This window comes from Camellia sinensis, chromosome 2 (genome assembly GCF_055761805.1).
Source record: "Camellia sinensis isolate YWXY chromosome 2, ASM5576180v1, whole genome shotgun sequence".
In the NCBI taxonomy this organism is placed as follows: Eukaryota; Viridiplantae; Streptophyta; class Magnoliopsida; order Ericales; family Theaceae; genus Camellia; species Camellia sinensis.
This window is the reverse complement of record NC_138962.1, coordinates 220,120,220-220,192,308: the sequence shown is the minus strand read 5'-3', so window position 1 is coordinate 220,192,308 and position 72,089 is coordinate 220,120,220. Positions and strand designations below refer to the sequence as shown.

Below are 72,089 nucleotides of genomic sequence, written 5' to 3'. Positions count from 1 at the left end.
CGCCAACTGATGCCACTTTTCTATGTTCCCCTCCGGCAGCCTCTCAAACTATTTCAAGCCCAGCTCGCCCAAACTTGATGGGAAGATAAGGCTCATAAGGGCGTCATTTCGCCTATGTCCGGCCATGACCTGCCGGAAGTGGCTTACATGCATATAAGGATCGGTTTTTCCATCGTAGAATGTGAACTTTGGCTGGTGAAAGCCTATCGGAAGCGGTGTTGTTTCTATCTCTAGGGAGAAAGGGGTGGCGCTCAGCCTTGCCAAGTCTGTGTCTAGAAGGAGTGGCGCAGCTAGGTGGGGTGGAGGCATTCCGAGCTCTTCACTGGCCTGAACCCCGTAAGATAGCCGCTGGAACACCGGCACCCTATGCGCCTCCCGCCAGCGAGCCCGTTCCTCCAAGACTACCTGCAAATCCTCTGAACGAGCGGAATAAGAATACCTCGACGTCGTCGCCGGACGTGAGGGTTGATAGGTGCTGTCTTGCGCGCTGGACTTCTTTACATGCGCGTCGGAATCTCCAACCTTGTAACTTCTGGTGAATAAGATGGACGGAGCACGCCGCTGGCTCTGACTGCCTGAACGGCGGGGTTGGGTGCGCTCACTATAATCTCCCACTCCAGCTACACCCTTCCCTTTAACATGCCGCTTAAGATCCTCCATCTCCGCCGCCATTCGCCGGATGACGGTGTCTTGGTCCCTTAGCTTATGTTCCAGTCGTCTGGCGTGCGATTCTCTCCACCGCCGGTGACCGTCTGGACTCCGTGAATGACCAAAGCTTCTTCCGCGCTTATCCCGCGCGTCTCTTGAATGTCCTCCTGGAGAAGTCTCCAGGTCCGCCATAGGAAGGATGGCGGGATGTCCTTCTCTTCGTCTGCCTGACTCCGGGGTAACTCCGTCGATGGCAGACAACAGAATCTCATCGTTGTTCGCCATGGGCGGCGATCAGATAAGCTTGGAAGACAAGGTTTTGTCTGTCAAGTTCCCCGCACATATATTTTATATGTGAAAAGATTTCTTACTGTCCATTGTGTTAGAGATACTGTTGGAACTAATGAGACCTACTACGGAATTCACTTTGACAATTTAATCAGTTTATTTTGAAAAAAATTTATGTGTAAATCACTCATTAAAAAAAATAAAAATAAATTTAAATTGATATGATATTCATAGATATAATTTTATCACATGTCTTAAAAAATCGATGGTTTATTTTTTTTCTCTAAAAAGATATAATTATAAATATCAAATCAATATAATTTCTCTTATAAATTATTTAACTTACAAAATTTTATAAAATAAATAATTTAAATTATCGAAATAAAAACGGAGCTCCATACTCTCTAATAGCATCCTCCAATGTCCCTAAAAAACTGTTTCAATACTCATCTCATTTGGCAACTTAGGTTGGGACTAAAATAGTCAATAAATTAAAATATTCAATTATATCACTTTTTATTTATTTTTATTTTTTTAGGGATGGTCGCAGTTCGGTTTTGGACAGTTTGATTTGTAATTTGGACCAGCCTACATATGTGCGGTTTGGAAAAAATTGAACCTGCAACCGCCCATAGTGTGGGTTGTAGTTTGTGTGGATAGGATTTGCGGATGTATGAGCGGTTGCGGGCGATTTGTGGATTGGACTTTTTTCTTTAAAAATTTATTTTTTGACTTTTTTTTTCCTGTTTTGTAAATATTTATTTTGGACCATTTTCCTCACATTTTCTAAAATTCTCAATATTAATAATTAATGAATTAAAACTTATAAAATTAAAAACACAACAAAACCAATTCCTAACACAAGCAAATCATTCAAAATCCTAAACTTTTAAATAAAATTATAAACTAACACAAGCACATCTTTTAAAATCCTAAATCATCAAAATTATTCACTATCTAACAATACAATTAAAGTAAAATCATTCAAAATCTTAAACTTACCTAAAAGTAATTCTTCATTAACTTTTACATTCATTCAAAATGCAATAATAAAGTAACAATAAATTGTTGTCAAACTTCATCCAATTCAAACCCATTAAATAAAATAAAAACATTTGCAAACTCACAAACTCCATCATAAATCACATTCATGATTAGGGTTTGGTTTGTTGGGCAAAAATATCTAAGATAGGATGAATGAAATTAACGGTCCAATTTTTTTTTTTTTTTTTTTTTTTTGAAAAAAGTTTAAGTGCTGGCGGATTCTTGCGGGTGCAGTTAAAACCCGCAACCCGCAATAATGTCATATTTCAAATCGTATCCGCCCATATTGTCACGACCCAAACCCGCCCCTATGAGTTTAGCACCGTAACCGGCCAGTAATATGTGATTACCGAAGGTCTGCTTAATAGTAAAGACAGTAATATAGAGTACAAGGGCTGGCGGAAGCCAAAACAGTAATAAAAGATGTCCAATGAGCTGTGACAGTCTGTATGCAAAAAAAAGACTTTTCATACATAATCACATTCGGAACCAAAACAGTATATACATACATATACAATCATCTAGGATAGGGACCTAATCCCTATTAGAACAGTACAGTACAGGTACAATCAGTCTATACAAAAACAGAGACAGAAAAGATAAATCTAAAACACCCCAAAAAGCCCTAGCTTGAAGGACTTGGGACCTCTCAAGGAGGCACAGTGGTTGGCTTAACAAAAAGGGAGTTAAACCCAACGCTCCTAGCTCCGATCCGGTGCCTGGACACCTACATATATATATAAACAGTGAGCTAAAGCCCAGTGAATAACATATGCGTAAAAGGGTTAGGAATGAATGTCCTTTTAGTATTTAAAACAGTCATTTGGCACAGTATATCAGTTATTCGATCATAGCAGTCATAAGTGGTACATCCAATAGCAAAACAGTACAGTAGGTCTTAACAGACCGAACAGTCAGTTGATGCCCATCATATCAGTAAACAGTAGTGGTTCCAAACATGGGAGCCGACAGAAATCTCTGTGACAGTAGCAGTGTAGTACAGTAACAGTACATTGTTATGGATGTCACGAATACAGTTCGCAAATAGGACAAGAATTCATTCAGTAAAAAATATCGTTTCAGAAATCAGTACAGTTGATCATTCAGAAATTATTCATGATTGAATATACCTTTACAACATTGTTACTCATAGAGTTCTGGGCTACAGATAGGCTAGTGAGTGTCCTCGGATGCCAACCCTACACAGTTACAGGATGAACACACACTAAGTTGCACGTTTGGGAAATAATAACTTAGTCCCTATCTTGACTCGGGGTGGTTCTATAGCATTATCCTCATTAAGATGCCTTAAACTAGGCCTAGGAGTGCCTAGGATGGAATGAGGATGTAAAGATGCAATTTAAAACACTATTCAGAATTTTCAAAAAACAGGGGTCTCACTTAAGCGTGGCCTTCTACGCTCAAGCGGACATGCAGACAAAGGAGCTCTGTTCGAGCGTGACTTTCCTCGCTCGAGTTGACTGCAAAAGTACTAGATGCAAGAAATTCACGCTCGACGGGCGCTCGACCCCCGCTCGAGTGTGAGGCACAAGTCCTCACTCGAGCGTGTATTCCCTCGCTCGAGCGGACTGGAAACACATGCAAAGTACTGGATACACGCATTCCACGCTCGAGCGTTACTTTACTCGCTCGAGCGGACTGCATGAACTCAGAGTGTATGCTCGAGCGTGGATCCAAAATCTGGAATTTCCAGATTTGTCTCCAAGCATGAAACTCAACATTTAAAGCATCAAATTCGATCCTTTTGTGCTAATTTTCTGGAAAACACTTTAAAACTCATAATATGATATGTTTCAAAGATCAATTTGCAAAATCAAAGCCCAAAGGTAGTTCAATTGAACCCATTTTCAAGTAAACATCAAGAACATGATAAACATGCAACATGCATGAATTTAATCAACTTCAAAGCTTCCAATACATAATCAAATGAGTCAAAACTTCCAAAAACATGATGAATTCATGGACTATAGTCAAGATACAGACATGTATATGGAAATTCATGAAGAACAATCTCAAAATGCAAGAATATGTACATGCATGCATGATCTAGCTCTCAACTCAACATTTTAAACTAATTCTTGACATTAATCTCCAAATTTCCATGAAACATGCAAGATACAACTTAAATACAAGTTCAAGAAGATGATTCTCCTACCTTAGGTCTCAATTCAAGATGTAGAAGCTCAAAAATGCAATCCTCTCTTCAATTCTTTTAATTTTCCAAGCAAAACGTAAAGAACTCTATTTTCTCCTATCTCTCCTTCTCTCTAGTCGGTTTTGACTCTAAAGATTGAACAAGAATGATGTACCAAAGGCTTCAAGACAATGTTGTAGATAGTGGCCCACTAATGGCAAAAGGGTAATTAAGGCAACTAATGTGATTTAGCTTATTTAATCATACCAAAACAAATTCCAGCTAAATTTACCATAAAATCACATTAACTCTAATTAACACAAAACACTAATCAGTTCCGAATTCGGCCGCCGATAAGGCCTTCAATTTACAGTTCGAAACTTAAAACATTAACAGATAAATCAATGACAAACAGATAGAAATGCATTTAACATAACACGTTCATGCAATCAGTTTAGGATTTCATCCTAATCAGTTACTTAATCATGTTCAGTCACAGTTTAGCAGTAATCAGTAGTACTATCAGTAAACAGTGGTGAGGGTTGTCACAGTCTCCCCTCCTTACAAAGAGTTTGGTCATCCAAACTCGAATTACCTTCATTTTGGAAGAATACCGGGTCTAGAGGGAACAGTTCAGGATATTTCTTGATTATATCGTCTTCTCTTTTCTAAGTGGCATATACGCCACCATAATGGAATTTCTTTGTTCCTTAACTTCTTGATTCGTCGGTTTATAATCTGAATAGGCCGTTCTTCATAAGTGTAGTCGTCACTTAGCACTACACGGGTAGGCTCAATCACATGAAAGGGATCCCGAAGATAATCCCTCAACATTGAAATATGGAAGACATTATGCATATGCTCCATTTCAGGAGGAAGCGCTACTTGATACATCACCGGATTAATCTTTTCAATAATCTCGTACGGTCCGACATATCTCGGCGCTAACTTGCCTTTAACCCCAAAACGGGTCCGCCCTTTCATCGGTGTCACTTTAATAAAAACATGATCACCAACTACGTACTCTCTGTCTCGCCTTCGGACATCTGTATAACTTTTCTATCAGCTTCGTGCAATTTTCAATCTTTGCTGAATCAGTTTCACATTTTCTGTGTTTCTTGTACAATCTCGGGCCCAAGCAAAGACCCATCTCCAACTTCTGCCCAGCAAATCGGAGATCGACATTTCCTGCCATATAAAGCCTCGAAAGGCGCCATACCAATGCTCAAGTGAAAACTGTTCTTGTAGGCGAACTCAGCTAAAAGTAAATGGCTTTCCCAATTTCTTTGGAAATCAAGAACACACATCCGCAGTAAATCTTCCAGAGTCTGGATTGTTCTTTTTGACTGGCCATCTGTCTAAGGATTGTATGCACTACTCAGTCTCAGTTCAGTACCCAATGCAGTCTGTAAGCTTTGCAAAAATCTCAATGTAAACTTCGAGTCCCTGTCAGAAACAATGGACACAGGCACTCCATGCAATCTAATAATCTCATCAATATAGATTATAGCCAATTTGTCCGCATTATGAATTGTTTTGACAGGTAAAAAGTGAGCAGATTTAGTCAGTCTATCAATAATAACCCAAATTGAATCCATACATTTACTGGAGCGAGGTAAACCAATAATGAAATCCATAGTGATATGGTCCCATTTCCACTCCGGTATCGGTAAGGGTTGCAATAAGCCTGCGGGTCGTTGATGTTCGGCTTTGACTTGTTGGCAATGAAGACATTTCGATACAAAGTCAGCATTTTCTTTCTTCATTCCTGGCCACCATAAATTCAGTTTCAAGTCTTGGTACATTTTCATATTTCCTGGATGGATAGACAGTTTTGAATTGTGGCCCTCTTGCAGAATTCTTCTTTTCAGTTCAGAATCACTCGGTACACATAATCTTCCCTGAAATTTCAGTACATTGTTCTCAAATTTGAAACCCAGCCTCGGTCTAGATTCCCGTTCATCGATGATCTTCTTCAAGAAGTCATCCTATTGCTGTTTCTCTTTAATCTCTTCAATAAGTGCCGGTTGAGCAGAAATAGCAGCTAAGGTTCCACCTTGTTTGCGTAAAACGATCTCAACTTTAAGTCTTTCAAGTTCACATAGCAATTCTTTCTACCCGATGAGTAAACAGGCTAAATTTTCGATCGATTTCCGACTCAATGCATCGGCAACGGTGTTAGCTTTCTCCGGATGGTATAAAATTTGCAAATCATAATCTTTTATCAGTTCTAACCATCTCCACTGCCTCATGTTCAGTTCTTTCTATGTGAAGAAGTACTTCAAACTCTTGTGGTTATTATACACCTAACACGTTGCCCCATAAAGATAGTCACGCCAAATTTTCAATGCAAACACTACTGCAGGAAGTTCCAAATCATGGGTCGGGTAGTTTTTTTCATGTGGTCTCAGTTGTCGGGAAGCATACGCAATCACTTTACCATTCTGCATTAAAATACATCACAAACCCTTATAAGAAGCATCACTAAATATAGTATAACCATCTGTACCTGAGATAGGGTAAAAATCGGAGCAGTCACAAGTCGAGTCTTTAACTCTTGAAAAGCTAATTCTCTCTGATCAGTCCAGTCAAATGATATCCCCTTTTGAGTTAATTGAGTCAGTGGTAGGGCAATTTTGGAGAAGTCTTTGACAAACCTTCTGTAATACCCGGCTAAGCCTAGAAAACTTTGAACTTCGGTAACATTTGTCGATCTAGGCCATTTCACTACTGCTTCAATTTTTTGCGGGTCAACTGTAATACCATCTTTACTGATCACATGCCCCAAAAATATTACATTATCAAGCCAAAATTCACATTTTGTCAGTTTAGCATACAGTTTCTGTTCTCTGACTATAGGAATACTGTTCACATCAGTTTTAGCATCAGTAGGCACAGTCAATACACAACACAGATACCCTTTACACCCCTTCTTAATCAGTTTAAAAGCTTTCATGAATGAAATCAGATACGGGGGAGGTACTACTCCAACTCCGTTAAACACAAATTCAGGCAGTCCAGGTGGACGGAAAGCAACTTGTTTTGTTACACAGTCTATGGTAGCATGATACTTCGTTAACCAGTCCATTCCCAATATCACATCAAAGTGATCAATATTCAAAGGCAGTAAATCAATATACAAATGAACATCCCCAACAATAATTTCACATGCAGGGTACATATAAGCGTAACTCATAGATCCCTCAACAGGTGAAGATACAGCTAACAGATAGTTCATAGGTTCCAGTGGTCTATTTAATTTTCGCGAAAAGGCATGCGATACATATGAATGTGTAGACTCCGAATCAATTAGAATATATGCATTTTGAGCACAAATTGAGAGTATACCTGACACAACGGTCTGGGAATTCTGTACATCTCCCGGTACGAGTGCAAACACTCGACCTTGCCTCATAGGCTTTTTTTCAGTAGCTTTGGGGTTGGGTTTCAGTGGAGCAGTTGATGTTGCTGCGCTTGGTGCAGCTTTACTATTGCCCTGAAGAGCAGAAAGGCAATCTTTGACCATGTGGCCCACCTTGCCACACCTGTAACAAGCACCTGAAATTTTATAACAAACCCCTTTATGTTTCTTACCACATTCAGAACAGGGCGGTATGGAACCACTTCCCTAACTGGAACTGGTTTTTGACCTGTATTTTACTTTTTGTTCGATGAAGTATTTCGGCCTTTCTTGAACTTAAAGCCTCGTCTCTTACCACGCCACTCGGTCGCTGGTGTTTCAGTCTGTTTCAGTGCCTCGATGTTTGACTCAGCTATTATTGCTCGGTCAAGAACATCTACATATTTCAGTAGCTTCAGAACATTGATTATGTCAAGGATTTCAACATTAAGGCCGCCTTCAAACTTCCTGGCCATTTTGTAATCGGTATCCACCATGTGTGGTGCATATCTGGCGAGTTCAGTGAATTTCGATTCGTACTCAGCTACGGACATAGTGCCTTGTTTCAGTTGTTCAAATTCAGTCACATTTCGGTCCCTGACACACTATGGAAAGTATTTCTAAAAGAAGGCTCCCTTAAACTGAGCCCAATTCATGGCAGTATTGGTGTCGCGGACCAGCATCCACCACTTTCTGGCCTCTTCTTGTAAGGTGAAGGTAGCCAACAACACTTTGTGTGCTTTAGAACACGGAAAGACTTCAAATAATTTCTCTGTTTCAAGAACCCAGGCTTCAACCTTTAGCGGTTCGAGGCCTCCTTGGAATGACGGTGGTTTCATTTTACTGAACTTCTGCATTAGAGCAATTATATCATCATTCACATTCTGCTCAGGTTGAACTGGAGGAGGTGGGGGCTGTTGGTTCTGTTGTAGCCTTAAGGCCTCAGTTAGCAGCTCAACTGTTCTTTCGAGCCTTGCCATTCTGGCCTCAGATGATCCAGGTTCATCAGTATTTCTTGCGTTTTCCATTTCACTATAGACAATTATGACAATTTTAAACATAGATAGTTGCATACTTAACATGTTAACACATTAGCACATATATTCGTGTCATGGCCACACACACTTTTCAATGCTCATGTAATGCCCTATTCACTTTTCTAGGATATCCTATAGCTCATTTGGACACGTGTGTGCGGTATAACTCGTGATTTAGTATTGCTCTAATACCACTCTGTCACGACCCAAACCCGCTCCTATGGGTTTAGCACCGTAACCGGCCAGTAATACGTGATTACAGAAGGCCTGCTTAACAGTAAAGACAGTAATACAGAGTACAGGAGCTGGTGGAAGCCAAACAGTAATAAAAGATGTCCAATGAGCTGTGACAGTCTGTATGCAAAAAAAAGACTTTTCATACATATTCAGATTCGGAACCAAAACAGTATATACATACATATACAATCATCTAGGACAGGGACCTAATCCCTATTAGAACAGTACAGTACAGGTACAGTTAGTCTATACAAAAACAGAGACAGAAAGGATTAATCTAAAACACCCCAAAAAGCCCTAGCTTGAAGGACTTGGAACCTCTTAGGGAGGCACAGTGGTTGGCTTGACAAAAAGGAGTTAAACCCAACGCTCCTAGCTCCGATCTGATGCCTGGACACCTACATCTATTTATAAACAGTGAGCTAAAGCCCAGTGAATAACATATGCGTAAAGGGGTTAGGAATGAATGTCCTTTTAATATTTAAAATAGTCATTTAGCACAGTATATCAGTTATTCGATCATAGCAGTCATAAATGGTACATCCAATAGCAAAATAGTACGGTAGGTCTTAACAGACCGAACAGTCAGTTGATGGCCATCATATCAGTAAACAGTAGTGGTTCCAAACATAGGAGCCGACAGAAATCTCTGTGACAGTAGCAGTGCAATACAGTAACAGTAAATTGCTATGGATGCCACGAATACAGTTCGCAAATAGGACAAGAATTCATTCAGTAAGAAATATCATTTCAGAAAGAAATACAGTTAATCATTCAGAAATTATTCATGATTGAATATATCTTTACAACATTGTTACTCATAGAGTTCTGGGCCATAGATAGGCTAGTGAGTGTCCTCGGATGCCAACCCTACACAGTTACAGGATGAACACACACTAAGTTACATGTTTAGGAAATAATAACTTAGTCCCTATCTTGACTCGGTGTGGTTCTGTAGCATTATCCTCATTGAAATGCCTTAAACTAGGCCTAGGAGTGCCTAGGATGGAATGAGGATGTAAAGATGCACTTTAAAACACTTTTCAGAATTTTCAGAAAACAGGGGTCTCGCTCGAACGTGGCTTTCTACGCTCGAGCGGACATGCAGACAAAGGAGCTCCGCTCGAGCGTGACTTTCCTCGCTCGAGCAGACTACAAAAGTACTAGATGCAAGAAATTCATGCTCGACGGGCGCTCGACCCTCGCTCGAGCGTGAGACACAAGTCCTCGCTCGAGCGTGAGACACAAGTCCTCGCTCGAGCGTGCATTCCCTCGCTTGAGCGGACTGTAAACACATGCAAAGTACTGGATACACACATTCCACGCTCGAGCATTACTTTACTCGCTCGAGCGGACTGCATGAACTCAGAGTGTACGCTCGAGCGTGGAGTTCCTCGCTCGAGCGTGGATCCAAAATCTTGAATTTCTAGATTTGTCTCCAAGCATGAAACTCAACATTTAAAGCATCAAATTCGATCATTTTGGATTAATTTTCTGAAAAACACTTTAAAACTCATAATATGACATGTTTCAAAGATCAATTTGCAAAATCAAAGCCCAAAGGTAGTTCAATTAAACCCATTTTCAAATAAACATCAAGAACATGATGAACATGCAACATGCATGAATTTAATCAACTTCAAAGCTTCCAATACATAATCAAATGAGTCAAAACTTCCAAAAACATGATGAATTCATGGACTATAGTCAAGATATGGACATGCATGTGGAAATTCATGAAGAACAATCTCAAAATGCAAGAATATGTATATGCATGCATGATCTAGCTCTCAACTCAACATTTTAAACTAATTCTTGACATTAATCTCCAAATTTCCATGAAACATGCAAGATACAACTTAAATACAAGTTCAAGAAGATGATTCTCCTACCTTAGGTCTCAATTCAAGATGTAGAAGCTCAAAAATGCAATCCTCTCTTTAATTCTTTTAATTTTCCTAGCAAAACTTGAAGAACTCTATTTTATCCTATCTCTCCTTCTCTCTAGTCGGTTTTGACTCTAAAGATTGAGCAAGAATGATGTACCAAAAGCTTCAAGACAATGTTGTAGATAGTGGCCCACTAATGGCAAAAGGGTAATTAAGGCAACTAATGTGATTTAGCTTATTTAATCATACCAAAACAAATTCCAACTAAATTTACCATAAAATCACATTAATGCTAATTAACACAAAACACTAATCAGTTCCGGATTCGGCCGTCGATAAGGCCTTCAATTTACAGTTCAAAACTTAAAACATGAACAGATAAATCAATGACAAATAGATAGAAATGCATTTAACATAACACGTTCATGCAATCAGTTTAGGATTTCATCCTAATCAGTTACTGTAGACGTCCCCGAACGTCCCAGGAGAAAAATCCCGTTTTGTTCGTTGGGTTTATTACAATTTGGACTCAAATGTCACGGTTCTGATTCTAATCCCGCAAAGTGCAATGCAAGACCGATAAATCACCAAAGAGTTCAACTCCGGCAAGTCGTTTTGAAAAACAGATTTTTAGAAAGAAGTGTCAAACATGGACTGCTTTGCCAGATATAGAGTCGCCATATAAATATTTTGTTTTGGGGGAATTTAGGAAACCCTAACTCGTGCCTAAGGCCACGTGTTCGTCATCACCAAAGTTGTCTCGGCTTGGGAACTTGGGTACGATTGGGGAAGGTCACTTCGTGAGCACCCCTACTCGCCCGATCAAAGATCGGCCTCTACTAACCATGATATCGAGTTTTGAAAACATTATGTGCTCTTATTCCGGTTATTAGCCTAGAATTACTATGTGATGCACATAACATATAAGTATAGACTGGATCGTTTGAGTTGGAACAATACATTTCATGTTTGTTTATTTGAAAGATGGTTTGATGGTGCTACTCGCAAGTAGACTAAGACGCGGGTTTTGACGAATTATTCCAATTCAAACAACCCAACTTTCACCCACAGGCATTCAGGCAGTTATATCACATAAGCACATAGCCTCATGGTAAGCATGTTATCATGGCAGTCACTCACACGCATGCAAGGATGCTAAAGCATAAACACTTACCGAGTACTCCGAGCCAAAGAAAGAAGCTAATTAGAAAACATGCATGAATCCTAACTATACTGAGATGCCTAGTGCAACACATATAAGAATGCAACTAAGATAGGCTCGGCTATTCTAAGATGGCATATGAGATGCTATAGGTAACATGTATTCAACTTGAAATTGAAATACGATGCAATTAGTATGATACGTCGAGCCCGGTGCATGCAAAACAAATGAATGGATGCAAACATACGAGCATAAGGATGCTAATTTAAACGTGCCCTAAAACTAACCATCATAAGCTGGTTAATAAAAGGGAGAAAGACGTGGGGTTGGAAGACATACATCACACACACACACACACACTTATTACAACATTGCCCTCCTCGGAAGGTCCGAATAAATAATACACAGCCGAATGAATAACGAGTTACAGCTAATTATTACACAACCCTAATTAATTAACAAATTAACTAAAATAAATAAGCTAGCATGCAAAACATATGAAATGGACTGCCTCAGCTCGGTCTTGAATGATAAGGAATGCATGCATGCTCGAGTCGCCTTGCCGAAAAATCCATCGCAATGCCCCAATTTGCCTCTGTTTGCAACTAGTCCCAGAACACTGTACAAAACTCCAGAAGGCTGAAACTCCACCATGCTGTAGGGATACTACCGACCAGTTTTTGCTGCTGGTTTCCGGTTTGCTGCAACAGAGAGCAAGAAATGGGCATGGCAAAGTATTGTTAACATATGTATGCACGACCACTCTCCCCATCATTGTGTAAGCTCTAGGGAGTGTAGTTCTCGATCCTCGTGCCACCAATGACGCATCTCGATGCATGATGGCCGAGGAGTCGAATTGCATGACTCAATGTAAAATGGATGCACAAATGAACACAATAAGGCCTAAACTCCATCATGGGTAATCGAGAGTGTCGACGACTGGGAATCGAAGCACGTTTCGTCACTTTGAGTACGAAATGTCCCTCATTTCCCGTGTTTGGACTAAACCCTACTCCAAACACTATGCAACAACTCGAATGGCATGACATGCAACCACAATGCAACAACTAGCAGGCAATCCTAAACGAAATGCAACTAAGACATACAAACATGCAAGGAATGACATGCAAAGGTGCAACTAGCATACGCAATGCTATGAACTACGAATGGCGTACTCAATGCACATGACGCTATATGGCATACACAACGCACATATGACGATGGACATACACAAAGGCATAATCAAGGCATACACAATGCGATGATCAAGCATGTGACAACATGGACATGGCACACACAATGCAAGATGGACTTAAACTAAAATGAATGGGCTTCAGCCACACTCAAATCAGTGGCCAAACATGATGAAATTAGGCAACAAAAACACATGCAGATATGCACAAATGTAAGGGACCAAACCTAAGGCACCAAATGCAACTCTACCAAAGCATGACAAGGGATGAAATATGGCATACAATCACACATTTTCCAGCTCTGAATTGACATCCAAGATGGTCCCGAATCATGTAAACACCTCACACAATGCATGCTAGATGGCCCAGATACCGAAACTAGTGAAGTGCATTACACTAGAGGTACACAAAGCAATGCTCAAATGACCCAACCAGCCTCAAACAGTCCCTATGCAGGTCCAAGACAGTGGAAAAATGGTCTAAAATGATGGCTCAAAATGCATAGAAATGAAGCTCATGCAATGGTCCATAAATGAGGTATTCATACGCAACTCTCAAACACGTTTAAAGAATGGAAAACATGGGAATATGACACAAGTATAGGCTCTGAAATGACATGTTCAATGGCCCTAAAACATGAAAGTGCCTCAGTATAAGCATGCAATAGGCTTCAAAACTCAAGGCTAGGCAAGGGTATTACACTACAACCATGCATAGCAAGCATCATTCGACCATGAGGCATAAAAACAGAGCTAAGGTAGTCTAAAACATGCACAAAATCAGTTTAAGGCATGGCCAAAAAGTGCTAGAATCAAAGACCAAAATAGTACGCAATACAAGCTAGTGAAGAGGGTTTACACTACGAGTATATGAAGCATTCAAGAGGTCACTAAACCAGAAAAAGTCAGAGGTATGACATGCCAAATAAAGCCCAAAAACTCATTGAAACATGGTCCATGCATGCAAGAATGACATGCTCATTTGATAAGCTATGAAGAGGGTTGTTTTACACATGCAAGATGGACACTCAATATGGAAAAACAAGCTCTGGACAGAGCCTATGCAGGTCCTAAAACTCACAAAAAATGGCCTGAAACATGGCTCGGAAGCATGCAAATAAGGGCTCATTTGTTAGGCCAAATATGTTAGGAAACAAAACAAGGTGAGAGAGGGTCACCCCTCTCTCATTTTGGCACTCAAAATAGCATGCTAGCCACTAAAAATCCACTGGATTTCAGTGGCTAGAAGGCCAAACAAAGGTCAATGCAAAAGCCCTAATGCATGGCTCAAAACAAGGTAAAATGAAGCATGCAAGGGGGTAGATAACCCCCAACAGAAAAACGATCTTAAACAAATATGTTAAGAGCCTCAAAATAAGACTTTTTTTAGTTTACACCAAAGCTCAAATATGCTTGCAAGTATAGCTAAAAGATGAAGCAAAATAAAGCTTAAAAGAGGGAATAGGGTGTTACCCTTGTAACTCAGCAACTCCAGCAGCTTATGGACCAAAAATATAACTCCTTAGGACCTCTCAAGACCCTCCAAGAAGCTTAGGTTGGTTTTGGAGGTGTTAGGCTAAGAGGTAGTGTGCAAAGGGACAAGAACTTAGCACTTTTGGAGCCAAAATAGAGATATAGAGAGGGAGGTATATGTGTATGCCTTAGGGAAATTATGAACCTTTTCCAATGAGGGAGAGGGTCTCTCTTATAGCTAAAGGGGTCCAAAGCTTCTCAAAGAAGCTAAAGGGAAATTATGAACCTTTTCCAATGAGGGAGAGGGTCTCTCTTATAGCTAAAGGGGTCCAAAGCTTCTCAAAGAAGCTAAAAAACAAGCTTGAAGATCCTCCATACACGTGTATAGAGGATCCATTCTGTGCTTTTCAGCTGGCACAGCTAGTAACAACTCACAGAGACAGAACTGAGGGAGGCAGGCCGACCAGTTCAGGTGGTCGGACGACCACTCCCCCTGGTCGGCCAGCCAGTTCAAAAGGGTCAACTTAACAAAAAGTGGTCGGCAGCCCCATTTGGTAGTCTCCCAACTGAATGCAAGCTAGTGGTGTGGTGGGAGACCAGCAATTGTGGCCCAAAAATAAGGGAGACCAGTTACTTGACAAGAAAATTGGCCGACGGGACAAAAGTGGTCTCCAAGGAGAAAAGGTGGTCTCCCACCCTTGTACCACCTTCCAAACAATGAAAACAAGGTTCATGCCAAAAATGAACCAAGACGGATGCAAAACGAGGGTTCGGGGGTCAAAACGCGCAGCCGGGTGCCCCGAAAACAGGCTGTTAAGCATCGAAAGTGGCGTGCGACCACAAAGGTGGTCTCTCGGGCCACAGTGTCCCTCTAGAGGGAGGAAACAAGGTGTGAGCCAAAAACCGTGCCAAACGGAGAAAGTTAAGCGGTCCCGAACCGAGGCGAACGGCCGACGGCTCCGAAAACCGGAAACTGGTCTCCAAATGGGAAAAGTGGCCTACGACCACAACAAGTAGCCTACGGCCACTGAGAGATGGTTTACAAGACATCTCCCTCCCTTCGGGAAAAGAAAACAAGACCTGGTTCACAAACCGAGGCAAAGCACAAAAAGTCTCGAGGCTCGGAGGCAAGGCTCTTAGCCGAAACTTCGAGACCTCGAAAAGAGCACAACATGCGCAATCACCGAGCGCTCAATCGATGACGTCTGAGTCTTAAGGTCGGTAAAAAATGGGATGTCTACAGTTACTTAATCATGTTCAGTCACAGTTTAGCAGTAATTAGTAGTACTATCAGTAAACAGTGGTGAGGGTTATCACACATATTGTGTTTGCAAAACCGCCTATTTGTATGTGGATCGGTTCAAGTTGGACAGGTTGAACTGTTCGGATAACCCTATGCCTAATCCTAATTTTTTTGGATGTCTTTTGGTAAAAAAATTTAAAAATTAACTGAAATAATCTATTCCCAAACACCCTTGCATATAGTTTTTTTTTTTTTTTTTTGGAACAACTCATTGATCTTAGTTGCCGTTCGATACCAACTTTTTTGCCTAAACAAGTGCGCAAAAAAAAAAAATATATATATATATATATAAATTAACAAGACAAAATGTTACATTAAAATTCATAATCATTTTATTTTTTCTCTCACAACTAGGGGTATGTATGGTGCGATTCAGACAATTTGAGAGTAAAATTATAAATCAAATGGCGGTTTGGCGGCTTGGCAAAATGCGATTTGAAACGGATTGATGGATTAAAGAATATTTTTAATCAATTATCAAACATTTACATAATATATAATACTAATTTGCATAATATGTTTCATATATATGACACAAACTGATTTTACATAATATTTTTTATACATGTAATTATTAATTTGTAACAAATTTCGTATTTTAAATATCTTTCATACTCATTTTTATTTTGATATTTCATTAGAGATTAAAAAATATATATGTATTAATTATAACGGCGTAAAGCGATTTCGAATGCAGATTATTAATTTTAAAGTTCAATCTGAAATTAGCAGATAGAGCTGTGCGAATTGGTGCCAATCGGTGCGATTTTAGTGGATTATGTAATATTTTGCCCAGTCTTTATTCACAACCATCACACCCAAACTAAAAAAAAATTAAAAATTCTTCCTAAATAAAACTAATTTAACCCAATTAAATTAGCTAAAAGATCAAAAAAATCTTAACTCTTCCGACAATAATTTTGATTTATGAGATTTTCACAGCACAGAGACTTCACTTGTCCACATCTTCTTGTATTCATCCAAAATGTATACTTTTCCAATCGAAAACCACAGAGCACTCCATCATATTCTATTGCGCTATATATATTCACACTTGGGAGCTTCTCTCCAATTGGAGAAATGCCAGTCTTCTCGTCTAGTTGGATTCGTGGATCTCGTCTCACCACGTGTTTTACTTTTATTTTTTTTTGTTGTTCATTATATAATTGCGATTACCAGATTTGAACTTCTTTTTAATTTTTAATTTTTTTATAATTGAATGCCGGAACTAATTTGCAACACTTTAATTAATTTTAAAATTGACGGCCGAATAAATCTCTAATAACCTCTTAGAACTTATTTGATTGAGTGAATTATAAAATTACAATATTGAAATTATTAATTTATGAAATTAACATTCTATTATTTGGTTGTAAATTTCATTATTCGAATCAAATTACAATGACTATTGATCTAATAAAATTGACGAATTTTTTTAATCCTATTACTGATGATGCAAAATATTTATATAATTGAGATTAATATATTTTTATATCTATTACAAAACAAACATGGATAAAAATGAATTATGTATCTCACTAATTCAGTTGAATGACTAATCTCACACTAATCTTATAAATTGTTAATCCTCTCACTATTAATATTAAAATTAAAAATTAAAATTTTATTTTGTTACATGAGTGAAATTATAATTATTTTAAAAAATAATTTTCCTCCCAAAAATTATTCATTTAAACACATTTGAATTAGGAGAACATGTTCATTTTTTGAATTATTAAATTCATAATAAATAAAATTAATTTTTTTTTCAATTAATTTATACACAATTTATAACTATTTTAATTAGAAACGATATGATGATGGAGGCATGAGTCACATCCAAAGAAAGAAAAAAAAAAGAAAGAAAAAGGTAGTTAACATCACGGATAACCATGGCTAATCCAGTTCAAAAGCCTTCCCTAAAGTTCACACACGTCACATTTTCTCTCGCTAGAAAGGAAAGGAAAGGAAGAGAAAAGAAAGGAAAAGAAAAGTCACAAGCACTCTCCTCTCCTCTCCTCACCACGCCAAAGACCCAAAGACAACGTCAAAAAGATCTATACAATACTATTAAACACCCCTGTCTCCTCTCTTTCATTCCCTCCCCAAATTCAACTCTTCTTCCTCCGATTCAGCAACGTCTACTCCAAATTCATTGTTTGATTTTGTACTATGTCTGAGGGGAACATCGCCGGAATACCCACCCACGGTGGACGCTATGTTCAGTACAATGTGTACGGTACTCTCTTCGAAGTCTCCAGAAAGTATATCCCTCCGATTCGCCCTGTGGGTCGAGGCGCTTATGGCATCGTTTGGTAAGTACTCAAATGGGTTCCAACTCCTTTCCTATTTTGTGATCTCTACTTTTATTTATTTTTTGTCTTTTTGTTTTGGGGTATATTCATGGTTATGTATGTGTATGTATGTACTCATAGATGTGTAAGTTTTCATGTTTATGTGGGATTGAGATTGTTTTTATTGTCTTATTCGGCTAGAATTCGAATGGGTTTTGGATATTTGTGAAGATAGTTGTAAGGTTGTGTAGTAATTTTAATTTTATTCTTTTGCTGTTTTTTGTCCTTAGGTTCTGTATATGTGGTTTGAAGAAAGTCAAAGCCGTTGAAATTTGTTTGTTTTGTGTTTGAGAATGCAATTACTGAAGTTAAATTGGTTTTCTTTTTTTTACTCGAGCTGCTTTTGTGATTTTGTGCTATCGATTTTATCTATTTTTTTTCTGTTCTTTTCTTTTCATGGTTATATATATGTATATGTGTAGTCATAGATGTGTTAGTTCATATGTTTTTGTGCGATTAAGATTCATATTGTTGTTATTGGGCCAGAATTCAAGTGGGTTTTGGATGTTGTTGAAGATAGTTGTACGGTTTTGTAGTAATTTTATTTTTATTTTTATTTTTTGGGTGATTTTTGTCCGTAGATTCTCTATATATGTTTTGTAGAAATTCAAAATCATAAAAAATGTGTTTTTTTTTTGTAATTACTAAACTTAAATTATGTACATGTGGGTAAAATCTTCATTTATTTTTCTGTTGTGTTTTGGGATTTCTAAAGGGTATAGAACTTTCAGTCTTCAAGACTTATTTTGATGTGATCATGTAACCGGGTTAGTTTCATTCTCAGTTGGTGTTTTGGAAATGGAACGCAACATTTACTTCATCAAATTAAGGTTGAGATTTTATCTATTATCCCCCCCCCCCCCCCCCCCCCCCCCCCCAGTTTTTTTATCTGTCGACTTATCGACTTATATTCAAATTGGTGATTTGGATGCATGATATCTATATTATGTCACTATGAATTGACTATCAAACTTGAGTTCCTTCCTCTGAGTGTGGCAAATTATCCTTAATTGAATGTTTTAGTTTGTAGATTGATATGTTTTATTATGACCATTTTCCTTTTTCTTTTTTTCTTTTTTTGGTTTTAATTGTTGTTTGAATTTTCTATTGTTTTTATCTTGGTTGGGTGAATCAAATTGTTATACATTTTCGATTTTGCCATTCCTATGTCTACTCCTCCTTAACTTTATTTGTTCTTGTACCATGAAAGCTATGTTTCTATGGACATGATCATTACACTGGGAGTCGAGGTGACTTCACAATTTCTACAAATAGGGATGCACCAATCCATATGAGACACTTGTGCATGCATATATGTTAGTAATACCAAAACTACATTTGCCTCGGTTTTTGTAGTCTAACATGTTTCCGTGAGCATCTATAAGTTATGTTTCATTAGACAGGAAGCCTCTTTTTATTATTTTATTTTCCTATCATCAAACAATTAACATGAAGCATGATTTTAAATAATGGTATCAAGATTTGTATCAATATTGGCGATACGGTCATATATTGATTGATGTCGGACAATATAGGCTGGTATATTGATGAATTATGGTATTAGAAAGCCAAAATCCTGTGATGTATTGGCCGATACAATACATTAACGGCCTATATTTAAAACCTTGGCGTGAAGTGTCCAATCAAAGTCTCAAACTTGTGTTGACCAGCTCATTATGTTTCGGATTATCAATTTCACATGTCAGATTCTATAACTTTGGAATATATGTGGTTTGTGTAGCCTGTAGATCACTTGAGGACTTTGAGGTAGTGTTCAATTTGGGAGTATTTACCTGTTGGATGGTATATACTATTTTGAGGTTCAAATTAGGGTATACTTCTTCATCTGTTTCACTTGTTTTATATGTTCATAAAAAATGTAAAGGAAAACTGTGACTTTTTTATTTTGCTTCAGTGCTGCTGTGAACTCGGAGACACGTGAGGAAGTTGCAATTAAGAAGATTGGTAATGCATTTGACAATAGAATAGATGCAAAAAGGACACTAAGAGAAATTAAACTTCTTCTTCACATGGATCATGAAAATGTAAGTTTTATTACCTTTATAACTTCTAGGATGTCAAATATCTACTTGCCTATGATAGCTTCTTGGTTGTGCACTTTTTTTTTACTTTCTATTTTTGTCATGACCTATTTGTGGTGAGTTTTTTTCTAATTAAAAATAAAAAAATTCATTCAAGGAACACTGACTGAATGCTTAAATTGAAAGTTTAAGCGTAGAGTGAGTAGTATCATTCATCCATCAAGTAATAAGTTATCATATACACAAAAGACAGGAATCTAAGTAAATTTGTGCAAGATGGGGAAATCAGGGAGGTTACTTTGAAAAGTTATTGAATGGAAATTTTGTGTGGAACTTATTATTAGAAGAAAGTGGTAATAGTATAGAGTTTACTAAACTACATTACACGGACTCTCTGTTTTGTGAGAGGTACCTGTGTCGACACGACATGACATGGGTACAAGTGCGGAATACGGCTAGATACAAACGGATACGGCTGAAACTCAGAGAGAGAGAGAGAGGCTGAAACTCACCTTTGCGAAGCAAGCCCTAGATCATTGCGAAGTCGATTCCACCCAAAAAATGATCCTAGGGCTTCGATTCCCCTTTGGTCTTGGTCTCTCTCTCTCTCTTCTTCATTTCGTCTTCTCCTCTTTGTTCTCTATTCTCTTCTTTTAAATTAGATTTATATTATATAATATAATAATATATATATTATTCATATTACATAATATCATTCAGCAAAAAAAAATTATATAATATAATATATATCATAAATAATATAATTTTTATTCCTAAAATAAAAATAATTTATTTTATACCTAAACTAATTTTTATTTGTTATTTTTTTAATAAATTTGTTATTCCTTGGATTTTCTAGTGCTCCTGCATTCAACATCTCTAGTTCCCAGAATTTCTCGGGCTTTGGACCGCCAACTTTTTTTTAAACCCATCTTTATATAATAAATATATTTTAAAAATAATTATTTAGCGTATCCTCATACCGGTATCCAAATTTAGATCCATATTCATGTATCCTCAATTTTTATTTTTAAAGTATCTGACCCATAGATACACACCGGTACCCAATATCCACACCCGAGTCCGTGTAACGTAGGAGTTTAGAGAGTAGAAATTTTTTATTTTTATTTTTATTTTTTGGAAGGATTAAGGTAGTAGACTGTGCTGGGGAAGATCAAAATAGGAAGATGTCTAATGCTTGATGGCACCCCTATTGAGGGTTGTATTGGAATAGAAGTATCTAGGAGATGTAGAACTATTTAATAAAATTATAGTAATTAAGAAAGAGAATGTGGAGAAATAGTATTTTATTAGCTATTTATGGAAAGATATCTTATTTGGAAGAGAGTGATGGTAAATCTATACTTGACGCATAATAGTTAACAATGAAAGCAATTTATGTATTAAGAAGATTAGTGGAAATGTATAGAGAAAAGAAGAAAATCTTCATATGATTTTGATAGACTTGGAGATAGCATATAATTGGGTCTCTAGAGATATAATGTGAATGTGGTAGGTTTTGAAAAAATAGGAGTCCCATATAAATATATTAAAATGATAAAAGACATATGATGGAGCCATGAACATTGTGAGAATAGCTACAAAAAGACTAATGATTTCCCCATCACTGTAACTCTTCATCAAGGATCATCATGAAGCCCGTGTCTTTTTTCACTAGTTATTGATGAATTGGTTAGACACATACAGGATGTGGAACCATTGAGGGTGATAATAGGGGGAAGAGGAAGACCGAAATTAACATGGGTTAATATAATAAAAGACATGCTAGTTTGTGGCTTTAACTACAATAATAGCTCTTGATTGAGTAGAATGGCAAAACATGATTTATGTAGGTAACCCCATGTAGTTAGGAAAAGGCGTTAATGAGTTGAGTTGATATTTCTTCAGTTTTTGAATTGCTTTTTGGTTTCTTGCATGGATTTCTATCTTTATCTGCCTTGATTTTCTTAATTACCATGATATCTTAAAATGTTAAGTTTGCTGTTATGCTGCAATCATAAGCACTTTTTTCTGTTTTTCTTTTTGCCACTGCAGGTTATTGCAATCAAAGACATTATACGCCCTCCACAAAAGGAAAACTTCAATGATGTCTACACTGTTTCTGAATTAATGGACACTGATCTTCATCAGATAATTCGATCCAACCAACAATTGTCGAATGATCATTGCCGGGTTTGGCTCTACTTCTTATACCTTTGTTTGGTTAAGTTTTACACCAAAAAAGTTATTTTTGAACTTACAAAAATAATTTCCGTCTCAAAAAAAAAAAAAAAAAAGAGAGGGAAGAAACCATATGAAAATAACGAGTGTTTTCTTTTTCTTTCTTTTTTTTTTTTTTTGTCATATTTTTTACCAAACTAGTTTTTGTGAAAAAATTTCAAAAAACAGATTCCGAAACTCAACCAAACAGATTAAAGTCAGTTCTTATGTAGCTAGAGTGATGAATTTAGGGTGTTCATCGGCTACTGAATGAATTGTAATGCTTCACTTGACCAACAGTTGGATTCAGAATACAGCGACTCTTTCATAGGCTGACTTCTTGTTTGTTATTCTTTTTGGTTATTGCCACCTATTATCTAATCCTTTTATTATTATTATAATTATCTGCATTCTTTGCATTCTGTATCTCACACTTCACGTTTGTAATTTTAATATTCTGTCTTTCCTCTTTATCATTGTAGTTCATAGCCTACTAAATGAATTATGATGCTTTACTTGACCAAAAGTTGGATTCAAAGTGTACCAACTCTTTCATAGGTTTTTTTCACTATTGCCACATTCTATTATCCAATCACTTTTGTATCTACGCTCTTTGCATTACGTATATTGCACTTTGCATTTATAATTTTAATATTCTGTCTTCCCTCTTTAGCATGACAAGGATAGAAAGCTACAGAAGTGTGACAACTACAAGAAGTGGTGTAGTTTATATTTTAGCTAATTGTGTTAATTAGCCATCACTTTAATGGCATGATTTAGATTGAGATCATTTTTAGTGTTCATGAAGTCCCTTGGTTGTTAGAAACTCTTAGCCTAAGAAGCACTTACATTTCTAAGAAGGTGGTGTGTCTGTGTCGGACACAAACACTTCCCAAGACATGTTGGATACTCGTCCAAATGTGTCATATTATTTTCTAAGATTATTTTAGATCCAAACACACTTTGGATACTTGGAGAGCACACATGATCATTGTTTAGAAATGCATAAAATATATTATAAGTTTGAACAAAATAACAAATGATACAAGGATAAAAGAAAAACAATATAAATTTATATATATTAATCTCTTTCAAACCAAGGAAACAACCTCTTTCCATGCAGAGGTAAGGTTGTGTACATCTAATGTAACCCTCCCAGACGCCGCAGTGGCAGAAGCCTCATGCACTGCTACTGCCCCTCTTATATATTTTGCATTTGTCCCCCAAGTGTCGTGTCCTACATTTTTTAACAAATTATTGTGTTGGTGTATCCGTGTTTGTGTCTATGCTTCTTAGCTCTTCATGGTGGGTTGCTCCGCTCCCACATATGGTGTTGACCTTGGATAGATTTTCACAAGGAAAAAACTTCAAGAATTCTCTAGAAGTCAAGTGGCTAGTAAGAGCATTCAATAAAATGAGTAAAAAATAGTAGGTTGTTCTAAATTACAACTGATACAGTAGAACTTATTTAAAAAGATTTTATTGTAAAGTAGAACTTGACTTCTAGAGTCTCCAGTATGAAGAAAAGTATGACTTATAGAGTAGAATTTTTTTTTATTGTAAAGTATGAAGAATTTTTGTAAAGTTGAACTTGAACTTAAACAAACAATATGTTAGAATTTATCATCACCTACCACCACTACCACCTCACCTACTCCACTAAACCTAACCCACTACACCATTACCACCTCACCTACTCCACTAAACCTAACCCACTACACCACTACCACCATCCACTACACCTACATCTATATAAGGAACCATTTGTAATAGACAACAATTAATATATCAATAAGATATCAATCAATAATACATAAATTCTTACATGGTATCAGAGCGAGCTTAAGAAGCTAGTAATTCTGCTTCCCCGGCGGGCGGCAGCCTCGCCTTGGCCGCCCGCCGGACCTCTACACACTAACCGTCTCTCATCTCTCTCTCTTTCTCTTACTCAAATTTCTGTCTCTCCTTCAATCTTGCGTCAGCTACGGAGGAGCGTCGAACCTGTCAAGCGTGTATTCATCAAGATCCGTGGGCGATAGTTTCTTGTCGGCAGACTCGTCCTTGCGCAGCTCTTCCCGATACGTCGGCGGCGCAGATCCGCTGGGAGGATGGACACCGCAATCTGCTTTCTCCCCGACGAAGACCTTTGAACTGTATTCGTACCTACTATACCGTGGTGAAGATGAAGCATCTGAGTCTTTTTCTCCTTCTGTGCCGTATAAATTATTTTGTGGTTTTTGACCACCAAAAAAAAAAAAAAAAAAAAAAAACATACATTTTTGAGCCGAAGTTGCCGTAACCCATCCCTTTAGCGTCGTCAATCAAAGAATTTGGTTCTTGTGATAATATCTCATTGTTTGCTGGTTTTACTCTATTTGTCTGTGCCACTGGAGACACTACCAACTGCTCGAGTTTATGACTGGGAAGCTCTCTTGGAGTGAATATGAAGGGGCTGCAGCTATGTTCAAGGTTATGAGAGAGAGCCCATCCATACCCGAAACCTTGTCACCTGAAGGCAAGGATTTGGTACTAGAATTGTGGTTACAAAATTGGCAGAAAGCAGACCTATGCACATGGCCACACACTTTCCACACACTCCTGTTCCCCCACTCAAACTTTCTTTTACTTTATCTCTGCCCCAAGATATTCCACTTTAAAAAAACTCCATACGCACTACCACAACACTCTGTGATTTCTTTATTTCTTTCTTTATTTTTTTTTTTTGTAAGAATTTATATTTTTTTTTATCTCTTCTTTTTTCAAACATAATCATCTCCCCTCATCCACTTGTATATTCTTTTATTATACATATCTTTTATTATTTTAATATTTTAAACTATGTTAATGTCATATCCCCACTCCATGATACCCATATTCATATTATTATTATTATTATTATTTTCAAAAAAAAAAAAAAAAAAAACAAACCAAACCAAACAAAACAAACACAAAAACACACCTCATTTTATTCATCTCGGGGCTCACCCCGATCACCATTTTACATCAAAAAAAAAAAAAAAAACAACCCCAGACCCACAGCGAGATTTTTCTTCTCTACTCTGCTGCAGGTCTCTTCTTCTTGCCTCCGTCCTGGACGGCCCTTGACGGTGTTGCCTCCGTGTTTCCTTGTCCACCGAGCACGTTCACTCCCCCATACTCCTCCACTGCAGCATATGGCGGACCTCCAAATCGAAACATGACGGTGGCCTTCCGCTTCAGCTCCTTGTTTTCTGCTTTCAGCACACTTATCTCTGCTCGCGCATCCTTATACATGCGTTGGAGCAGAGCCAGTTGGGCGTTTAAATGCTGCACCTCATTTGTCCTACTCTGCAGCCGGTTCGACAAGTTTGTGACCGCCGTCATGCTTTCCACACATGCCTTCAAAGTATACTGATTGGCCTCCACATCCGACTGCACTGCCATTCTTTGCTCCACAGACCGCATCGGAAAGTTCAACGGAGTAAACTCCGGGGCGCTTGGTTGAGGTTCCAGTGCCACCGCACCAGTTGTCTCTCTTGTTGACTCGTTGAGGTCGGGAAAGAGAGTGAGCAGACTTCGGGAAGATGAAGCCATTTTCTGGGCCACAGAGTATTACAGAGTATCTCTCTCAGAAATCTCTCTCAGACAACAGAGTGTTACGGACTATCTCTCTCAGCAAAACGAAGAAGAGTTTTTTTTTTTCAGAGGTTTTTCGCAGCTTTTCTCTGCCTCAGCCTCAGCATCAACCTTGGTTAAATAGCCAAGGCAGCCACGCGCATCGCGCGCCTCTTGCCACCAGCCGACAAACGGGCGCGCAAGCCAAGGCGCCCACGTGCCTCGCCATCATGTCCGGCACACCTTTTGATAAATTGGGCACGCCTTTTGATGGCACGCTTTTTGAAAAATTGGGCACACCTTTTGAGGGTGCGACTTTTTAAGGGTCCGACAAGACTCTGTAAACTGTCCCGACATTGATTCCGGTTAGCTCCTTTATGGGTCCGACAAGACTCTGTAAACTGTCCCGACATTAATTCCGGTTAGCTCCTTCATGGGTCCGACAAGACTCTGTAAACTGTCCCGACATTGATTCCGGTTAGCTCCTTTATGGGTCCGACAAGACTCTGTAAACTGTCCCGACATTGATTCCGGTTAGTTTCTACAAGGGTCCAGCAAGACTCTGTAAACTGTCACAACAACTGTCAGAACATTGTCTGCTACAACGGTCCGACATGACCCTATAAACTGTCTTCTACATCGGCCTGACACCGCCATCCAGTGTCCTCTATACCGTTATGACACCACCATACAGTGTCCTCTACAACGTTATGACACCCCCATACAGTGTCTTCTACAACGTTATGACACCACCATACAGTGTCCTCTACAACGTTATGACACCCCCATACAATGTCCTCTACAACGTTATGACACCACCATTCAGTGTCTTCACCAATGGTCTGACACGACCATACAGTGTCTCCTATCCTTTTTTATTTTTATGTATTTTCTTGTTTTGTTCCTCTCTTCAAACTCAAGTTGGTTAGTTTCTATCCTCCTTGAGTTTGCGGGGGGCTGTTAGAATTTATCATCACCTACCACCACTACCACCTCACCTACTCCACTAAACCTAACCCACTACACCATTACCACCTCACCTACTCCACTAAACCTAACCCACTACACCACTACCACCATCCACTACACCTACATCTATATAAGGAACCATTTGTAATAGACAACAATTAATATATCAATAAGATATCAATCAATAATACATAAATTCTTACACAATATATTTGATTCTAAAGTAGAACTTATGTAAATATATTTTAGCTTCAATTTACTCAGGGATTTTATTACTAAAAACAATCTAACTCTGCCAGCATGACTTTTGCTGGACCGGCTTGTATTGATTACAAAGCATTCAATTAATTCTTCAATACTACTTGTGCAGTACTTTCTGTATCAATTGTTACGAGGGCTCAAATATGTTCATTCTGCAAATGTCTTGCATCGGGATCTGAAACCCAGCAATTTGCTCCTCAATGCAAATTGTGACCTGAAGATTGCAGATTTTGGGCTTGCAAGGACAACATCTGAAACAGATTTCATGACTGAGTATGTTGTTACTCGCTGGTACAGGGCACCGGAATTGCTTCTTAATTGTTCAGAGTACACTGCAGCAATTGATATTTGGTCAGTAGGTTGTGTGTTTGGTGAAATTATGACTAGACAACCCCTATTCCCTGGCAGAGATTATGTTCATCAGCTTCGACTCATCACAGAGGTATGACTTTAACTGGATTTTTCTTTTCTTCCTAGGTTTGTTGACAAGTGTGTTTTTGACCTAGTGCTCTCTTGACATTTACGGATTTTTAGCCATTGCTCTCCTAATCATATGATTGCTCCCTACCAATCTGTTGTTAGCAAAAGTCGAGGAAGTTCTGTTCTTTTCACTCAACGCAATTTATGTATAATGTATGTGTAATTTCTAGTTAACAAATGCTGGACATTGCGTTAATCAGAATTTTGAATCTTCAGATGTCAAAGTATTAATTAGTTGATGTTTGAGAGATGAGTTTATATAGTTATGATGAGGGACATTAAAGATTGCCTTGTTAGGTAACCGAGTACCATTTCATTCTGTTGATGCTTAAGCCTGTCCATATCATTAGTCATAACAAAAACTAACAATGCTTTCCTTTGGAAAGTCTAAGAATTTCCAGGGCCTGGATAAGACGTTTTAATACCCTTTTGTTCTTGAAGGTAAATTGACGAGGAAGTGGTATCTCTTTAGGTTCTACTCTAGGGTTAAGAAATTGGTCAATCGATAAAAATACATAGATTTAGTAAACAATTCTTGGAGATCTTTTCCTTTTGGAAGATATAAGAGCGAAACAATTAACCTATTGATATTGGAAAGCTCAAAGGTGTCCTCACCCAGATTTGAACTGGGGAAAATGGTTTTGGAATCCCTGTTCTTGCCACTTGACCATATCGCCAAAACAAATACAAAACAGATAAAATTTTTGACTCAGCTACCCACTTCCTTCCATTCAAAAGGCGAGCAATCCTTGAACAAAAAGGCCCTAACAGGGCTCTCTTCTTTAAATATTACATTAGCCCTAGAGTAGGTAGTGTTGAATGCCGTACTCAACAACCCATGGTGGGTAGGGGGATAACAGGGTTTCACTTGATCTAGGGACCCTAAAAGTAAGGAAAGAAAGGGTCAGTAAAATAAAAATTGTAAGATATAGGTTGCATTTGGTTTAGTTTTAGAATCATGATCTGAGAATGGAGTTGTATTTTGAATTTGTGAATTGTTGAATCATGATTTGAAAAGAGAAAGTTTATTTGGTTATGAGTTTTGAAAAAAAAAATGAATTGAGTTTTGAAATAAGAAAAGTTATTTGGTTTTGAGTTTTGAAAAGAGTTTTCAAAACTTAATTCAAAAACTTATAACTCATAACTAAATACACAACTCAAAACTCTATTAAAAATTTTATTCAAAACTCATAACCAAACTCTTTTTAAAATTCAATTCAAAAAAATAATTATTGAAAAAAATAATTTTTTATTTAAAAAATTCAAAAAATCTCGAAATTATTTTTTATTTAAAACATTAAAAAAAGATATATTATTTTTTGTTAAAAAAAATATTCAGCTAGCGTTTTAAAATTACTTTTGATTGTATATTTGGTTGGAATTTTTTTTAATTGTATTGTGTAAAAATGTTTTTTTATTTTTTAAAAATTATTGTGACAAATTAATTTTTATCTAAATTTTTTTTTGTTAATTTTAAATTAATGGCCAAATCATTTGTCATTTTGGTCTTAAAAAAATAATTTTTATATTTAAAAAATATCAAAAACAAATATATATATATATATATATATATGTATTTTCAAATAACAGGTGAAAATTGCCAAAAAAAAAAAAAGTACTATTCTAGTCAACCAGCCGGACATCTGGGAGGATGTCCGGGCAAACGACCGGGTAGACCAAAAAATTTAAAAAGTGTTCGGGGGATGTCCAGACGGATGACCAGGTAGACCCAAAAATTCAAAAATTCTCTAGTTTACCAAAACATGTTTTCAAATGTGTTTTGAAATGTGATTTGGAATCATATTTTGAAAACTATAATCAAACAAAAGATTGAAATATGAGGGTGGAATCATGATTTGAGACACAAACCAAACAGAGCCGTACTCTTTTTTTTTTAATTATTTAGTCTTGTTTGTTTGTGGTGCTTTAAAGTTTGAAACATTGGAACTTTGATATGTTTCAATAGATTCCGACATTATTATTATTTTTCTTCTTTTATAGAAAAAAAAAATCATGTCAGAGTAGATTTTCTTTGGTTTGTCTGCTTGCTCATGTTGAGGTTTTCATCTACAAATTGGGTGAGACATTGTACTCATGTAAAAAATGCAATGTATAAAAAGAAATAGAGAAATGTATTATTGATTGATTGTATTGATCTTTGATATCTGATTCTGTTACAATTGATTGATTGATTATATAGATGTAGGTTAGGTGGTGGTAGGTGAGGAGTAGGTGAGTGTAGTAGGTGAGTGTGTGGTAGGTGATGGTAAGTGTGTGGTAGGTGATGGTAAATTCTAACAGCCCCCCGCAAACTCAAGGAGGATAGAAACTAACCAACTTGAGTTTGAAGAAAGGAACAAAACAAGAAAAATACATAAAAATAAAAAAGGATAGGAGACACTGTATGGTCGTGTCAGACCGTTGGTGAAGACACTGAAAGGTGGTGTCATAACGTGGTAGAGGACACTGTATGGTGGTGTCATAACGTTGTAGAGGACACTGTATGGGGGTGTCATAACGGTGTAGAGGACACTGGATGGCGGTGTCAGACCGATGTAGAAGACAGTTTATGGGGTCATGTCGGACCGTTGTAGAAGACAGTTTATGGGGTCTTGTCGGACCGTTGTAGAAGACAGTTTATGGGGTCATGTCGGACCGTTGTAGCAGACAATGTTGTGACAGTTTACGGAGTCTTGCTGGACCCTTGTAGAAACTAACCGGAATCAATGTCGGGACAGTTTACAGAGTCTTGTCGGACCCCTGTAGAAACTAACCGGAATCTATGTCGGGACAGTTTACAGAGTCTTGTCGGACCCATGAAGGAGCTAACCGGAATCAATGTCGGAACAGTTTACAGAGTCTTGTTGGACCCATAAAGGAGCTAACCGGAATCAATGTCGGGACAGTTTACAGAGTCTTGTCGGACCCCTTAAAAAATCGCATCCTCAAAAGGTGCGCCCAATTTTTCAAAAAAAGGCGTGCCAGCAAAAAGCGTGCCCAATCCATAAAAAGGCGTGCCATCAAAAGGCGTGCCCAATTCATCAAAAGGTGTGCCGGACATGATGGCGAGGCACGTGGGCGTCTTGGCTTGCGTGCCCGTTTGTCGGCTGGTGGCAAGAGGCGCGCGATGCGCGTGGCTGCCTTGGCTATTTAACCAAGGTTGATGCTGAGGCTGAGGCAGAGAAAAGCTGCGAAAAACCTCTGAAAAAAACTTCGTTGTGCTGAGAGAGAGAGTCTGAAAAACTCTTCGTTGTGCTGAGAGAGAGAGTCTGTAACACTCTGTTGCGAGAGATATTCTGTAACACTCTGTCGCCCAGAAAATGGCCTCGTCCTCGTCTTCCCGTGGACTGCTCACCCTCTTTCCCGACCTCAACGAGTCAACAAGAGAGAGAACGGGTGCGGTGGCACTGGAACCTCAACCAAGCGCCCCGGAGTTTGCCCCGTTGAACTTTCCGATGCGGTCTGTGGAGCAAAGAATGGCAGTGCAGTCGGATGTGGAGGCCAATCAATATACTTTGAAGGCATGTGTGGAAAGCATGACGGCGGTCACAAATTTGTCGAACCGGCTGCAGAGTAGGACAAAGGAGGTGCAGCATTTAAACTCCCAGCTGGCGCTGCTCCAACGCATGTATAAGGATGCGCGAGCAGAGATAAGCGTGCTAAGGGCAGAAAACAAGAAGCTGAAGCGGAAGGCCACCGTGATGTTCCGATTTGGAGGGCCGCCATATGCTACAGTGGAGGAGCAGGGAGTAGTGATCATGCCCAGTGGAGTGGGAAACACGGAGGCAACACCGGCAAGGACCGCCCAGGACGGTGGCAAGAAGAAGAGACCGGCGGCAGAGTAGAGACGAAAAATCCCACTGTTCCAATTTGTGTTGGTTTTGTTTGGTTTTGTGTTTTTGTTTGTTTGTTTGTTTTTTTTTTTTTTTTTTTTTTTGTGTGGTGTAAAATGGTGATCGGGGTGAGCCCCGACATGAATAAAATATGCGCAGTTGGTCTTCTTCCTCGTTGTGTGGTTGGTGTTGTGTTTTTTTTTTTTTTAGTGTTTTTTTTTTTTGTTTTTTGTTTTTTTTTTTTTTTAAAAAAAATGAAAAATAAAGTGGAAGAGAAAAAAAAAAGAAAGAAAGAATAAGAATAGAGTTGAAATCAAAACGAGAGAGTGAGGGGAAAAAAAAAAAAAAATTGGTTAGCCCACGGTTTGGGGAAAACCGGCTATGGTTTTTTTTTTTTTTTTTTTTTTTTTTTTTTTTTTTAAATAAAAAAATAAAATAAAATAAAGAAATAAAATAATATTTGCATCGTAAACATAAAGTGCATGTGTCTGTCAATCCCGTGGCTGTGTGTGGGTGTGTCTGGCGTGAAGTGATGATTATGTTTGTTTTGTTGTTTTGCCAGGATGGGTTGGTATTATAATAAACAAAAGATGGATGTATATATAAAAAAAAAAGAAAGTGGGGAACCGAATGAGTCAGCATGATGCTGCTCAAAATTTGGAATCAGCTTTGTCTGCTCATTCTTCGTCACAGATAATTAGAGAGCGAGAGGGAGAGAGAGAGAGAATCACCCCCAGAAAACCCATTCTGATTCAAACATCGTTTCTTGTTTTGTTTTTATCCATTTTCTCGGCCACTTTCCCGCGTTTTCCGGGGAAAAAAAAAGAGGAAGAAAGAAAAGATCATGAAAAGAAAATGATGGTGACGGCGAGGGACCCAGCGATCAAGCTGTTCGGGAAGGAGATTCCGCTGCCGAGAAACGGGCTGACTTGTTTGGAAGATGGGAGGTCTGATCATGATCTTAGTTCTCTTGTGGATGCCTGTTTGGAAGCCGAGAAAGTAAGCAAAACAGGGGAGGAAGAAGAAAACGAACCAGAAGCTGATCACAAGTAAGCCTGCTCTAGTGGTTCATCTGTCACAACTTCAAATTCATTGGAAGGAGGAGAGAGGAGTAGGAGGTATGTGTAAGTGATATGTGTTGAAAAAACTCCCGCGGGCAGCGAAGGCAAGGTTGCCGGCCGGCTGCCCGCCGGAAAGAAAGGAGTATAGGCCTAAATCTTATGGCTCTGATACCATGTAAAAAATGCAATGTATAAAAAGAAATAGAGAAATGTATTATTGATTGATTGTATTGATCTTTGATATCTGATTCTGTTACAATTGATTGATTGATTATATAGATGTAGGTTAGGTGGTGGTAGGTGAGGAGTAGGTGAGTGTAGTAGGTGAGTGTGTGGTAGGTGATGGTAAGTGTGTGGTAGGTGATGGTAAATTCTAACAACTCATCAGAAAAAAAATAAAATAAAATAGTGAAATGCAAAGAAGTTGTATGTCTATTTGAAATTCGGATCAACTTTGGGTATAACTAGTGTGCATTGTCTTCTTTTTGTTTCCAATAGCTTATAGGTTCACCTGATGATGCAAGTCTTGGTTTTCTCCGAAGTGATAATGCCCGAAGATACGTAAGGCAGCTTCCACAATACTCACGGCAACAATTCCCTGCTAGATTTCCCAATATGTCTCCTGCAGCTGTAGATTTGCTGGAGAAAATGCTCGTCTTTGACCCGAACAGGCGCATTACAGGTATGATGTAATTTAGGTTTCTTTTAAATAGGGCAGAAGACTAATTTAAGCCTACCTTTCAATTAAAAAAAAAAAAAAACTTTGCAATGTTGCCCATTGAATCATGACTTCTGACAGATAATAAGAGTCTGGTGAAGATTTCTGCTAAAATCTAGGAAATCAATGGTTGATTTTCAGATAGGCAGTAGATGTTATGTTTTCACACCAAAAGTGTTCTTTTAAACTATGTTACCTAGAACGCAGATCGTTAGAGTTTGAGGAACATAAACGAGAATGTGGTATGCCATATACTCTAAAATGTGATACGAGGTAGGATTGTATACATCACATTACTAATTGAAGAGACTACTAAATATGATTATATTTTATTAGTTAGGCATCTAATAAAATTTAATTATAAATTAATCATGTAAAAACACGATTCTAGGAACGGAATTGTGCCATATTTTGGAACATGAATTCTAAAACATAAATCGCTGAGTGCTAGCGTTTTCAGGTAACCCCTGGTTCTAAACAAAGTCATTGATAAATCCTATAAGATGTTGAAGTAGGTTTTGAATTTGAAAGATCAATGCTATCAGGTTATTTACGCTTAATTATAAAATTTCTCACTTCATCAACCAACTATATAATTTTTGTTAATTGAGCATTCTCTCCATCTTTTCCGTTGATTGTCATCTTTCCTCCTGGTTATTTGCAGTTGATGGCGCACTATCCCACCCATACTTGGCTCCGCTTCACGATATCAATGAGGAGCCTGTTTGCCCTAGGCCTTTCAATTTTGATTTTGAGCAGCCATCATTCACCGAAGAGAACATCAAGGAGCTCATATGGAGGGAATCTGTAAAATTCAATCCCGACCCTCCAATTCATTAAGGCAAATGTGATTGTGTGATGTATACAGTTAGATATTGGGCATGATTCCCATGTTTTATACCATCTTAAACCCCTTACAAATCCTCGGATGGAACAAATTGGTTTGACATAAAAAATGTTGTTGTTTGAGTTCTTAGGACTAGTGTTATTGTATCCTTGTATTTTATTTAGCATTCAGATGCAGTACGGAGGAGCTGAACCGGAATTTCTGAGAATGCCAATTCATTTGTTGGTGTGTCCTCTTTTTGGTTAGTAGAATTACAAGAAGGGGGTAGTACCGGTAGCTGTTGTCGCTTTTCTCATCATTCCTACCATCCTTTGTAACTATTTCTCGGTTCATCTTTACATCCTACTAGAGTACATGTAAAACTCCATAGATTCTTTTCTGTTTTGTTGTTATGAGATAGGTGGTGTGTATGTAAAGACATGCTTGGATACTGATACACTAGTATAAATATACCTATGGAAATGAAATTGCTCCATACACATTGGTTTATAGCTTTTTTTTTTTTATTTTCAGATATGTATTGCTCAATATTCTTTATATTGCTATACTAAAACTGATAATTTGGCTTTCGATGCTTCAACATTGCTCTTAGTCAATATTTTAGAGGCAATCCAATCTTGTTTTCTTATTGAAACATGAAGATAGGGCATTGGACATAATCGTCAACCAAGCTGCTAATATATTACATTTTTTTCATAATATGTAGATGGTACAAATTTAGAGAGTTCATAGGTACTTCATTGAAGGGTTAGTGCAACTCCTGAGCTCAACTGTATCTATAGGTAGACTTTCCGAAGGAAAATCACACATTAGAGAGTTCATAGGTACTTCATTGAAGCGTAAGTGCAACTCTTGAGCTCAACTGTATCTATAGGTAGACTTTCTGAAGGAAAATCACACATTCCGATTTTCTCTGGACCCTGATCTGGCAACAAGCCGCACGGCGGAGGAGTCACACTGCTCGTGATCCCCTCAATGTCAGTGCAAGTCCAAGGCACCTTCTTTGCCTTCACAGCCATCCTTATCGTCACATTTGAAATGCAAATGCCGGTGAATGGATCACCGGAAATCCCCTCCAACCTCGCTGCCATTGAAACGTTCTCTGCCACCACGTCTCTATAATTCACCCCTTGAATCACCGGCAGTGCTTTTGGATCATAGTGGGTATCGGCGTGGGACCCATAATTTCCGGTCATCCAAAATGCCCACTTCATGGTGTGCAAGGTCATGCCTTTTACATATATGTCCTTTACGTAGCCTCCCCGGCCTACAGCTGTCTTGATCCTGACCCCTGATTCGGTGTTGATGGCCACGATGTCCTCGGCCCTAACATCTTGGATCCCGCCCGACATCTCGCTTCCCAATGCAATCGTTGCACTGAATGGCGAAATGCACGTGAGCCGTCTGATCACCAACTGTTTGGTTGGCATACCGTATGCTATCCCATACTCATCCCAACCGCTTTTAACCGCCACACAATCATCTCCAGAGACAATATAACAGTCTTCAATTCTTGTATTTGTGCAAGAATCTAATCATGGAATCAAACACAAATGATCAAAAAGTCAGCTAATCAAGTGGCCTCCTAATGCTAATAATCACAGAGAATAAACAAATCGAACGGACCTGGATTGATCCCATCAGTGTTTGGAGATGTTATCGGGGCAATGATTGTAATGCCTTGTATAAGAATATTACTGCAATTGATATACACAATAATTTACCATCAGGTGATCTTATAGATGAGAAAAAGATCAGACTGTTGCTTTTGTGCCACGTGGACCAATCCGGGTGGGGATTGATAGGAGAAAGCATGAAACTTGATACTGATGCAATGAAATAGGGAGATTTAGGGTACTTGAGGGAGCAAATTACCTGCTGTAGACAGGATGGACATTCCATGCTGGGGAGTTTAGGAGCGTTAGATTCGATATCTGAATGCTGTCGGAGTGCATGATCTCAATCAGGTAGGGCCGGGTGTATTTTATCTTTTTCTTGTGGAATTGTAGCCACCAGAAAGCACCTTGGCCGTCGATGGTGCCATTGTCACCTAATATACATCAAATGTTGGGTTGTATGAAAGATTGGGGAAACCAAATGGACCGCTCAAAATTGATCGAAATATTGATTTTCTGTAATACTTTCAAAATATACGATTTGTTTCGATTTTGATATTGGACCAAATATTTTTATATTCAGACTCTTTGAGCATTAAATGATAGATGATGAATGAACACAATATAGGGAGGGAGACATTTAGATTAACTCTTTATTTATTCTCGAAGTGAGATTCTACTCTCAATCACTCCTTTATACACACTAAATCATAAAAATGGACAAAACAATAGTAGTAGGTGATTAGTTTCAGTTCTTCATTCAATAAAATCGAACGGTTCGATTGGATACTAAAATTTTCCTCAATCTTGATCGAACTTAATCCCTTACACCCCTAATCAAATTATACCTATCTAATTTGTCTAAGATTACTAGTGATTGTAGTCAAAACATATCCCAAATAGTAAAGCTAGTAGTTTTGAAGTTCAACTAGAAATGTAAAATTGCTATACATGTGATTTTTTTTTTTTTGGTTGAAAAAATTACCTGTAATAACAACATCAGTGAGGTTTGTTCCAAAAATGAAGCTGATATACCTTCCACCAGCTGCATCTCTTCCTCGACCGTACGATGGCAAAGGATCAATCACTGACCATTCATTTATGTCCTGAGAAACAGTTGATGATGGTGATGATGATGCAGTTAATTCACTGGATAAACACTACCACAAGATAACAACATGGAATGAAGGGTCTGTTTGGTTGTTATTTTTTATCTGTTTTTTATTTTTAGCAAACACTTTTAATATAGGGACCACTCAAATTTTTTGGTCAAATTTTTTGGTGGGAGAGTTGACGAAGTGCAAAGGGATGCAAAGTGTTAAGGTTAGTTTTTCAACGATGGTATGATGGAATTTAAATTCTCTATGTTTAAATTCAACCATTATAAAATGATTATTTAGGGTTTTAATCATTGTATTTTGTCTCTAATATTGATTTAGTCTTTGTAATTTTAATTGCATCAATTTTAATTATTGAATTTTTATAACGCTCTTTTAGTAATTGGATTGAAATTAAGGGAGAAAATAGTTTATTTACTCTTCTTAAAGTGATTGAAGGGTTGACTTCTAATTTGAAATATTTTTTTTTTATACCAATAATTTTCATTGCCCTTCTATCCCTTCGGTGTGAAAATTTTAAAAGTAAAAATTATTACAATTATAAAGTTATATGGATCAAATTCACGCAAGAGACAAATTACAAAGATTACGAAGTTTAGCTTCTTTCATTTTATTTTATTTTTTCTTTCAACCCACAATTGCAACTTGCAAGGTCCAAACGTAATTGTCTTCCTAACCAAAAGCGAATGTTGGCAGCAGCCAAACAAGGAAACCCATCCTAATGGCCAGAATCCATACACCTCACCATGATGAGGTTGAGCCGAGATCATGAGTTTGACTAATTCCCTTCCTCTCCAAAAATTTTGATTTCTAAAGCTCCAAATTTACTGTCATATTCCCAATTAATTTCTGAATACCCTTCAAATTTTGGATTTTTGGCATTTTATAATTCATAAGGGTTTGGAATGTTAAAAATACTTAGTTGCTCGATAATGTTCAAGTCACAATGAAACAACTTTATCACTATATTAAAACTCGACCTCATTCACCACTAAGAAAAAAGCAGTATACCCATCAAATTTTGTACTAGAAAACTCAAACACATACAGTGGATTTCTCAGTCTCAATTATGTATTTATGTTTTTAATGCACTCGCAATCGCACAATATGATAGAAATCTCAAAGCATACTCGTACAATTACATTTGTATTGGGATAGGGGTACGGATTTTGAAAGGAATCTCGAGCCAAGATAGTATGATTGAAAGTGCATTAAGACAAAGTAACAGAAATTCCCGTGTCAACAAAATACATGTATATGTATATGTGTGTATGAGTTGGATAGAAATAAAAGCAAAAAAATAAAATAATTTTTTAACCAAAAAAAATAATGTAAAAAGGGTACCTGGGAAGCAAGAAGAAAAGCATCTTTGTGGAGAAAGAGAGTGAAGTGGCTAGTGAGGTTGAAGCTCCCAGTTAGCCATTTTCCAGCAGGAACAAAGAGTTGTGACCCACCATCTGATCCATACTGGCTCAACTCATTCACAGCCTTTTGAAATGCTTTTGTGTTTGATGTCTCTCCATCACCAACTCCACCATAGTCTGTTATTGATGCACTGTGAGCTCTGCAACTTATTGCTGAGTACTCAAATGATGATGAATCCAAAACCCTTGCCTTTCTACTCTCAACTCTTCTACCAAGGCTAAACACTCCAAACAACACTAAAAGTACCCAAATCACCTGCTAGAACAGAGCAAGCCAAGCATGCATACCCATCAATACGAAAACAAAAGCACAATAATCAAACAAGCTATATTAGGATTGATTTTTATTTTATTAGATTTTATATCTTTTTGGTTATGTCTTAACCCTAACAATTAGGTTCGAGTACTGAAAACAGTTTGTTTGAAAATGGGGGTAAGCTTTGCTATCTTTCCGAATAATTAGAAAAATATTTATATAAATTAATAAATTTTATAAATATTTAGATTTTATTTTAGTTTATATTTTTGTACGCCTTGGGCTCAAGGATAAAGCTTGTTGTTAGTTAGGCAATTACTTTTTTTTAATTTTTTTTTAAAAAAAATAATTGTTAAAAAAAGGCCATGGGTTTAACAAATGCTAAAAAAAATTTACTTTTATTTTCTGCTTTTTTATCAACTAAACAAGTAACTATCAAATGGAGGCTTAAAATTTTTTAAATAATCATTTTGTTAATTTTTTTACCATTTCTTCTTTTTATCATCATGATTAAATTTTACTTGAACATATTCTTATTGAATGATAATATATAAATATAAATTTTATATAAAATTTTCAAACATAATGATATAGTTTAATAGTTACCTTTCACTTTAAAACAAAACATTCATAAGCATAATTTATATTTATAACAACATCAATATTACAATATTTTTATGATACTTTTTGCATAAATTTTTATATATAAATAGAATTTTTTTTTTTTTATTTTCACCATTATTTTTCTTTCTCGTCTATTCACTCACATTTATTACAGTATTACCAAATACCGTCATTCACATTTATTATAGTGTTACTAAATTTTTATATTTTTTTGTATTTGATGAATTTAAAAAAAAAATTACAAAATATTATATTTCGTAAGTATATTTAAATTAAGTGCATCTAAAAAATAAAAAAATAAAAATTTTGATTAAAATATTAAAAAAATCAATAAAAATACGGAAAATAAAAAAAAATTAATTTTTTGTGTAAGTTAAACTAAAAAAATATGATTGTTATTTGTCTTGAAATGACATGAACAAAATATTAATATTATTTTATTATTTTATATGTATAAAGATTAAAAAGCAAATATGTCATTTTAATCTGATAGAAAGTAAGTGTAATTTTTCAAATGTGAAAAGAATCTATAATTTTGATTAAAATATTAAAAAAATCAATAAAAATACGGAAAATAAAAAAAAAATTAATTTTTTGTGTAAATTAAACTAAAAAATATGATTGTTATTTGTCTTGAAATGACATGAACAAAATATCAATATTATTTTATTATTTTATATGTATAAAGATTAAAGAGCAAATATGTCATTTTAATCGGATAGAAAGTAAGTATAATTTTTCAAATATGAAAAGAATCTATACTAAACAGAAACTTCAATAGGTGTTAGTGTAATTTACCCCAACTAAAAAGTGGCTAATTTCAACCAAAAGCAAACACGGCCTAATGACTCAGAAACCTTCAAACAGATAGAATAATACTGCATACATGTTGTCTTTTTTAAAACCGACACTAGGCCATCTTTTTAAGGCCAGAGCCCATAGGATCAGTAATAACCAAAAAGCGACTAATTTCAACCAAAACCAAACATGGCCTAATGACTCACAGAAACATCCATAAAAATATGGTAAAATTGCATACATGTTGTCTTTCCTAATAGTGTGTTTGGTCGGGAGATTTAGGGAGAAATTTGAAAAAAAAAAGAAAAAAAGTGTGTAAAATTAGGTGAAATATAAGTGTATTTTATTCACATTTCACCTAATTTTTTCTTTTCCCTTTCTAAATTCCTCCTCAAATCCTCCAACCAAACACAGCGTAAATTTCACTTGGGCAGAAGCCTTGTACACTAGGCCATAGCATATGATGAGAGTCTTACCTATGACAAAACTCAAACACTAGCACTTTGCTTGTTTTGTTTTTACAATTTATTTTCTAAAAACTACTAAAAAACACTACTTAAATGAAAACAGAGGAAGAAACTGAAAGGTTATCTATGGACACAAAACGACTAGTCGCTTTTTTTTTCATTGGAAGAGAGAGATTTGGGACAAGAACTAGAAATCAAAGTAACAAACATCAAGAAACAGTCTTCTGGGTTAATCCACATTGAAGAAAATGGTTGTCAAACTAGAAGCCATATACAGTGGTACACTCTATTTGGTTGGTGAGAAAAATGGAAAAGAAAAGGATGGAAAGTTAAAAGAGAATGTGATGAGCGTATTGCTTACCCGAAAGCTTTTAGAGCTTCTCCACAACCGCCCCATTGTTGGGAATGTGAAATATGGAATGTGTTTGGTGGTGGTGGTGGTGTTGTTGTAAAGACATATGTAGTATTTATAGCAATAAAAATTACTATTCTCACCATGAATCTAATATCTCAACTTTTAGGATTGAGGCTTGTTTTCAGAATATTGAATTATAGTAAAAAAATATATAAAAAAAAAAAAAAAGTGCACTGTTCTCTTTATTTTTTTAACATACTTTTTGTAAAAACTCACTGAAAAGTCATTTCTCAAATTAGGCCCAAATTTGGACATAACCTGGATGAGAATTCTTCTTTTTTTTTTTTTGGATTTTTTTTTTTTTGTGTGGATTTTTAGTGATTATTTAATTCATTTTCAGACTATTTATTCAATTAAAATATAAAAAATTCACTAAAAGCTCATTACAAAAAATCAGCATAAAACTTTTTGCCAAACAAAACCGCATTACTTAAAACACTAAAACCGATTACAAAATCAACTTTAAAAAATAATCTTAACTATACAAAGATTGTGATCTCCATTATGAAAGATATAGTTTTACTTATTATATTATTGATGTTATGATTGATTATGTATTTATTGATGTTAAAAACCTCATACGGAGTAGGAGGTTGGTCTCATAGTCATTTACATACTTGAATAAACAATTTAAATGTAAATATAAAGTTGTAAAAAATCTCCCTAACCATTATAGAATAGAGGGGGAGTTCAAAGTAGATGAAGTTGGGATGTTGAAAAAACGGTTCTTCCTAATAATTCTATAATAATGAGTGATGAAATGACTCCTGTTTAAAGTAATAGCCTCTGTTTTGGAAGTTGGAGAGTTGGATTTTTTTTTTTTTTTTTTTTTTGACTAAAATAGTTAAAGAAAATAAAATAGGCTTCTTAGTTCAATAAAGTAAAACATCACATTCAATTTATAATCATTATATTTTTTCTTTCACAAAAAGTCAAAAAATTCTTCCCAAACAAGACTTTTTAGCCCTAGGCTAAAATAGCCAAAAAACCAACTTACATCCCAAACAAACTCACAGTTTTCTTTAAGTTTAAAAAAATAAAAAAACTACGTTTAGAATGTGATTTTGGAATGATTTAAATAAGTATACTTTTTAATTTTTTATGAAAAGATGTGTAAAAAAATAAAAAGATGATGGGTGTGTTTGGTTTGGTTTTGGGAGACAAATTTTCAAAAAAAAAAATTGAGGAGAGTTTAGAATTTTTTTTGATTTGTTTGATTGTATATTTTAGAAATAGTTTTGGAGTATGAGAGTTTGTGATGATTTGATATTTTATTGTAGTAAAGTAAATGTTTGTGAGACAAAAAATGATTAATTGATGTGTAAGGGAGATAAAAGCCCCGTTTGGTAGAACTGTGGGAAAGTGCTTATAGCTTATGCCTAAACAGCTTATAGCTTATAACTTTCAGCTTAAGCTGATTTCCAGCTTATTCTTAAAGTATATCCTGCCCCACTCAAAGAATAAGCTGTTTTCTGACTTCCACAAAGCTATAAGCTATAAGCTATAAGCTAAACCAAACACATCAAAATAGCTTAAATTAAGCTGAAAGCTGAAATAAGCTGAAATTAAGCTGTACCAAACAGGGCCAAAGTGATTTTGAAAAAAAAAATTTAAAATCCCTAAACCAAACAAAATTTAAAAAAAAATTCTTGAAAATTATTTTCTCAAAAACAAACCAAACAAAACCAATATGACTTAAAAAAATAAAAATATAAAAAGCTTACTTATATAACACACTTAAAAAAGATTTTTTTATTATAAAAAATAAATAAGGATAAATGATGACAGAAAAATGGTAGTTAGGAAAAACTGTGGGTATGTGAGGGAGTGAGGTCAGAGTTAGTGGGGCCCAAATAGCCGTTTCAGTTGGAAGTAGTGAGTGAGAAAAAAATCATTTTCCAACCTAAAGGCAGCGCATGACTATGGGCTCACCAATCATAAATTATCAAAATTTTAATTATTTAATATAAAATTATAAATTTTATTTTCTTGATCAATCAAAACTAGGAATGGCAATGGGGGGCAATGGGGTGGATATTAATTCCCCATCCCCATTCCCCTATAATAAATTTTTCCCATTCCCCATTCCCCATTCCCCATGGGTACCACCCTCCCCATTTTTTAATGGGTATGGATTTTCCCCAACCCACTTTAATCCCCATTTTTATTTTTTATATTTAATGTAAACAACCACTTTTTTTTTTTTTTTTTTTAAGGTTCACAACAAAAACTAAATATACATTCAATCCTTTTTCTTTCTTTTTAAATATATTTAATGTTAACAATTTTTTTTTTATTTTTTTTTATTTTTTTTTAAGGTTCACAACAAAAGTTAAATATACCTTCAATCTTTTTTCTTTCTTTTTTAATATATTTAATGTTAACAATTTTTATTTATTTATTTATTTATTTTTTATTTATTTATTTATTTTTTTAAGGTTCACAACAAAAGTTAAATATACCTTCAATCTTTTTTCTTTCTTTTTTAATATATTTAATGTTAACAATTTATTTTTTATTTTTTATTTTTTATTTAAGGTTCACAACAAAAGTTAAATATACCTTCAATCTTTTTTCTTTCTTTTTTAATATATTTAATGTTAACAACCTTCTTGTTTTTCTTTTGTCTTTTTTTTTATAAAGGTTTTAGCTAAATATACCTTCAATCTTTTTTCTTTCTTTTTTAATATATTTAATGTTAACAACTTATTTTTTATTTTTATTTTTTATTTTTTTAAGGTTCACAACAAAAGCTAAATATACATTCAATCTTATTTTATTTTATTTGGTTCAACAACAAAATCAAATACACATTAATTAATTAATTAAAAAGTTTGTTTTATAATAATCAAATATATAATTTTGAGAAAATCAAAAAGTTTGTTTGAAGAAAGTGTTATAAGACTCATATTAAATTGCATCAGGGCATAAACAAGGAATTGTTAGCCACGGACAATTTAGACATTAAACCATCTTTCTCTTAGCAAATTTGAACAATTCATTTTAATTTATCCAAAATCTAATTATACCTTAACAAATCTGAACCACTCATTTTAAGATATCTATACATTACCACACCCAATCCATCCTCCATCTTCTTCCTTTAGTCCCCTACGAATTTTGTTGTTTGTTACTTTTAAAAAACAAAAAATGTTTTTTCAATTAAATTTTTACTAATTTCACAACACCATCACCACTATTCTCACTTTCACTGTCACACTACCATCACCATAGCCACTACCATCATCACTGCCGCCATCACCCCACCACTATGTAACAATTTCTACTTTCACCTTCGTTCCATCACCACCACCACCAAATATAAAAAAATATATTTTGAATTTTTTTTATAAAAAATATTTTTCATTAAAAAATATTTTCTATCTAAATAAATGAAGCATAACATTGGGAAACAAGCTGATTTCAGTTAAATTGTTCATAACTAAGAAAAATTCTTTTAATTTAAAAAAATTTATTTAGTATGACTTTGTATCCCCTTTCTGTTTTTCTAGCAAATAAATCATGTACCCATCATTTCTAACCAATCACAACTCATGCTTGTTTTGATTCTCTACAATTTTCTTATTTTCAAATACATTCATATATATATATATATATATATATATATGTATGTTGTATAAATTGTGTGATAACATAAAACAAATAGATTCATACTCGTTAATTGAAATTTCAGAACAAGCAAACCATTCTGAAAATTACAATACACAACAAAATAAAATAACATAGAAAAGCAAACCGAAACCTACACTAGACAATGTCCTTAATTTTTTTTAAATAAATTTAAAAAATTCTAGATATGCATAAAATTTGACAAGAATAATGTGACAATGTTAATTAATGTGTATTTGATTTTATTGTTGAGCCAAATAAAATAAAATAAGATTGAATGTATAGCTTTGGTTGTGAATCTTAAAAAAAAAAAAAAAAAAAAATGGTTGTGAACCTTAAAAAAAAAAATTTAAAAAAAGAAAAAAAAATTAAATATATATTTAGCTTTGGTTGTGAATCTTAAAAAAAAAAAAAATGGTTGTGAACCTTAAAAAAAATTAAAAAAAGGAAAAAAATTAAATGTATATTTAGGTTTTGTTGTGAATCTTAAAAATTAAAAAAAAAAGATGGTTGTGAACCTTAAAAATAAAATAAAAAAAGATTGGAGGTATATTTAGCTTTGGTTGTGGATCTTAAAAAAAAAAAAAAAAAAAAAAAAAAAAAAAAAAAAAAAATTGGTTGTGAACCTGAAAAAATAAATAAATAAAAAAAAGAAAAAAGATTAAATGTATATTTAGTTTTAGTTGTGAATCTTAAAAAAAAAAAAAAAAAAAAAAAAAAAAAAAAAAAAAAAAAAAAAAAAACATATGGGGAAATTAGTGGGTACCCATCCCCAACCCATCCCCTGTGGATATTTAAAGAATATCACCTACCCTACCCAATGGATAAGAAAAAGAGGAGAAAACCCATGTATTTGGGTTGGGTCTCCATGAATACCCATAGGGTAGGTTATCCATTGCCATTTTTAATCAAAACACACCTGACACCACGAAATCATGCCGCAGACGAAGCGTGAGTGATGTCCATTCATATCACTCAAGTATTTTTTTTTTTTTTTTTTTTTTTATAGGACCTCCCCCATAATTCAATCTCGTGAACCTTTTTCTTAACCCCACTCAAATCAACCACTATTGCCGACCCACTTCACGGGTTTTCGATTATATATTGGCCCACATTAAAAAAAATAATAAAACTTATAATTCGATCCACGTGTCACGTCACCTGCCTAATGTTGAAGGATCTCCCTCCGTCCATTTTGATTGTCCGCCCTTTTCCTTTTGGATTTTCATCCTCTCTCTTCCCTTTGCTGAAAGCTTTTATTTTTATTTTTATTTTTATTTATTATTTTTTTTTAAGTAATAAAATGTTGAAAAAACCTTTTCTTTCATGAAATTAATATCAAATTCAGGATTTCACTTTTCTTTCATCAAACTGAGGACCAATGTATTTTTTATCAAATCACTGTTCATAACCGTTTGATTTTTACCACTGAATATCCTCCCAGGTGACCACCTCAGGGCAAAAAATTGTGAAAAAATTTCATTGACCGGTCAACCCCCCGAATGACCACCTCAAGGCAAAAAAATGTGAAAAATTTAACTCTGTTTATTTGTGTTTTCAAAATATGATTCTACACTATGTTTTCAGTATGGTGTTTGGAACGTGTTTTGGAAACACGTTTCCAAAACTCTGCAGAGTTCTCTGCAGTAGCCGCGCTTTTCAGAATTTTTTTTTTCAAAATTTGGCTTAACAGGACGTTCGGCCGGTTGACCGGAATAGTGAATTTTTTTTTTTTTTTGCAATTGATATGTTAATTTTTATATAATCGAAAAAAATATTTTTTAAAATTTTTTATGTGCTTTAAAATAATTTTGAGTTATATGTTTAGTTATGAGTTGTAAATTTTTGTATCAAATATCAAATGTCACATCAATAATTCTCCGCTTAAATCAAAACTCTTCTCAAAACTATTTTCAAAACTTTTTATCAAACAAATTTTCTACACTCAAATCATAATTCCAAACCACACAAACTCAAAATACAACTCATACTCTCAAATCATAATTACAAAACACAACCAAACGCAGGCCGAACATCTACAACAAAAAGCATATAACTCTCAAATCATAAGGGTAGTGATTCATCCCCCGAAAATGGGGGAGCCCGAATCCCCCTAATTTCCATTTCAGGTAAAAAAAAAAAAAAAAAAAAAAGGAAAAAAGAAAGAAAAAAAGAAAACAGTTTCCAAAATTGGAAATTAGGGGGATTAGGGGGCAACTTTTTAGGGATACAAATCATTTCCCCAAATCATAATTACAAAACACAACCAAACGCAGGCCGAACATCTCAAAATACAACTCATATTGGCCGGTTGACCGGCCGAACATCTACCTGGTCGACTAGTGTTCTAATGAAACTTCAAAAACCTACGTTGAAACACTTGATATTAAATGAAAATTTTATTCAAATTTGATAAAAAAAAATTAATGTACTGTTGGAGATACTCTAACATATGTTATGATATTGTCAGTTCAAAATTGTGAACCCCACCTATTATACAATCTACGAGATCTAAAATTTCTAAAATTATATCATATTAGTTATTAGTACATTAATTAATATATCAATAGATACGTATAACATTATTCAAATATAAAATCTAAAACCATCTTTTAATAATTATGTTGCTATTCTAAAAAAATAAAAATACTGTATATTTTTTCGTGGCAATTACTTTTTTATCCAAATCAAACCAGTTTTTTTACTTCTAATTTCTTTTAGCCAAACAATAGTTTAGTCTGAGCCTAAATTATGGTTCGAAGCCTTTCTTCTTCTTCTTCTTCATTTTTTTTTTTTTTTTTTGGGTAAAGGTGTTTTTAATTAATATTTTTTTATTGTTAATTTTTCATTTATAAGAAACTACACCAAACTCACCTAATGATTTAATCAAATTACTTTTTGGATATGGGTTTTCCATGACATGTTCATGATATAGAATTTATAATATGCCTACCTAATTCTGTCCATTCACGGATTTTCGAGATTTTAAATTTTCAACCTATCTTATTAGATCTTTAGGCAATTCAATTCTTTGACAATAAGTTTTTTCCCTTTTGGATATTTTTCAATAAGCCTTCAACAATAAAGGTCACTATGTCAATTGTGAGGATATATTTTCTGAATACCAACACGTGACATGGTGATGCCGACGTGTCAGCCGAGGTGCCACGTGTCCTGGTAGTCAGGCCGAGGTAATCTCGGAGAAGCCGAGGTCATCTCCGAAGATATCGGAATCCGAGATAAGGGGCAAGAGTCCTAAGACAAAGAGGGGACTTAACCAAGATAAGGATAAAACTCTTAGGGAGTTTATCTTTATCTCTTAAAGAATCCAGAGTAAACAGTAAATTGGAGTTCATAGAAGTCATACTTCTAGCGGGACTTGGATTGAGTATATTATAAAAGAGAGGCACCCCCGTGGGTCTAAGGTATGCAATTTATGTTTTGAGTATTCAGTTTAATACTTTGAGAGATATACTGACTTGATCGTCGGAGTGCCCCCGGGTGGAAGAACCACCGCCGGAGCTTTTCCTTTCTGTTACAGGTTGCTAAAGCCATCTATTCTACCTGTGCTCTCCAGCAGATCACTAAACGGGCAGTGTGGTCAGATTTTCACCCACACAATTTGGCGCCGTCTGTGGGAACGAAGGAAGAATAGATGGCCAGTAACGGACAGCAGGAAAATATTGGGGATGACGCCCCCACTGGGAGTGGCAGACCAATTGACCTTGACATTGAAGGAGACGACCACAATGCAGAAGCCCGTGACCAGGGTCACAGAGAGAACGACGTAATCCCAGAAGGCGACACGTCAAAAAGAACAAACCAAGGAAAGTACTACAATGAAGATAACCTCCAGGTATGGAGGGACAGGTGCCTACGGAGGGATGAGGAAGTGAAAGAACTAGCAAACAAGTTGGCGGACCTTCAGTCAGTCGTCAACTTCATGATGCAGAATAATGTTATGCAGCCACCATACCCGCTGCAAGATACGCCGATGCCGGCGAACAACACTCAGAAGGGTGGAAGAAAAACAATCCCCGAGGTCCCTCAGCATACCAGGAGCGGAAGGCATTCTCACCGGCCTTCCAGGGAAGTCGGACGGGAAAAGCCGAGGCAAGAAGAGTCCCGAAGGACACACCACATGAAGAATCCAGACCCCAAAGAACATCGACATGTTCAGGGGCAAGTACTCCATTTTGACACAACCCATGAAGAAAGATCCAAACGGACCCACCACGAGGCCGAAAGCAATGTACCAAAAAGACTAAAATCCAAAGACAGCCGAGCTCCAGGGAGGAGCAAAGAAGACTTAAGGGACTACCTCAAGAGGAGGCAGCAGAATGCAGAAGCCGAGGTAAACTCCCCAGTAAAACCGAAAACAGCCTTCTCGGTGGAACTGGACAAATTCGAACCGCCCAAAAGATTCAGTATGCCAAGGTTTCAAATCTATGATGGTAAGTCAGATCCAAACTTTCATGTTGGGCTATACCTGAATTCAATGGCGTTATATAGCGGGAACGAGCCGTTGCTCTGCAAAGTATTCCCCTCATCCTTTGGGGAAATTGCATCTGATTGGTTCCATAAGTTACCAAAAGGAAGCATAAAGACATGGGAAGGCTTGGCCGAGATGTTTGTGGCCAGATTCGTGACCAACAAGCTGCAACCCCTGAGGGTTGATGCTTTGATGGCTCTACGAATCACCAATGAAGAAGGCCTCAGGGCCTATGCGAAGAGGTACTACGAGGTGTTCAACCGAATACCCGAATGCAACCAGGAAGTAGCAGTCGTGTCCTTTAAGAACGGCCTGAAAGATGACTGCCCACTACGGAAGTCTTTGGCAAAAACATTGCCAAAAAGCATGGAAGAACTCATGGCAAGAATTGAGAAATACGCCAGGGCCGAAGAAGATACATCGGGAAACAAAGAGGTGAAACAAGAAAAGGGAAACGGCTCGCCAAAGCGAGGCCGAGTCAACAATGGGCCGACCAAACAAGAAATAGAATTAAGAAATAAACAGGCGGTAACCACGGTATTCCGGATCCCAATCCATAAAATCTTAGATCGGATTCGAAATCAACCTTATTTCAGGGCTCCGGCAAGAGCACCGGGGGAATTCATGGGAAGGAACGTTGGTAGACGTTGTGCCTATCACAATGAAGAAGGGCATCCAACTCAAGGTTGCAGAGCCTTAAAAGCACACTTGGAGGACCTGGTAAGACAAGGCCTTCTGAGGGACCTGGTCGATGAGGCCAGAACAAAGGAAGAGCAGGCAAGGTAGCCTCAAGCACCAGCAGCACCCCCTCCCCCAGCGCAGCTACCACAAGCAGGAGAATCGATGGTGGTTAATGTGATCCACTCAAGGGTCAACGAAAACGAAGTCAGAGGAGAAACCCAGAGGGTAAGACATTTACAGCATATCTACCAAGTCGGGGAAAAGAGACATCGGCCAGAAGAATGCCAAGGGCCAATGATAGCCTTTACTGAAGCCGACCTAGAACTGGTCCAACATCCGCATAATGATGCCTTGGTAGTATCCCTCCAGGTTGGGGAGTGCCAAGTAAAACACATCCTAATAGATCAAGGCAGCTCCTGTGACATCATGTATGTCAGATGTTACAAAGAGCTAGGCCTTCACCCCGATGACCTAGAACAATCAAGCGGCCCGATGGTCGGCTTTAATGGAACACCGACATGGCCACTGGGTGCAACAAGCTTAGAAGTACAAGCCGGCACTAAGAAGATCAGGACGGAATTCCTGGTAATTGACACACCCTCACCATACAACATCATCTTGGGAAGGCCGTGGTTGCATGCAATGGGGGCAGTTCCCTCGACGTTGCATCAACTACTCCGGTTCCCAACAGAGCATGGGATTGAAGAAGTCAGAGGGGATCAACTACAAGCCAAAAATTGCTCCATGGCAGCAATAAAGTCCACCTGTAGTATACGGGAGCCAAAGAAAGCAGAAGTTGAAGATGAAAACATGGAAGTCCTAGAAGAAGTCGGGAAAGAACCAGCCGAGAAGAGCGAAGAGACGCTAAAGAAAATCCTCGTCCAAGAGGGCGACGAAGAACGATTTTTTTTTCTCGGCTCAGGCTTAGCTAGAGAAAAGGAAAAAGAACTAGAAGATTTTTTAAGGGCAAACATAGAGGCGTTCGCTTGGACACCCTATGAAATGCCTGGCATTGACCCCGAGGTCACTTGCCACAGTCTGAATGTCGACAGATCGGCAAAGCCAGTGATTCAACGAGCCAGAAGGCCGACGTTAATGCACGTCGAAGCAGTAGAGGAAGAGGTAGACAGACTCCTTGAAGCCAGGGCCATCCGAGAAGTTCAGTACCCAACATGGCTGTCCAACACAGTAGTAGTAAAAAAGAAGAATGGCAAGTGGAGGGTTTGTGTAGACTTTACCAGCCTTAACAAAGCTTGCCCCAAAGACAGCTTTCCTCTGCCCAAAATCGACCAACTGGTAGACGCCACTTCGGGACATGAAAGGATGAGTTTTTTAGATGCATATAGAGGGTACCACCAGATTGCTATGTACCCTCCAGATGAGGAGAAGACCGCGTTCATCACCCCGAAAGGCCTGTACTGTTACAAGGTAATGCCTTTTGGGCTGAAAAACGCAGGAGCAACCTATCAGAGGTTAGTGACAAAGATGTTTAAACACCTGATTGGCAAAACAGTAGAAATTTACATCGATGACATGGTCGTAAAGACCAAGAAATCAAAAGGTCATCTTGCCGACCTAAAAGAGGTCTTTGACATACTCAAAAGATATCGGCTCCGACTCAACGCCTCAAAGTGTGCCTTCGGAGTTGGGTCAGGTAAATTTCTAGGATATCTGGTAACAAGAAAGGGCATTGAGGCCAGCCCAGACCAAATGAAGGCCATCCTGGAACTACAGAGTCCGACATCGGCAAAGCAAGTTCAAATACTCACTGGAAGGGCCGCAGCCCTAAATCGATTCATCAGCAGAAGCTCAGACAAGTGCAGACCCTTCTTTAACCTGGTGAAAAAAGTCACAGACTTCCTATGGACAGAAGAATGTGAAGCTGCCCTAGCCGACCTAAAAAAGTACTTGACCACAACCCCGGTCCTTTCTAACCCAATTCCAGGGGAAGAATTGTTTTTGTACTTAGCAGTCTCTGAGCACGCAGTCAGTGCAGTGCTAATCCGTGAGGAAAAAGGGGAGCAGAAGGCTGTCTATTATGTAAGTAAGACTTTGGCTGACGCAGAAACAAGATACTTACCACTGGAAAAATTAATGCTAGCCTTGGTAATGGCTTCAAAGAAATTAAGCCATTACTTTCAGGCACACAAAATTGTGGTCCTAACAGAGCACCCGCTGAAGTCCTTATTACATCAAGGAGACTTAACAGGAAGGATAGCAAAATGGGCAGTAACACTGGGCCAGTTTGACCTAGAATTTAGGCCAAGAACAGCAATAAAGGGCCAAGTTTTGGCCGACTTCGTCGCAGAACTCACACCTGAAGCCATCACATCTCGGGCTCCGTCGAGCCAAGATGAGCATCGCCCCGACAAGCAAAAAGAATCCTAGTCAAAGACAAAAAAGCAAGAGAAAGAAAAGCTCAGACCATGCAGCATCTACATCGGCGATTCATTCAGACTATTCGTCGATGGAAGTTCAAACCGCCAGGGAGCAGGAGCAGGAGTACTGCTGATATCTCCAGATGGAGAAATTGTAGAACAATCCATCCGTCTGGGGTTCAAAGCCTCCAATAATGAAGCAGAATATGAAGCATTAATTGCAGGGCTAAAGCTAGCAGCAGCAGCAGCAGAGGCAGACGAGGTAATTATTTTTTGTGATTCACAACTGATTGTTAACCAGTCAACAGGAGAATTTGCAGCCAGAGATGAAAGAATGTCGGCATATGCAAAGGAAGTCATCCGACTGGCAGCCCTATTCCAGAACTGCAGATTACTCCAAGTTAGCCGAGATGACAACACCCACGCCGACGCGTTAGCCAACCTGGCCAGCTCAATTCAAACTGGAAAAACAAGGACAATTATGATCGACTACATGTCGGCCCCGAGCATAGATAAACAGAGCACCGAACAAGAAGCAATGTGCGTGGGCTTTGGACCAAGCTGGATGGATGCAATCATTGCATTTCTAAAAGAGGGGAAGCTGCCAGAAGACCATAAAGAAGCACATAAAATAAGGCTGAAATCGGCCAGATTCAGTCTAACAGCGGAAGGTCATCTCTACAGGAGGTCGTTCACTGGACCACTTTTAAGGTGCGTACACCCTTTGCAGGTTAAAGATTTTCTTTACGAGATTCATGATGGAATCTGTGGAAGCCATGCTGGGGGCAGATCGTTAGCCCACAGGGCCATTACCCAGGGGTATTGGTGGCCCTACATGCAAAAGGATGCCGAAGCCTATGTAAAGAAGTGTGAACAATGTCAAAAGTTTGAACTTTTGATACATCAGCCAGCTGCCGACCTAAACCCAATATCCAGCCCTTGGCCGTTTGCCCAATGGGGCATGGATCTGGTCGGACAACTTCCCCAAGCAACTGGGCAGAGAAAATACTTGCTGGTAGCAACAGACTACTTTACAAAATGGATAGAGGCAGAACCGCTTGCCAAAATCCGAGATGTGGACGTTAAGAATTTTATATGGAAAAACATTATCACAAGATTTGGGATTCCAAGAGCAATAGTTGCCGACAACGGAACACAGTTCGACAGCAAACTTATCAAAAAAATTTGTGCAAAATTCAAGATCAAGAATTATTTCTCAACACCAAGTTTTCCTCAAAGTAATGGGCAAGCAGAGGCATCCAACAAAGTAATCCTGGATGGAATAAAGAAGAGGCTCCAGGCAGCAAAAGGAAAGTGGGTGGACGAGTTGCCCAACGTACTTTGGGCATATCGGACTACGCCGAGAAGATCAACAGGAGAATCCCCCTTTGCCATGGCCTATGGCACAGAAGCAGTCATCCCATTAGAGATTGGCATCCCAGGGATCAGAACCCAGGGAGTAGAGAATGGCACCAATGACATACTCTTAGCCCGAGACCTGGATTTATTGGAAGAACGAAGAGAGAAAGCTGCAATACAGCTCGCAGTATACCAGCAACAGCTTGCCAGAGCTTACAACAAGAAGGTTAATCCAAGAGATTTTCAAGTTGGCGACCTAGTCCTAAGAAAAGTCGTCGGGAACAAGAAGGATCCCAGGGAGGGTAAGCTTGGCCCAAACTGGGAAGGACCCTACATAATTACTTCAGTATTAGGTAATGGAGCATATCGGCTTGAGGACAATGAGGGCAAAGCATTGCCCAGACCTTGGAATACTTGTAATTTGAAATTTTTCTATCATTAGATAAACATCATTGTTTGGCCGATATCATCAATAAAGTCTTTTCAGAATCTTTCAACATATATGATTGATAAAGTTATGCATGGATATTTATTGAAGACATATCAAACTCAGGCAAAGTTAAGCCGAGATTATTCCTTAATTCACTTGTTGAAATTTGTAGCAATTTACAAGTTGGAATTAAGCTAATTCCTTATCTTCACTTGTTGAAATTTGTAGCAATTTACAAGTTGAAGTTAAGCCGATGTTATTCCTTAATTCACTTGTTGAAATTTGTAGCAATTTACAAGTTGAAGTTAAGCCGATGTTATTCCTTAATTCACTTGTTGAAATTTGTAGCAATTTACAAGTTTGAATTAAGCTGATTCCTTATCTTCACTTGTTGAAATTTGCAGCAATTTACAAGTTGAAGTTAAGCCGATGTTATTCCTTAATTCACTTGTTGAAATTTGTAGCAATTTACAAGTTGGAATTAAGCTGATTCCTTATCTTCACTTGTTGAAATTTGTAGCAATTTACAAGTTGAAGTTAAGCCGATGTTATTCCTTAATTCACTTGTTGAAATTTGTAGCAATTTACAAGTTGGAATTAAGCTGATTCCTTATCTTCACTTGTTGAAATTTGTAGCAATTTACAAGTTGAAGTTAAGCCGATGTTATTCCTTAATTCACTTGTTGAAATTTGTAGCAATTTACAAGTTGGAATTAAGCTGATTCCTTATCTTCACTTGTTGAAATTTGTAGCAATTTACAAGTCGAAGATAGGCCAAGGTTATTGCTTAAGTTCTCGTAGCAATATGTGGGTTGTTTAAACCCTAGGGAAGATGCTTAACACTTGTTGAAATTTGTAGCAATTTACAAGTTTATGTTAAGCCGACATATGATCACCCGCTGAGGTATACAGAAAGTTACAGGTTAAAATAAAGGCTGAGTATATTGTTCATTACTTGTTGAAATTTGTAGCAATTTACAAGTAGGTAAGACTAAGATTACCATTTAATACTTGTTGAAACTTAAGAAGAAGCTTGCAAAAGTTTACATTCCGAAATATATGTTCTATACTTGTTGAAATTTATGAAAAGATTGCAGGACAGTACCTTGCCGAAGTAAAAGTTTTATGGTTATACCCGAGGTATGTAACCCCGAGAAGATTGCACAAAGGAAGCAACATACAAAAGATTTTTTCAAAGTACAAGACTATGCAGAAGCAGTCAACAGAATATCACAAGATCAAAACATCCAGAGGAAGAACTGTTGCAGTTACATATTGAAGAAACCACGTCGGCCAAAAGAAAGAGTTTTGCATTATCCAGAAAGTAAAAAAGTACAAAGTGCAAAGTACAGAAAAAGAAGGAAAAAATACAAAAGGCAATTTTGTCAAGCTTCTTCAATGTTAGCCACTGCAGGGACTGGGACCTCAGACGATTCTGGAGGAACCTCGTCGGCCACTTTTTTCCGCTTGTATCTCGGCATCAATCTCTGCTAATGATTCCTCAACACTTCTTTCTATCAGGAGAAGATTGGACGATAGCTCCCTAGTAGCAGTTTCCCTAGTTGCCTCCTTGGCCTCATCACCCTCCTCATCCAAGGTTAAGTCCATAACCTGCTCAGCAGGAGGAGGGGACTTGGCTACGACGGCATCCTTGGGTTTTCTCACCAAGGCTTCTTCGTTGTCCTCTTTATCTTCATCCTCAGCATCAGCATCAGATTCTGATCCACCTTCAGGTGGAGGTGGAGGAAATGGCAAAGGGATGGCATCAGCATTCCGAAGGGGCGAGTCAACAGGGAGATCAAGCTTCTTTATCAGGGACATCCAACCTAGGGAAAATCCCCTGTTGCATGCCTGCCTGACTTGAAGCTTATAATCTTCTGCGACGTCGGCCATGCCTTGGGCATAGGCCTTTTCATCGGCCTCTTTGATTTTGGCCTCTTCGGTGGCCAGAGCTTGTTGGAGTTCTTTCTCCGCTTGGGCCTTCTGAACCTCGGCCTCTCTTTTCTCGGCCTCAGTAACTTTTCTAACGGCCTCAGCAGCTTCGGCCTTCTCAAGAGCTAAAGTTTGAACTTTAGTTGCAGCCTCGGCTTGATCCTCCAGTTTTTTCATTTTTGTTTCAAGGGACTTGATCTCTCTCTTCATAGAAGATGCTTCCCTTTTCATATCAACCAACCTTTGACGATTTTCAAAGGATTGCATTGAAAACGAATGGGCATGCTGAATGGCCTGCAGAAAAACAGAAATGTGAGACAGTACTCTCAGTAAAGAACGGAAGAAAAAATCACAAGTACAAAAAGAAATACTCACTTGGACGGAGTGTTGGAGCATGAGAGCGTAATTTTCATACTCACTAAGCTTAGCATTTCGCTCCAAGTCATTCGGAAGGAGAAGAGCAGTGCTGAGGGCGACACCAACGTTAATGTCGTCAGCACTTTCACTAGCCATAATGGGCCTATCCTCCAGGGATAGATCAGGGGCCCAGGGGACATCGGGCTTCTTTGAAGCCGAGGTCGTCGCGGACGATGACCTCGCCTTCTTCGATTGTGTAGACCCTGAGGGTTGGCCCTCAGCAGACCTCTTGGTTGAAGTAGAGGCTGATTTTTTGCTTTCTGCTAGTTTAGAAATCGGCAGAGCATCCTCAGCCTCGGCATCTGTAGCCCTGGCCTTAGGCTGAGCCTTTTTTACTCTCTTTGGTTTGGGTGGGAGCATTGATTGCGTTGGTACAGCTTCGGCGTCAGTTGGAAGATCGGCGAGAAGGTCTTGAACGACAGGCCTTGGACGAACCATCTCGGCAGTCTTTACAAGCCTTCGTCGACGTTTACGCTCAGGAATTGGTATTAAGAAGGGGGCCGAGGTTGATGGAAGATCGGCTGGGTCAGATGTGGACTCTTGATCTGTTCGGGGTGTGGAAGCAGTTAGGGTCGTGGCTGTGGGTGGAGAAAGACTCTTCTTTTTTTTTCTTGGGACGTCGGGTAAAGTGGATTTGTATGTAGGGATGAAGTTTAGTAACAGTGGGGTCTTTCGTTTGTGGATTGGGAGGTTGAGGAGTGTTTTTAGATCTGTTCCTGGGAAGAAGGATTGACGAAAATTTTTCGGTGGCTGATGAAGATCTGCAGGACAAAGAAACACACGTCAGAAACAAAAAAGTATTAAGGACTTAAATAAAAACAACTAAGTGTTGACTCAGGGCTCTTACTCTTGCCCTCTGTAATTGTTCGAGGAAGAGGGTAGAGGTGGACATCTTCATCTGGGCCAAATTCCCAATTTCCAGAAGCAATGAGAAAATCATCTCCAGTCCCCTTGTTGGAGTCTGGGAGGTCGGCTACGATTTTGTACTGAGTAGATCTCGGTTTAAGGTAATAAACGAAACCCCTATCCTTCAGGTCAAGAGGGCACATGGTATAGCAGTATTGAAGGTCGGACAGGGTAATTCTAAGGTTCTCTTGCCTAGCTAAAGCTATAATACCATTGATCACCCTATAGGAGTTAATAGTAAGTTGCATGGGGTTCAGCTTATAGAAATAAAGAACATGACGGAAAAGGGGATGAAGTGGAAGTCGGAGTCCACATTCGGTGAAAGCTACTATAAGGAAGGGCATCGTATGGTCTGTGGGCATGATGGTATCACTGTCCCCAGCCAGTTTAAGATGAACGTCGGCTGGGATAGAGAATTCCTGCCTAAAGTATTCAAGTTTTGTTGGGGTATTTACCCTGTGCCTCCACATACCCATTATGTCAATTCAAAATATGTTTCAGAAGATGGGCGTTTTTAGAAAGGGTTACAAAAACCTCGGTAAAGATCTAAGAAATGGCTGATAAGGCTTATTTCAGTTTTCCCTAAATTTGAAGGTTCTACGCACAAATCCCAAACCTAAGAACTATAAAGATCAAGATTGAAGGCACAGATCTGGGGCAAATAAAAAAAAAAAAAGAATCAAGAACAGTGGCAAAGAGAATGGTGAAAAAGTATAGAAGTTCAAGGTATAACCGCAAATTCAAGATACAAATAAATCCAAGGCTTCGAACAAAATCAGTAATGGCAACAGGCAGACAAAAGCACAGAAAGAGAAATTGACATTGAAGGGAATCAATCTTGCCGGAGCAAGTGAAGCCGGGGCAATGTTCGCCGAGCTCAGAAATTGGTTGCAATAGCAGAGAAGGCTTCGCAAGAATGAGGGATTAAAGAGCAGTTCCAGAAGAGAGATTAAAGCGATGGCAAATTCGGAGAAGAAAGAGCTTTCAGAGAGAGAAAGAACAAGAAGACAGAATGAAAAAGTAAAGGAAAAGAAGAGGCAAAAAAGAGTTTTGTCAAAAATTTGAAACGGCGGCAAAAATAGGGCAATTATTGCGCCTAGAGCAACGCACGCGTCAGACGGCGCAGACGAACGAACAGACAGCTTCCAGGCGCGTCACAGACACGCTCCAATGAAAACAAAGCACGTGAAAAGGAACGGTTAGATATGCATGACAGCTCATGCGCATAGGAGAGTACGACCAAAGCCTTGTTCTCCGAAGAGAACACGTCGGCTGAAAGTAGATAATCTTGGCTAATCAGTTTTTGAACCATTACTCAGAAAAGAGGTGACAAAATATCGGAATAGGTTCCATCACCTCAAAATGCCGAGGTAATAGAACCTAGGGGGCAGTTGTGGGGATATATTTTCTGAATACCAACACGTGGCATGGTGATGCCGACGTGTCAGCCGAGGTGCCACGTGCCCTGGTAGTCAGGCCGAGGTAATCTCGGAGAAGCCGAGGTCATCTCCGAAGATATCGGAATCCGAGATAAGGGGCAAGAGTCCTAAGGCAAAAAGGGGACTTAACCAAGATAAGGATAAAGCTCTTAGGGAGTTTATCTTTATCTCTTAAAGAGTCCAGAGTAAACAGTAAATTGGAGTTCATAGAAGTTATACTTCTAGCGGGACTTGGATTGAGTATATTATAAAAGAGAGGCACCCCCGTGGGTCTAAGGTATGCAATTTATGTTTTGAGTATTCAGTTTAATACTTTGAGAGATATACTGACTTGATCGTCGGAGTGCCCCCGGGTGGAAGAACCACCGCCGGAGCTTTTCCTTTCTGTTACAGGTTGCTAAAGCCATCTATTCTACCTGTGCTCTCCAGCAGATCACTAAACGGGCAGTGTGGTCAGATTTTCACCCACACAATGACTACAGGTTTAAAACTGTTTGAATCTTAAGTTTATGAAGAGATTTATATAAAAATAAAAATAAAAATACACTCTTTCTTCATAATCTATATATGATCCAAGCTTTACTACATGCACCCACTCACGAGAGCTCATTATACCAGAAAATAACAAATGTTTTCGATAAGGTTTTCGATAAGGTTTTCTTGATGGCGTTTTGTGCTCTCTCTCTTTTTCTCTCTCTCTCTCTCTCTCTCTCATATGCAGATTGCACTTCACATGGCTGCCACTATTTTTTGTAAGATAAAATTGCCTGTTTCAGAAAGTATTTCTTTGTAGTTGAAACATCTAACCCCCACTCATAATAAGAAATAAAAAATAAATCAGAGATAAGTGTTGAAAATAAAATGTGTAGGTTATATTTATTTTGAGTAGATATTATATTATATTATATTATATTTGAATTTATAATTTATTTTTTATTTTCATTTTTTTTTTCAAGTTTGTAGTTTTTTCACTGTTTAACACGCTTTATTAAAACCAAAATCATCCATACATAGTTCAGTAATGTCTACCAAAATTACTAATATGATACCATCGCCTATAGACTAAACCAACATAGCCTAAGGATCTAAAGCTATTATTTTAGTTTTAGATGGTCCATTATTTTGGGCATGCGAGTGCAAACGTGCGGCTCAATAACATTTCAAAAAGTCCACAATTCACCGACAAAAATGATTGAGACTTTATTTTTGAGAACTTTTATGACCTTTAAAATGATATGAATCACTCATGTATTTGTTTTATTTTTTTTCTATCTCTCACATGAGTGATCCAGATCATTTTAAGAGTAATGAGAATCTCCAAAATTAAAAGTTTCAATCATTATTAATTCACATTTGAGTTATTTCTTTGGTTGAGGATTGGAAAACAAACAACACCATTTGCTTAAAAATTATTCCTACAAAGATTCTTCTCTGACAAAAGGTAGAGGAAGGTTAGTATTTTAAAGTAATTGATGCATATTAATATTGAGTCCAATGTTACATATTGGTGTTTTGCCAATAACATAACATAGGTGTGTGATGTGTGTAAAGTAGTGTTTTAAAAGCATCAAAGAACAATTATCACTAATCTACCACTCAAAGTATAATATAATTGTATATTGTTTTTGGCAAAAACTAAAATATTATATTTAGAAGAATTGAGTTTGATTATTATTAGAAATACCTTATCTTAATTACTTGATACATGTAATAATATTATTACATGTAATTACATACTTTTTCTTGATAATTATACTATCAAAAAGACAGAATAACTTTAAAGATTTTGTTAATTGCTTGAGTGATGAAAATCAAAGTCCATGAGGATTTCAATTTGAAACCCAAATCATGCTTCTCTCCTTCACCAACCCCATTAAATCCAACCCTCCACTACCTTCCTCCTATTACTAGATCAAAATCTTAACTCCACTGTTCTATATAAAAGTTTTCTTCTTATACAATAGTATTAGAGATGAGGGCATACACGATGTTGTGATATCGGCAATTATCTATACTTCACTCTTTTCTCCCACTATGTGATTTAAAAGAGAAGAGTATGATAATTATTTAATCAGCAGTATTTTAGGTATATAAAAAATTGTGACTTTATATAGTAGTACAAATAATACATTCTAGAAGACTAGAAGTTAGTTTGCTACTATCTGTACCATTTATCTATTTATACTATTATATTAAGTGAAGTTAGACTTGGTGTTCAAGCCTTTGATTGTTTCTCCTTATGGCACGTATCTCTCATTTTTCTATAGAAAAAAAAGAAGAAAAAATTATGCAAATAGTCCATGTATTTTACACAATGTGTCAATTTAGTCCCTGTAGTTTCAATTTGCTCGATTTTGTCCCTTAATTTAATAGATTGTATCATTTTAGTCCAATAAATAACGGTTATTAAGTTAATTTAACGAAAAGTCAAACAATGTGTCAATTTGGTCTCTATATTTTTCACAATGTGTCAATTTAGTCATTGTCAAAATCGAGACAATTAAAACTACAAAGACCAAATTGATATATCGTGTAAAGTACAGGGACCAAATTGACACATTGTTTGACATTTCGTTAAATTAACTTAACAACCGTTATTTATTACACTAAAATGACACAATCCGTTAAATTAAGGGGTAAAATCGAGCAAATTGAAATTACAGGGACCAAATTGACACATTGTATAAAGTACATGGATTATTTGTATAATTTACCAAAAAAAAAAAAAACCTAGATGGGAGAAGCAGGATTTGAACATTTAAAATCTTAAACTCGTTGAAGAAGACTCTTACTACTTAAATAACACATAATTTATACTACATATTGTGTTTTGTTTTTACTTATTTCAATGCACGCATAGTTTGTGTCAAATATTAATTTAGATTGGGTTGGGCTTTTGATTTGTGTATATAAGTTTGTAATTTTTAATTTCTCACCGTAATTCTAAGATCCAAAACACAGCACTCAGTGAGCCTAACAAATAATTTACTAGGCTGAGGGACACGTAATCTAACCAAGTCTAGCCCAAAATGAAACTGATCCAAAAATAGGCCCCTATTTTGCCACACTTAGGTCATTCTCTCTTGCAGGTTTGTGGCCCCAAAATTTGGGCTGTCTTCTAGACCCAACTTACCAACTTAAACAAGTTGCTTCTAGAAAGCCAACACCTTCTAATCACACCAAAAAAAATGAAAAATAAAAAATAAAAAGAAGAAAAAGAAGAAGAAGAATGTCTAGGATGGAACATATAAATCGATCACACAACCAGACACAACTCCACCATATGATGTGGGGTTTCATTTTTTTGTAAGTTTCACATTCATGTGAAAGGTTTATGTTTGATTGTGTAAGCAATTTCAAAAGGCCTAAAAAAAAAATATATGAAAGTGGGAAATCCACTCAACAATATAAACTAGAAAATTAGTCCCACGTGTAACACATGTATTAAAATTTTTACTAAAAAGTTTATTAAAAGTATGTGTTAAAATATCATTATTTTTTGGACAATTAATCATATTCGATCTCTTATATTTTTAATAAAATTTTTAATTTAACAAGAGTGTTAATATCTGATACTGATGAGCTTCCCAGAAGGTCCGACCCACGGCCTAGACATAAGGTCCGACCCACGGCCTGGATATTAAAGCCCAACAACCTTAAGAAACCAACAATAGACCAGGACCAATAGCATTCAAACACATGTTGGGCAGGGAATCAACCATGTAGGCAGACAAAGATTCTGTAAAGTTATTGTACCTACGCATTAGCCATTAATGAGGCTCTGGTAACAATAAATGCAACAACCCCTCCACGCCGGAGGATGCAGACTCACCATAAACGACTCAAGCTAAAATATAGACTTTCAGCCAACAAGACAGGATGGAAAAGACAACGAAATGATGATCAAAGGATATAAGGAAGCTTTCGAGATGCAAAAAAAAGGTTAAGTTCTTCATTCCTTTCTTCTCTCTCTATTCAATCAATCTAACTCAATTGTCGAAGGGTCAGCTGGGGGATTATCACCTCCTTTGGACTTTTTTACAAGCACATCCTGTGGGCATCAAGACCAGCAAACCCGTTAAAAGTGTGGATCAGTTCGACCCACCCTTTGTCGAAATTATCGTATCATCAGTTGGCGCCGTTTGTGGGAAATATCATTTCAGAAAGACAGTTGTGTTCATTGTCGCCGGAAGGAACCCCGTAATCACCCACCCCCTACATCAGGGTGGATGGTCACGACTAGATCCATCGCTTCCCAACATAAGGTTGGTAACCCTAAAGCTGAGCCCTCCAACCCAAATAACCCGCCTCCATATTTTACAGAACTCACCAACGGCATCAACCTACTGACCGAGCAAAACCAAACCCTGATCAATGCCTTACTCTAGCGTGACCTATCTATCCCTCCTCTACCACCGCCAATAGTTTATCCACACCCGAAACAAGCCCACTATCACCATCAATTCCACCCCACATGTCTCAAGGAACATTTCCACCCTTCGCTCTGCGGCCTCAACCGTCGAATCTTGACTGCCTGCACTCTTTCTCGTCAGGCTCGCAGTGTCGCCAAGATATGCCATCGCTTTTTCATGACCACCCCTTACCACACCATACAGCCACCCATGAAGGTGAGGCTAGCAGTGTTCAACCCCCGATCCCTGTTTGTGGGGATAGTGCTCCCGTCTAGGACGAAGAACTGCGGGCCATGAAACTCTAACTACAAGGGGTCATGCAAAACATGCAGCACAAGACTTTCTCCACCGTCAACTCTCCTTTCACCGCTTCCACCAGGGATAAAGCTTTCCCTTCTAAGTTCAAAATGCCATCAATAGATACCTTCGATGGTACCACCAATCCTGTCAACCATGTACAAGTATATCAGACACCCATGATCTTACATGTCTTTCTAGACGAAATCATGTGTCACGCCTTCCCTGTCACGTTGAAGGAGTCGGCGCGCCTTTGGTTCAGTCAGCTCCCCCCAGACTCAGTCACTTTATTTCGCCAGCTCAGCGAATTCTTCTTAAGCCATTTCATTGGTGCTCAGTGACAACGGCATCCAGCCACCCAACTGGTAAACATCCGGCAGACAAAAGGAGAGTCGTTACGCAGTTATATCACCCGCTTCAACACCGAAGTCCTACAAGTGAAGGAAAACGACGACAAGGTCATTCTCATAGCCTTGGCCAGTTTGTGCCCCTCCGATTTCCTCTTCTCCCTCTCTAAAAATCCCTTGACCACTATGGCCTCATTTCTCACTAAAACCTAAAAATACATGAACACCGAAGACTCTTTAGCAGCTCTCCAAGACTCCACATCCAAAGCCCTGCCCTCTAAGGAAAAAAGAAAAGAGCCTGAGCCCTGACCCTTGCAGTATACGTACCGACCCCCATCACACCCAGATCGACTTGCACGCTCGGATTGACCGGTCCCAACTCGCTCACTTGGTCTGTTTGAGCGGTACAGGCCCCTTAATTCACCCATGGAGCAAGTTCTGAACCAAATTCAACAAGTCTATAACCTGAAATGGCCTAAACCATCTAGATCTCCCTCTAACCGATGGGATCAATCCAAGTACTGCTGCTTCCATTAAGACCATGGCCACAACGAGCAATTCACCTGTTATAGGACGAGCCCATCCAATGGGCCCAGGACATCATCACATTCCTTGAGCGGGAAACACTGCTAGCAAACAAACTCGAAGTCGCCAAAATCAAGACTCGATCATCAAATTACGTCATTATTAGTGGCACCTTGTAAAAAAGGGGATTCTCACGACCATATCTCAGATGCCTCAATAATGACCAAGCAACCTATGTAATGAAAGAAATACATGAGGGAGTTTGTGGGAATCACTCTGGCGGACGATCTCTGGCTTATAAAATTCTCCGAACAGGTTACTTTTGGCCCACACTCAATCAGGACACTGTTGATTTTGTGATGAAATGCGTAAATGCCAACGCTTTGCTAACATCCCTCACGCCCCTCCAACGGAGTTGATCACGCTCAGCAGCCCTTGCCCTTCGCTAAATGGGGGATTGATCTCGTGGGTCTCTTATCGACCAGTAGGGACCAAGTAAAATTTGCCATAGTCGTCATCGATTACTTCACCAAGTGGGTCGAAGCAGAACCTCTTACCAAGATCACCGAGTGGAATACCACTAGATTCATCTAGCAGTCCATTGTGTGTCGTTTCGGAGTTCCTCATGCCATTGTCTCCGACAACGGCAGGCAGTTTGGCAACGCCAAATTCAGAGAATTCTGTGCAAAACTCAACATCAAAACCTATTTCTCCTCCCAGGCCATCCTCAAGCCAACGGTCAAGTGGAGGTTACCAACCGCTCCCTGCTGAAAATCATCAAGGCCAAGCTGGAGGTTGCCAAGGGCCCCTGGGTAGAGGAATTACCAAATGTTCTCTGGGCCTATCAGACAACCGCCCAAACTCTAACTGGGGAGACCCCATTTTGCCTGATATACGACCCCAAAGCATTCATCCCTATGGAAATTGGCCTACCAACGCCTAGAGTCATCCATCCCAATCCACACCTGAACGAAGACCTTTAGAGGACTGACTTAGACCTCATCGAGGAACTACGGGAAACAGCAGCCGTCTGATTGGCCATATACCAATAGAAAGCAAGGCAGCACTATAATTGCAGAGTCCGATCGAGGGTATTCACAGTGGGCGATGTCGTCTTGGGTAAAGCAACTCTCGTCACCAAAAACCCAACTGAGGGAAAGCCAGGAGCTAAGTGGAAAGGCCTTTACATTGTTAAAGCAAGACCCCACCCAAGCACATACCATCTCCAAGACATGGAGAGCAAAGATCTTCTCCATTCATGGAATGCTGAACACTTGAAACGCTATTTCTAGTAAAGCGGCATTTCCTACTTTTTGTTTGATTTAAATTGTTGTACGTTTCATTTTGGTGATCAGAACACTTGTCCATTTTGGCTCTTGCCATGCAATGCATATATTTATGATCACAGGACTATGACAACAATTCAAGATTCTCATTGTCTATGTCGTGCCTTAATCCAAAATTAAACAAATTCGGTTGTGTTAAATATGGACTGAACTTGAAGAGCTCAGCCCGACAAAGTTAAGTAAAGTCTCGGCCAGACTTAGCTTTCCAAAAGCCGCAGCCAAACTGAGCATGAAGAACTCAACTAGATTGAGTTAAACATAGCCTCAGCCAGACTGAGCACGAAGAACTCAGCCAGACTAAGCATGAAGAACTCCGCCAGACTGAGTTAAACATAGCCTCAGCCAGACTAAGCATGAAGAACCCAGCCAGACTGAGCATGAAGAACTCAGCCAAACTGAGTTAAACATAGCTTCAGCCAGACTGAGCATGAAGAACTTCGCTAGACTGAGTTAAACATAGTCTCAGCCAGACTGAGCATGAAGAACTCAGCCAGACTGAGTTAAATATAACCTTAGCCAGATTGAGCATGAAGAGCTTAGCCAGATTGAGTTACGCAACACCTCAGCTAGGTTGAGCCTGAAGAGCTCAACTTGATCAAGCCTGAAGAGCTTAGCCAGACTGAGTTGAGAGCTCAGCCAGATTGAGCTAAGCAAAACCTCAGCTAGGCTAAGCAGTTTTTATAACTTAACTTTATTACAAAACTATAATAACAAGTTGTTTTGATATATTTTTGGCAAGTATGTTACATGCTTCGCTTAATTCATTTATAGGTCTCCCTAGACAAATTATCACAAGTTCTTTACAAATTTCAAGCACATTCATTATAAACACAAGTTTTTTACAAATTTCAACCATTCTTTACAAGGAGCTCTCTTAAAAGAACAAAAAAATAAAAAATAAAAAAAACTACAACCAAAAAACAAAACAAAACCAAACAAAAAGCTCAGTCTTCATTCCCCTTCGCTGGATGCCAAGTCTTTCTCTTCCACCCCTTTATTCGGCAGAGTCTGGCGATGTCCTCCTCTTTTGGCTTCACCAGGCTAAAGTCACATCTGGAAACAGCTCATCCGCCTTGTATTTGAAACTTGTCCAGCCGCTGTCCCAGTACTGGCTCATCTCATGCTTGTAGTAGTCTAACTGCTGAAAACCTTGGATTATATCTTCTTCGGTCCTCCCAGCAGCAGCCACTCCTGATGGGCCAGCGCCACCTTCACCCTTTCTGGACAAGCCCCCTGCCACTGTCGCATCAATAGCCATTTGGAATCCAGTGGATGACTTAAACTGCTTCACCGCCGCAATGCACAGGTCCGGACAGGCCACCCTCTTCAACGCCATCATCTTGGTTAACTCTGTCATCTTGGCCCTCTCCTCTCCTAAGGCCTTTTCCAACTCAGCAATATGTACATCTGGTTCTTCTTTGTCCTTCAGCGCTTGGTCACACAGCTCTTCATTATTTGTGAGGGCCTTCTCCAACCTTTCTTTCGCGGTATTGTATGCTTCTTGGACCTCGTCCACTTTCTTCCGCTCGTCCGCCAGCTTAAACTCTAGCGATACCGCCTAGCGATACTGCCTTGTAGCGCACCACTTCCAGTTCAAACTTGGTGACTGAAAACTCGGAGGCGACCCCAGCCTGGCTTACCCTAGCGTGCTCGGCTAAGTACCCTTGCACCACTACCAAAACCTCCATTTTCTTCGCCCTCTGAGCATAGGCCAGACCCTTCGCGTAGGCGCTGTCACGACCCGCTCCCCATACCCAAGGGTTAAGTATCGTAATGGCCAGTAACTGAAGTTACCTCTGGCTAATTCATAAACAAATTAATAAACGCGAGCGGAAGTAATATTTAAGTAAGGGTACCAAAATAATCATTGGAGCTTCTATTTTTATTACAAAATATATTGACCAAAAAGGTCGATATTTACATAGAAAAATATCATAAAAGTGTTGCGTGTGTGTCTATTCCGCAACCCGACTTTCCAAAAATTATTTTTGAATTGCCGTGTTGCCTGAAAATTGGTAAACAACTATAAGCACATGGCAGAGTGAGAAATATTATACTAAGAGTATAAGGGACACGAAATAACCCAGATTTTTAATTATTCTGTAGAATTTATACTAATATTATTTAATCATAGTTAGGAAAATATATAATTTATTATATATTATTATGTGTAATTTTGTAAAATAATATAATTATTAAAAATTGAGGAGTCAAAGTATAAATAAATAATAATAATAATGGGTGTGGTAGTAAAATAATTAATTAATTTTCTGTTGGTATATGATAAAGTGTAATTTAATTAATAATTAATTTATTTATATAATTATATTAAAAACTTGGGTCAAAGTGTAATTATCTTTAATATCCATTAACGATAAGAATGAATCTATATAATTAATTATAGAATCTGTGGAATGGTTTGGGCTCGGCCACGTGTTGGCCAGAAAGTGGTTTCTCCTCTCTATTTAAAGGGGGCGTGTCACACCTGGAGAAGAAAAAAAAGAAGAAAGAAAAGGAGAAGAAAGAAAGGAAAGAAAAGAAGAAAAGAAGAAGGAAAAAAATATTGGAAGTTGAGAGGGTTTTTGATAGTGGAAAGGAAGAGTAAGGTATTAAAGTTAAGGTGAGTTATATTATACCTTGAGGTACCATAATGTATTTTACTTATGTTTTGACTTACCAAAATCTATTTTATACAAGTTATATTTTATTAATATATTAATAAAAGTTATGTTTTATAAAGATTTCAGTTACGTGGGTTATTATCTGAACCCTATTTGTGAAAAAGAAACTCATGGATATGTTTGTTTTATATTTTAAGAATATTTGACTATGACCTTATATACAGTTATGTTTTGTAAGTACCACCATGAGAGTCTCATGCCTTGGGGACTTAAATAACCATTGATCTCTATTTGACCACTTTGTGGTCCTCTGTCTGTCATGGATTCATTGACCTCTGTTCTGTGCGGAGCAAAGTGCTGTGCGGAGCTAAGTGTTACACTATTGTGGGAGCCACCTCTAGAATCCGTACGAGCCACCTCTTGAATCCGTACCTTTGTTCTGACTGTCACTTCTGTGACCTCTATTCTGTTCTATTCAGTACCTTGGTTATGGTTATTTACTTTCATAATTTCTGTATTTCAGTTCTGCTACTTAAATGAGCAATTTTTGTCACTTAAATGATTTGTTTACCAAATGACCATGATTATGGTTATTTATTTACATAATTGTTCCGACTACGTTATCTTAAATGTTTTGGCTACATAACTATCCATGGTTATTTCGTGCCCTTATACTCTTGGTATAACATTTTGGTGACTCAAGGTATAATATAACTCACCTTAACTTTAATACCTTACTCTTTCTTCCCACTATTAAAGACCCTTTTAGCTTCCACTATTTTTTCCTTCTTCTCTCTTCCTCTCTTTTCCTTCTTACCTTTCTTTCTCTCTTTTTTTTCTTTCTTTTTTCCTTTCTTTTTTTCTTTTCTTTCTTCTTTTTCTTTCCTTCTCCAGGTGAACGCCTCCCTATTTATAGGGAGGTGAGGCCATCCGCGGGCCAACACGTGGCCAAGCGTCACTTTCGATAAGATTTAATTCATAATTATATAGATTTATTCTTATATATTTAAGATAATTACCCATTAACCCAATATTTTAATATAATTATATAAATATATTAATTCCTAATTAAATTACACTTTATCATATACCAATAGAAAATTAATTATATATTTTAATACCACACTCATTATTATTATTATTATCTATATTATTATTATTTATCTTTTGACCCCTAAATTCATAATAATTATATTATTTTACAAAATTACACATAATAATATAAAATAAATTATATATTTTCCTAACTGAGATTAAATAATATTAGTATAAATTCTACAGAATAATTAAAAATATGGGTTGTTACAGGCGCTACGCGCTGCTTTTCTCTAGCCAGCTATCTCCGCCCTTAAGTTCTGTAATTGCACCTGCACTTCTTCCAGTTGGGCCTTCAGCGGCTTTGCCTCCATTTTCATCCTCACTGCCTTGCCTGGTAGGGCCGATGCCAGGGTCGCTGCTTCTATCTGCGCTGAGCAGAACCCCTTCATGAGGTCGACCTCCGTAAATTAGGCCATGCTCCGTACGGCCGCGTCTTTAACGACCCCCAACAGACTGTCTGCAGTGACCTTGGCTTCACCCCCATCCTCCGCCAAATGGCCGACCATTGCGCAAATGTGATGCGTAGCGGTGCTCAGCGTGATATTGGTCTCTGCTCCACTCACCCGCTCTCTCTCTACCTCCTAACTTGGGAGCACATCTTGTAAAGGCACGTCCTTGGAAGGTAGATCGGTCGATCGGTCGGTTTCTGCCAACTCTTTTGGCTTGTTTGTTTCGCTCGCCACCTAGCCACTTGGGAACTTGGCCAACCCTTCCTCCACTTCCCCCCCTTTTCACCTCCTCCTGCTGACTTGGGGACAACTTCACTACCCCCTCTTTCGCCTTCTTCAATGCCAGTCCTCTCTTACTTCACTCTGCAGCCACCTTCCTTTTCTTCTTCTTCTTTTTTCAACACCAAATCCACCTCCCTCTTGCTTCTTTCCTTCTACAGATCCACTGGTGCCCGCAAAGACACAAAATCGGTCAGATCTTTCTCTCCCAATGGCTTGGGGCGTAGTCTGACCAACCTCTTCGCAACTAGCTTCGACGCTGGGCCTAATTCCTTCTCCTTATATTTTTCTGCCATTACAAAAGCCCGTTTGTCCTCTACTTCTTGAGCTTTCCTCCTCGCCTCCACCTCCTCGGGTGACAGCTCTCCTTTGGCTAGTTGTGGCCCCAAATTTAGGACGAACATGATTGAGGGTTGGACGAGGTCGTCCCATTTTAGCCCCTCCTTCTGCCTCCAATCCTTCACTTGTTTGACCATCCTCTCCGCCTCAGCATCTAACTTTGGCTCCCATGACTTGGAGGGGACTTTCCAAATTGTACACACTCCTCTTTCGCCGCTCGCCAACACAAAAAATCACTTCGGCCGCCAGCTCTTCACCAACGAAAGCAGCCCTGCAACCAATCCCCTTCTTGCTACGGCTTGTAAGGTCACCCCTGTCTCCTGTTGCCCTAATGCCTTATAGTAGGAGAAAAACTTATCCACTGTCATCATCTCCCTTCCAGTCGCCCACGGCCACGCGATTGCACATGCGAACATAATCTTCCGCGCGTTCAGCATAAGCTGTTCTAAAGCCACTTCCAGACGGTTTAACACGTCAACCACTAGCTGTGGGAGGGGTAACCTTAGGCCCCTACGCAATGCCTCTTCATATAATGCGAACTCCATCGATTGTGCGTCTGACGCCCTCTCCGTCGTCATTGGCGGCCTAAACTCTATGTCGTCCGGAATCTGGTATCTGTTGTGCAACTCCTCCAGATCCTCTGCCATTAGAGTGGATTTGTACACCTTCGTATGCCAATGGTCTAGCGCCACTTGGCTAAGCGACTGTGCCGGCCGCTTCACCTCTCTCTTCACCCGCCTTTCTGCCCTATACTGCTTCGCCAACTTTATCCCATCATCATCTCCAAATGCATCTTCTCCTATGGTTGGCACTTTGTATTGTGCCATCTCCATCACGTTTCTAACTATTGCTTTGGTTGTGGGGGCAAGAAAATTTGCGATATGCCAGATGGGCGAATCTCCTGCGATGAAGGAACTTAAGTTTGGAATATACTGGTTTTCTGCAATTAGGTAGGTAAAATGTACAAGTCCAAAAGCCTAGGGTTTGCCTATTTCTCAAGGATCGCGGTTCAAATTCGCTAGTTTGAAAATTCGAACAAAAATATAACCCTCGCATTTTCAACATCCCAATTTACTAACCCTCTCACCTCCTATAACTTATTTGTCTCCCTCATCAACGACCCTTGTTGTGCCACGTGTACGGTCACGATTCATTCTTCGCCCCACTAATTCTCTTTCCTCATCTCTGTCTATTCCACTTCACATCATCACATATTTTTCCCCCTCAAGCCCTGCGCACCGTCACTCTTTACTCGACCACCTTTGCAGTTGGCCCACCTCACGATCGGTCGCCTCACGCTCGACCATCTTTGCGGTCGACCCACCTCACGCTCGGTCGCCCCACGATCGACCACCTTTTCGATCGGCCTACTTTATGATCGGTTGGCTCAAGCTCAACCACCTTTGCGATCGGTCCACCTCACGCTCGGTTGCTCCACGATCGACCACCTTTTTAATCAGCCTACCTCACGATTAGTCACCTCACGCTAGACCACCTTTGCGGTTGGCCCACCTCACGATCGATTTCCTCACGCTCGACCACCTTTGCGGTCGGTCCACCTCACGATAAGTCGCCTCCCGCTCGAATATCTTTGCGGTCAGCACCTCTCGCTGGACCACTGTTGCAGTCGTCCCACCTCACGATCGGTCCCCCCACGATCGCCCACCTTTACGGTCGGCCCACCTCACGCTCGATCGCCCCACGATCAACCACTTTTTCGGTCGGCCCACCTCACGATCGGTTGCCTCATGCTCGGTCGCCTCACACTCGATCCCCTTCACATTCGG

General features: G+C 38.1%; 3 protein-coding genes across 7 annotated transcripts; 1 reads left to right on the top strand and 2 right to left on the bottom strand.

Moving 5' to 3' along the window:
• Nucleotides 1-16,010: 16,010 nt before the first annotated feature.
• On the top strand, nt 16,011-34,682 carry LOC114269865 (mitogen-activated protein kinase homolog MMK2). Of its 4 annotated transcripts, none has more exons than XM_028211226.2 (7): nt 17,674-18,143; nt 19,924-20,014; nt 20,098-20,227; nt 22,280-22,417; nt 27,378-27,710; nt 33,141-33,324; nt 34,025-34,682. In XM_028211226.2, exons 1-7 carry the CDS (start codon nt 18,047-18,049, stop codon nt 34,198-34,200), a joined length of 1,149 nt encoding a protein of 382 aa, XP_028067027.2. In that variant the 5' UTR covers nt 17,674-18,046; the 3' UTR covers nt 34,201-34,682. The 4 variants fall into 4 exon arrangements, with proteins under 4 accessions (XP_028067028.2, XP_028067027.2, XP_082773192.1 ...); XM_082917066.1 differs by lacking the exon at nt 17,674-18,143 and adding an exon at nt 18,387-19,012; XM_082917065.1 differs by lacking the exon at nt 17,674-18,143 and adding an exon at nt 18,450-19,498.
• A 123-nt stretch (nt 34,683-34,805) lies between these two features.
• LOC114269864 (putative polygalacturonase) lies at nt 34,806-41,672 on the bottom strand. Of its 2 annotated transcripts, none has more exons than XM_028211224.2 (6): nt 40,872-41,672; nt 38,286-38,624; nt 36,809-36,929; nt 36,083-36,257; nt 35,834-35,904; nt 34,806-35,738 (listed from the first exon to the last, which is right to left on the bottom strand). In XM_028211224.2, exons 1-6 carry the CDS (start codon nt 40,905-40,907, stop codon nt 35,026-35,028), a joined length of 1,455 nt encoding a protein of 484 aa, XP_028067025.2. In that variant the 5' UTR covers nt 40,908-41,672; the 3' UTR covers nt 34,806-35,025. The 2 variants fall into 2 exon arrangements, with proteins under 2 accessions (XP_028067025.2, XP_028067026.2); XM_028211225.2 differs by having other exon boundaries at nt 38,286-38,621; nt 40,872-41,048.
• A 5,947-nt stretch (nt 41,673-47,619) lies between these two features.
• On the bottom strand, nt 47,620-56,731 carry LOC145819438 (uncharacterized). Its single transcript, XM_082913434.1, has 4 exons — nt 56,203-56,731; nt 55,804-56,121; nt 55,561-55,698; nt 47,620-47,628 (listed from the first exon to the last, which is right to left on the bottom strand). The coding sequence occupies exons 1-4, from the start codon at nt 56,680-56,682 to the stop codon at nt 47,620-47,622; spliced, it is 945 nt and encodes a 314-aa protein (XP_082769560.1). The 5' UTR covers nt 56,683-56,731.
• Nucleotides 56,732-72,089: the final 15,358 nt, after the last annotated feature.

Coding starts and splice junctions, on each gene's coding strand:
- LOC145819438 (XM_082913434.1), bottom strand. CDS start 56,682: ATGGTTCGTCCAAGGCCTGTCGTTCAAGACCTTCTCGCCGATCTTCCA. Junction 56,122..56,202: donor TGCTCCAACACTCCGTCCAA/GTGAGTATTTCT, acceptor GTTTTTCTGCAG/GCCATTCAGCATGCCCATTC. Junction 55,699..55,803: donor TCAAAGAGGCCGATGAAAAG/GCCTATGCCCAA, acceptor CTGATAAAGAAG/CTTGATCTCCCTGTTGACTC.
- LOC114269865 (XM_028211226.2), top strand. CDS start 18,047: ATGTTCAGTACAATGTGTACGGTACTCTCTTCGAAGTCTCCAGAAAGT. Junction 18,144..19,923: donor GGCGCTTATGGCATCGTTTG/GTAAGTACTCAA, acceptor TGGTTTGTGTAG/CCTGTAGATCACTTGAGGAC. Junction 22,418..27,377: donor TGTCGAATGATCATTGCCGG/GTTTGGCTCTAC, acceptor CTACTTGTGCAG/TACTTTCTGTATCAATTGTT.
- LOC114269864 (XM_028211224.2), bottom strand. CDS start 40,907: ATGGGGCGGTTGTGGAGAAGCTCTAAAAGCTTTCGG. Junction 35,905..36,082: donor GTCCATCCTGTCTACAGCAG/GTAATTTGCTCC, acceptor TATCAATTGCAG/TAATATTCTTATACAAGGCA. Junction 35,739..35,833: donor CACTGATGGGATCAATCCAG/GTCCGTTCGATT, acceptor TTCCATGATTAG/ATTCTTGCACAAATACAAGA.